Below are 72,089 nucleotides of genomic sequence, written 5' to 3' on the forward strand. Positions count from 1 at the left end.
ATTAATCCTGTTGGGGAATGGTTAGGGGAAAAAGAAACATTGAACTGAATATCCTGGGTCTCTGCAATCTAGTTGCCTTTGAGAGATAGCTAGCTCTATTTCCTCAATTTCCTTTTTTGCTGTTCTGTTGGGGTTAAATACCTGGGAGAATCTAGGGCAGCATTGCCTTTTAAGATAAAAAACAGGATTTACAACTTATCAGTAGTTATGCTTAAGGTGGGGCAAAGCCAGTTAATATTGCCCAGTAATTTTTGATAGTAATTTAAGATATGTAAATTGCTGGTATTTAATTTAACCTTTTGAGGCCATACTAATCAGGTCCCATTTATCTATTTTGCCAATGCTTTTGGTGTTTTGGTCATGAAGTCCTTGCTTACGCCTATGTCCTGAATGGTTTTGCCTAGATTTTCTTCTAGGGTTTTTATGGTGTTAGGTCTTATGTTTAAGTCTTTAATCCCTCTGGAGTTAATTTTAGTATAAGATGTCAGGAAAGGGTCCAGTTTCTGCTTTCTGCACATGGCTAGCCAGTTTTCCCAACACCATTTATTAAATAGGGATTCCTTTCCCCATTGCTTGTTTTTGTCAGGTTTGTCAAAGATCAGATGGTTGTAGATGTGTGGTGTTGCCTCCGAGGCCTCTGTTCTGTTCCATTGGTCTATATCTCTGTTTTGGTACCAGTATCATGCTGTTTTGATTACTGTAGCCTTGTAGTATAGTTTGAAGTCTGGTTGGGTGATGCCTCCTGCTTCTTTTTTTTTGCTTAGAATTGACTTGGCTATGCAGGCTCTCTTTTGTTTCCATAGGAAGTTTAAGGTGGTTTTTTCCAGTTCTGTGAAGAAGGTCATTGGTAGCTTGATGGGGATAGCATTGAATCTGTAAATTACTTTGGGTAGTATGGCCATTTTCACGATATTGATTCTTCCTAACCATGAACATGGAATGTTTCTCCATCTGTTTGTGTCCTCTCTTATTTCTTTGAGCAGTGGCTTGTAGTTCTCCTTGAAGAGGTCCTTTACATCCTTTGTTAGTTGTATTCCTAGGTATTTTATTCTCTTTGTAGCAATTGTGAATGGCAGTTCATTCTTGATGTGGCTCTCTTTAAGTCTGTTATTGGTGTATAGGAATGCTTGTGATTTTTGCACATTGATTTTGTATCCAGAGACTTTGCTGAAGTTGCTTATCAGTTTCAGGTGATTTTGGGCTGAGACGATGGGGTCTTCTAGATATACAATCATGTCTTCTGCAAATAGAGACAATTTGACTTCCTCCTTTCCTATTTGAATACCCTTTATTTATTTTTCTTGCCTTATTGCTCTGGCTAGAACTTCCAATACTATATTGAATAGGAGTGGTGAGAGAGGGCATCCTTGTCTAGTGCCAGATTTCAAAGGAATGCTTCCAGTTTTTGCCCATTCAGTATTCTGAGGAGAGGACATTTGTACTTTTTCAGTTGCTATGATCAAACCTCTTAATTGTATATTTCTCTGGACAGAGGCATACAAACTTAGGAGTACTGGCTCCATTGGGGCTGCCAGTAAAATATCCATAAAATAGATCATCTTGCAATTAGGAAATTCTTTTCTACTGGGAAGGAAGCAAAGCCTGATTTAGATGATAATGACACATGGTAGGACTGTTCAGCATTCCTTGAGGAAGCATTTTCCAACTAAATTGGTGAGCTGGCCTTTTGTTATTGATAGCTGGTATTGTAAATGCAAATTTTTCTCTGTTCTGTTCTGCAAGGGGAATGGTATAAAAGCAGTCTTTTAAGTCAATAACAATTATAGGCCAATCTTGAGGAACCACTGCAGGGGAAGGGAGCACCTGTTGAAGACCCCACAGATTGCAAATTAGCATTAATATGCTGAAAGTTATGCAAAAGTCTCCATTTGCCAGACTTTTTGGAAATGACCAAAATGGGCAAATTCCAAGGGCTATTTGATGGTTCTGTATGACTGATTTTAATTGCTCCTTAACTGATTTATGGGCTCGCTGCAGTTTCTCTCCCTTTTAAGGTCACTGTTCTACCCAAATAGGATTTTTAGAGAGTCACAATGGGGGTGGGAGAGAAATAACAGTGGCCAGTAGCAGAAAGAGGTCTTAAGTTCACATAATTCATCAAATTCTGCCCTCCAGAGGAAGTATTGACTGGTGTCTAAAGTTGTTTTAGCTAGCACTGACTAGTTCCATGGAGTCATACAAAAGTTGTCTGTTATGGCCTCAATTAATCCTTTCATAGATGGGCTAGCAGCTTCATTTTCTCTAATGCTTTTTCTTATCTCTTTATAAGCATATACCTGATTGCCTTGTTCATCTTGCATCACTGGGCAGGCCAAGAGTCTCCTTCTAATGCTGCTTGCCTAAGACAGCGTCCCATAGCTGTAGAGTATCCCTTGTCTTTTTTCCAGTTTATTGGGGGAGGGAGCTCAGGCAAAACCTTCATTTCCTCTTTGGTATTTTTACCTGGTAATTTCTGGGCTGAGGGAGAAGGAGGAGGCGGTAAGGTAGGTGATGGTTCCTCTTCCCTCCCTTCTTAAGCTCTTCTGTGTAGAGTGGGGTTAGAGCAGCCCTAACTAAGGCCCATAATTTTAGAGCTGTTACTGGGAGCCATGGCCCTTGTGCATGATGCTTCTGTTCCCAGAGCTCTATGTCTAGCTAACTTCTGCTGAAACCATGGACTTTTGGAAACAATAGTTTCCGTTAGGTCCCTTAATTAAGCAATAGTTTCCGTTAGGTCCCTTAATTAAGCCTGTGAAATTGAATCTCCACTAGCTTTAAGCAGCTGTTTCAATAATTTTATATACTGTTGCTGTTGTGCTGATAACTGTTGTCCCATGATGAAACCATAGCCTGAACAATTCCCTCGAACTTAGGAATCCTGACTGGGCACCAATGACTTCCAACTGCATAATCCCTTCACCTTTGTTTTCGTGGGTTCTGTTGTGATCCATGATTCATTGCAGCATTCCCCATGCAGGGATACCAACTGCCGAATCTGTTGCAGTGATCCTCACATGGAGGCACCAGCTGCCAAGTCTGCCCAGCAGACTCTGAGTGATGGATTACAGAAGTATGCAAAGATGTTTTGCCTGTGTGAGCATGGCCAAGTCCCCACCCTTTCAGACACCAAGGAGGGAGTCTGGCCATGGAGCCCCCAGAGAGGCTCATACTGATTTTAGAACAGATTTAATGACAAAGGTCTAAAGCAAACACTATTAGTTGGTAATTAACATTGCAGACACCTGGAGTAGAGAGCAGTTCTACACGTGGATGATCAAAAGTTGGTTTCTGGGGAAATAGGTAAACAAGCTATTTAGATAAACTCCTCTACATTCCCTTGTTATCTTCTCTTTGCTCTTAGCTCAAGGTAAGAATATTAGACTGCCTTCAGTCATAAACCTTTCCTGAGGCTTTTGCAAAACCTTCTGGCCTTCCAAGAAGATCTGCATCTTTTCTAAATTTTTTCCCACCATTCTGACTGATCTCTTACATCTGATAAAATATACTTTAAACCAACAAAGATCAAAAAAGACAAAGAAGGGCATTACATAATGGCAAAGTGATCAATGCGACAAGAAGAGCTAATTGTCCTAAATATATATGCACTCAATACAGTAGCACCCAGATTCATAAAACAAGTTCTTAGAGACTTACAAAAAGACTTAGACTCCCGTACAATAATAGTGGTAGATTTTAAGACCTCACTGCAATATTTGACAGATCAATGAGACAGAAAATTAGCAAGGATATTCAAGACTTGAACTCAGCTCTGGACCAAATGGACATAATAGATATCTACAGAACTCTCTATTCCAAATCAACAGAATATACATTCTTCTCAGTGCCACATAGGATGTATTCTAAAATTAACCACACAATTGAAAGTAAAACACTCCTTACCAAATGCAAAAGAATGAAAAAATAACATTCTTTCAATCACAGTGCAATCAAATTAGAACTCAGAATTAAGAAACTCAATCAAAACCACACAACTATATGTAAAGTGAACAGTCTGCTCCTGAATGAGTACTGAGTAAATAACAAAATTAAGGCAGAAATAAAGAAGTTATTTGAAACCAATGAGAACAAAGAAACAACATATCAGAATCTCTGGACACAGCTAAAGCAGTGTTACAACAGGAATTTATAGCAATAAATGCTGAAAGTGGGAACGATCTAAAATTGGTACCCTAGCATCACAATTAAAAGAAGTAGAGAAGCATGGGCAAACAAATTCAAATGCTAGCAGAAGACAAGAAATAACTAAGATCAGAGCAAAACTGAAGGAGATAGAGACACGAAAACCCTTCAAAATACCAGTGAATCCAGGAGCTGGGTTTTCCAAGTTCTTGCCAGGGAAATCAGACAAGAGAAAGAAGGAAAGGGTATTCATATAGGAAGAGAGGAAGCTAAATTGTCTGTTTGCAGACAACATAATTATACATTTAGAAAACCCCATCATCTCAGCCTAAAAACTCCTTAAGCTGATAAGCAACTTCAGCAAAGTCTCAGGATACAAAATCAATGTGCAAAAATCACAAGCATTCCTATACATCAACAATAGTCAAGGAGAGAGCCAAATAATTAGCAAACTCCCATTCACAATTGCTGCACAGATAATAAAATACCTAGAAATATAACTCACAAGGGATGTGAAGGGCCTCTTCAAGGAGAACTGCAAACCACTGCTCAAGGAAATAAAGAAGACACAAACAAATGGAAAAAAATTCCATGCTCATGGATAGGAAGAATCAATACCTTGAAAATGACCATATTTCCCAAAGTAATTCATAGATTCAAATCTATTCCCATTAAGCTACCATTGACTTTCTTCGTAGAATTGGGAAAAAACTACTTTAAATTTCATATGGAACCAAAAAAGAAGACAATCCTACATAAAAAGAACAAAGCTGAAGGCATTAGGCTACCTGACTTCAAACTATACAAGGCTACAGTAACCAAAAGAGCAGGGTACTGGTACCAGAACAGATATATAGACCAATGGAACAGAACAGAGACTTCACGTATAACACCACATATCTACAACCATCTGATCTTCAACAAACCTGGCCAAAACAAGCAATGGGGACAGGATTTCCTATTTAATAAATGGTTCTGGGAAATAAATGACCTTGATGAAACTGGCTAGGCATATGCAGAAAACAGAAACTGGATCCCTTCATTTTATACAAAAATTAACTAAAGATGGATTAAAGACTTAAATGTAAAACCTCAAACCATAAAAACCCTAGAAGGAAACCTAGACAATACCATTCAGGACATAGGCATGGGCAAAGACTTCATGACTAAAACACCAAAAGCAATGACAACAAAAGCCAAAATTGACAATTGGGATGTAATCTAACTAAAGAGCTTCTGCACAGCAAAACTATCACCAGAGTGAACAGGTAACCTACAATATGGGAGAAAAATTTTCCAATCGACACATCTGATAAAGGTCGAATATCGAGAATCTACAAGGACCCTAAACAAATATACAAGAATTACAAAAACAACCCCATCAAAAAGTGGGCAAAAAATATGAGAAGACATTTCTGAGAAGAACACATACATGTGGCTAACAAACATATGAAAGAAAACTCAATATCACTGATTATTGGAGAAACGCAAATCAAAGTCACAATAAGACACCATCTCATGCCAGTTAGAATGATGATTATTAAAAAGACAGGAAACAACAATTGCTGGCAAGGCTGTGGAGAAATAGGAACACTTTTACACTGTTGGTAAGGGTGTAAATTAGTATATCCATTAGTTGAGTCCAACTGGCAGACTCGACTGAGTGACAGATGAAAAATGTACATTGACACAGGCTTTCCAGTCAGCGAGGCCAATGACCTCTGCCAGTGTCAGCAGTGGCCCCCATAAGCCCGTGATGTTCACATTTATTTACTACAGATTAAATGACAAAGGTCTCAGGTAAACACCATCAGAGGGTAATTAACATTGCTGACTGACCCCGCCCCCAGTAGAGAGCAGTCATGTGCCTGCAGATGATCAAAGGTTGTTTTGCAGTGGTGGCGGGAATAGGTAAACAAGCTATTTAGATATACTTCTTTACATTCTCTTGTAAACTGCCCTTTGCTCTAGCCCCAGGATAAGAGGATTAGACTGCCTTCAGCTGTAAACCCCTCTCAATGCTTTTGCAAAACCTTCTGACCTTTCAAGAGGTTTGCATTTATTTACAAGTTTTCTCACCACCCTGACTGATCTCCTACAACTGTTGTGGAAGACAGTGTGGTGATTCCTCAAGGATCTAGAACCAGAAATACCATTTGACCCAGCAATCCCATTACTGGGTATATCCCCAAAGGATTATAATCATTCTACTATAAAGACATATGCACACGTATGTTTATTGCAGCACTATTTACAATAGTAAAGACTTGGAACCAACCCAAATGCCTATCAGTGATAGACTGGATAAAGAAAATGTGGCACATATACACCATGAAATATTATGCAGCTATAAATAAGAGTAAATTCATGTCTTTTACAGGGACATGGAAGAAGCTGGAAGCCATCTGTCTCAGGAAACTAACACGGGAACAGACAACCAAACACCGCATGTTTTCACTAATAAGTGGGAGTTGAAAAATGAGAACACACATACACAGGGAAGGGAACATTACACACCAGGGCCTTTTGGGGGATGGTGGACAAGGGGAGGGAGAGCATTAGGACAATACCTAATGCATGCAGGGCTTAAAACCTAGATGACGGGTCGATATGTGCAGCAAACCACCATGGCACATTATACCTATGAAACAAACCTGGACATTCTGCACTTGTATCCCAGAACTTAAAATAAAAAATAAAAAAAGTTGGGGACTTCAGCAGTACACCGACAACACTAGTTACAGTATTGAGGCAAAACTCTTTGCTTTATTTTCTTTCTCAGTAACACCAGTGAGTTTACATAATCTCACATTTCTTGGAGACTTTGTTCATCTCTTTTAATTCTTTTTCCTTTATATTGTCTTACTGGGTTAATTCAAAAGCCTTGTTGTTGAGCTCTGAAATTCTTTCTTCTACTTGGTCTAGTCTATTTTTAAACCTTTCCACTGCATTTTGTAATTCCCTAAATGTGTCTTTCATTTCCAGAAATTCTACTTATTTTTTCATTAAAATATCTCTTTGGAAATATTTTTATTTGTATTCTAACTTCAAAAAAATTTCTTTATGTTGATTTTTACCTTTCTCTTATATATCCTTGAGTAACTTAATAATCAACTTTTGAATTTTTTATGTGGTATTTCAAAGATTTCTTCTTGGTTTCTATACATTGCTGGAGAGGTAGTGTGATTTCCTGGGGATGATATATAACTGTTTTTTTTCATATTGCCATAAAACCATATTTTTTCTGGTTTCTTCTCATTTGGGTAAACTATTTATAATTATTTTTGAATTTATTTTTGATTTGACTATAGTTTTTCAAATTTCTTTTTTTTCCCTTGAGGATATGATTATAATGTGTATAGTTTATTGTAACCTAATTTGGCTCTGGGTACATTCAGTAGTGAAGACTCTGTATGAGTTTTTTGGTTACAGAGAGTCTTTGTATCATGTTTTTTTCAGTTGCTGGTTGTAGTGGTGATGTGCTTGGTATGTCCACTGTCTCCTATGGGGTCAGAAGTCTCATGAAGCTTATGTTGTTCCCCAGTGGTGTGGACTCACTCATTTATTTATATTCCCCCTCAGTATTTTATTCACTAGGTTGAACAGTTCAGGCTTCAGACCAGTAGGTGTTGTCCATGGGTAAATAAAGCAAGCTAAAGCAGGTTGGTACATACAATACCCAATGGTGGGCAGAAGTCCCAGCTGTAACAAAGGTGGCCAGGGGAGCTCAAAGTACAAAGCTTTGAGATCTTTTCAAGGGGAATGGAGGGTGCCACCTCAGTTCTCCTACCAGGTCAGTAGAAAAGAGATCTTCCTCCCACTTCCACTCCTGACCCAGTGTTTTGGCTACTCAGATCAGACAGGTGTCTCCTTTCATCTGCAGGAATGATGATGTTCCATGAAGAGAGGGATTGTGACTTTACCTTTCATGCAAGCTGAACCTAGAGGGGATTCTTTCTGTGGGGTTTCAGTCACCCTGAAGTGTTCCAGAAAGGCTGTCTACAGGTGCACCCACACTGAACTGTCATGGGAAATATTGCAGTGGTGTCTGCAGTTGTGGGTAAGGAGGAGAAGAAATCCCCTTCTCCAAGACCCTTGATGAGCACCAAAGCTGCTTGTCTGTTGGGGTAGAGTTGTAGACTTTTCCCACTGAGCCCAGCACTGCCCCTGTCTCTTTGGTGAGGGAAACTGCTCACAAGAGAAAAGTTCTGGGATTCAGGGCCTGCATCTGGATTATTTTGTCACATGGGGTGCTCCCCTGGGGTACAATTCCCTTTCCCCTAGGACTAGGAATCCCTGAGGGCCAGATAATTGAATGCTGCTGCTACTCTGGGTCTAGCCATCCAGTGGGGCTGCCACACTCCAGGCTGGTGATGAGGAATGTCTGCGAGGGATTCAGTGATGACCTATTCCCAAGTCTCCTAGTAGCAGGTACCAGCCCCAGCTCTGATGGGGAAACAAGGGAGTTACATAGACTTTGTGAGGTTCCTTGCATATAAATAGCCTTATTGTGTTGGCTTCTTCAAATGCCAGGTCTAGTAGTAGTGAACTGGCCATATAGAAAGACTCAAGACCTCCTGGTTAGCCAGAGTGATGTAGGCAATGGTGATAGCTGAGATCATGCAAACGTTTTGTCATTCCTGGGCACTGTGTTATTCTGCCTGCAGGTGTTGTAATGGACTATGTTGGCCTCTAGCCAGCAGGTTGCACTAGCAAAGGGGCACCATCTCCAGTGGTAGCAGTGGAATTTGTGCTTGTTTTATGTTTCCCCGAGGAGGTACTCCGGTGTCTCAGGCAATGGGAAGGGCCATGGAGCTCCCAAAAGTTTCTGTCTTTTGTGTTAAATTACCAAGGTAGGTGGAGGGGCAAAGCCAGGGAGGGGCTGGGTCAGGTAAGTTAATGCTCTGGCTTCCTTCATGCAGGCACAAGCAGCTGTCTCAATGGGGATCAGAGAGCAGTTCTCTGGCCTCTGGGATAATATTCCGGGGAGGAGTGCAGCTACCTCCACTGTACAGAAGAAAATTTTGGTGTAGTGGGGAGAGGCAGGTGGCAGTATGCCCCATCCAGTTCCCTTGTAGTTAGCAAGGCAGGTCTGAGAGTCATAAGATTCCTCTAGCAGCAGCTAGCTGGATTCTAAGCAGTCTGTGCTCAGAACTCAAAACTGCCCAAAGCAGAAACCATGGCTTTCAGGCCACACCTTTCCCGATCTGCTCATGAAGCAGGGGCATCCACCTGCTGTGCCTATGACTATAGCATACTTCCTTCTTGTCCATTGTATCTGGCCAAGGGGATTCATCTTCACTCAAGATTAGTTTGGGAATCTTATTTAGGATCTTCTCTCAACCTGTGACTGCTGCCTGGGTTATCTGGGTGGCTTCTTCAAGGTTCTCTGTAAGGTAGGATCAAGATGGGCTTCCCTCTTCCACTGGAGTCTGAGAGTACATTCAAAGAACGTGCTGATGCCGCTCTGAAGCAGGATATTTCCCTGATCCCTTCACAAGACTTGTGAAGTGGGTGCCCCCTTTAATCAGCCTGCAGCTCTCAAATCCTCCCAAGAGAGAGGACATGAGTGAATGGGAACTGGAGTACATGAGTGCTGGAGTCAGCTGGCTGCTCTGGCACCAGCAGGGATGAACTCCATTTACTTGGACCTGCTGTGCTCTACCCCTTGTGGAAGGGAGCATGCAGGTGAGTGGGTGTAGGAGCCAGGGCAAGTGCTTTTGGGTGCTGGCCAGAGACAATCCATGCCAGCCCTGTGGAAGTGTCTGGGAGGAGGTGCCCACTGAAGCCACAGAGGGTGTGTATGTTGCTCTTTTAGCTTGGCTGCTTGCAGACAGCTTAAGTGTTAACAGTTCAGTGGACCCTCTACCTTTTCATGTGAGGCAGCTATCTTCCACCAGCAAGGGCAAAAGGTCAGTGTGACAGCCTTTTGCATTCGCACTCATAGTTCCTAAGTTCTTTTCTGGCATCCAGGAGAAATGAAGTTGCATGAACAAATTGAAGGATGGTAAATGTGGGGGACTTTTTTTTTTTTTTCCAATGGAGGTGGCTCTCAGCAGGAAGGGGAGCTTAAAGGGAGAGGTGTTGGAAGATAATCTTCCCCTGAAGTCCAGCCATCTCTGGCTGGATTCCAAAGTTACATCTTCAAGCTTTCTCTCTGAAGTTAAGCCACTTCTTTCTGACTTCCAGCCATAGTCTATGATATCCAGCTGCTTCTCCTGTTTGCTGGCTGATCCTGAGGTTTTTATGGGCACAGGATGGGTATACAGGGCGGGCAGTGGGTCTTTTTGGAGAAGTCAACATTTGAGCGGGAAAACATGGATGTAAGGGCTCACTTTGGGCAGCAGTTTCAGGCTTTTTGGCTTGAGGGTGAGGCCCTTGCCAGGGACCTCTCCTTTTTTTGTCCAGAATTTCCCTGTCTCCTGTCCCTATCAACTGCTTCTCATATACTCCTCACCACTCACTAAATCACCTCCTTTACTGGGTAGGATTAAAACATTCTCCTGAAGGCCTGGATGGTCAGATTTCCCAGTGGCAATGTATATCCCAGAGGCAGTCTCTCCCCATCACACACTCTTGGGACTTACAGTTTTCTGCCTGGCTCACAGTGTAGGCTGCAGCCTGCTGCTACTCTCTAAGAGTCTGTGGTTTCTTCCAGTTTTCCTGTTAAGTTCCTGTATTGCTTCTTAGAAAATAGTTCACATGAGTCTCTATACATTATTTTGTCTTTCCAAGTGGGAGAGGCATGCTAACAATGTCTTCAATCTACCATCTTGAAAAAAATCCTATCATCTAGATTATAGCAGGAGAAAATACCTCTGATTCAGTGTCCAAGATTTTGATAAAGGTGAAATAGCTATCAGTCAAGTAGACACCTTGTAGAAGCTGGTATATGTGTAGCTGAAACTATAAAAAATATGCATTCTATTTTACAAATATTCTACTTTACGGAAGTGAAAAAGCAATGATGTGAAAGTGATAATCCTGAGAAAATAGATGGTTGATTTTTCCATCCTACTGAAGTCTAAATGTTATTTGTGCTGTAGCAAAACGGGCAGCCCAGCTCTAAAGTTAACTGTAAGTGAAATGATGTAATCAAGGGAGAACCATGTGTAAGTCAAAGCAAGAAAATATAGGAGATACCTGTAGAAAAGGTGACAATAGCAAATGTGTTTGTTAATCTGTTGATTTTTTTTTAAAGACAGTATCTTACTCTGTTCCCCAGGCTAGAGTGCAGTGGTGTGATTTCGACTCACTGCAACCTCTGCCTTGTGGGTTCAAGCAATTCTTGTGCCTCAGCCTTCTGAGTAGCTGGGATTATAGGAATGTACCACCACACCTGGCTAATTTTTGTATTTTTAGTAGAGATGGGGTTTTATCATGTTGGTCAGGCTGGACTTGAACTCCTGACCTCAGGTAATATGCCCACCTGGGCCTCCCAAAGTGCTGGTATGAGCCGTACGGCATGAGCCCCATGCCCAGCTCTTAATCAGTTGACACAAATAAAAATGTAGTGCTCTATTCCCATGTATAACATAATAGATGTTATTATATTAAGCCCAGATATAGCCCAAATTATTGGGTTGACATGAGTTTGGTGATATCCAACAGATTCTCTGGGGCCTGAAAAATTGTGAGTCCTAATGGAAAACTGCTAACAAGTTTTATCTCAGGATATAGTAAGTGGATTTCTTAATTTTTTGAATCCAGGATCACTTTCTTATTTGCAAAATTGTAAGTCAGGCTAAATCATTGTACCTCTGGCCAGTCCTTCTTTTGAGAATAACTTAAACAGATTTAGTCTCACCAAAAATAGCTTAAAACTTTGACCATTTTCATTCTATATCTGAGCAGAGAGATGGTGAGAGACAGACAGTTATATCAGGTAGCTTGGAAGGAAGACATTCATAATATTCAGATGGAATCAGCTCCAGTGGTGGGTATCAGTGAACCTGCCAGCCTGCTGAGTCTGAAGTAATTGTTGCTTGCCTAAGGCTTTCCTGGTTCTTTGGGTGATAGATATTGACAGGTAGGAAGAGGCTTGTAAAGGATTTTCTTCCTGATTTATAGAGATCCCACATGGTGCCTGTGTGTTTCTATGTGTGTTTCATGTGGGTGATGTATTTCCACTTTACAGCCTGCTTACTTTGTGTTCACAATTGTGTCACCCTCTCCCTAAAGATCAATGTATCTGAAGCAATGAGAGAGGACTGATGCTTTGCTCTGAGTAGGCTGCTTATAAATGATTGCTTAGAGTCAAAGCAAAACACAAATGAGTGCTTCCAAAAGCCAGTGATGAGCAATGTCTGTGGGCACACAGTTCCTTCAAATCTGCTTTAACTCATGTCAGAGGAGAACTGAACTGAAGACTAACACAGAGTAGTCTTATATGACCAAACATAGTTTTCCCTCTTTAGTTACTGACACAATTTAGGTAAAACCAGCTCCTTTTCTAAATGTTCAGCAGAAAACCCAATTTGTTGTACCTGTGAATAATTTAATGAATCCCAAATAATATCATTTTTTAAAGTGATATACTAATACAATTTAAAAAAATACAACCCAAGCTGTATATGTTTGTATTTTTGATGAGTCAGACAAGTGGAAAGGTATAAGGGGTGGGAGAAAAGGAAAACTTAGTGCATCCAGGGTCTGGTTACTGGAATGAATAGGTTTTAAAAACTCTTAATAATTAATTACAGGATATTGATTAAATAAGGTGATATAAACATTCCATCTCTATACAATGTTAAAATGGAAAATATTCAGTTATTATTTCAATAATGTTATTGCACTTTTTAAAACACTAGGATTACGAAGATTAAAAATGCAGTCTAGATATACAAGGAATTCAGTCTATTTCATATAGACATGTCTAAACAGTTTCATCTGCATCATTTTGAGAAAAACTGATCATATGTTTGTATTTTTTTCCAATTGTGCAAGTCCTTATGTGCTTGTATTCTTTCTGATTTTCCAAGCATCTTGAAGTTTATTTAGGCAAAAGAGGTATGTCTGAATTATGAAATTTGATTTTGTTTTTTGGTTGTGATGTCATCATTAAACACTGTTTCTTTGGAGTTGGATGAATACTTGTCCATACCCTGGTGATGCCTCATTGAAACAGACTTTTGCATAGGCTGCAGCAATGCACCCATCCTTGGAATTCAAGATGAGAGAACTTTGTTCATCTTCAAGCTTAGTCACTATTTTCTCTCTCACTGGGTCAACTTCATGTGCTCATGGAACTGGCCTTCTTCCATGAAATGCTTGACTCTTCTGGAGAAGTAATTGAGTTCTCAGGCACTTCCTTCTCAATAGGCATCTTTGTTCCTTGCAAAAACTTTCTTATCCATTTTCAAATAAACCATGCCAATGTCACAGTGAAGAGCAGCGTTCAATATTTACGGGTGCCTTATATTTGTGCTGAAGTAGAATGGTAATATAATAAAATGTACTTCTAAGTGATTTTTCTGTCTCTACTTGTGTATCTAGAATTATCTGACTTTTAAAAAATTCACTTTTATTTAGCACTGGGTAGCGAGGATAATTTCTCAAGATGCTAATTTTTACTTTGTTCTCATTGCTTTATACTTTTTCACACATCTCAAGATGGTGTCATGGCTCTTTTGTAGACATTCCTCCCTATTGGTTTTGATTTGGCTAATTAGAATGTATTTGAATGTCCTAGACAGAGGAAATGATAGATGTGAGTATTTAATTTTACAGCTAGACCTGAGTAAAAGTGAAATACTTGGAAAATCTCTGATACTAAGAATAAGGATGATGATGACAGAAATTATGGACTTTTTGTTGGAGATCCACTCAGAGCAGACAACTTGGCTTCATTTACATGCAGGTTATTAGATGAAGAATTTCTCCCCATGTTGAGACATGGAATACTAACCATCCTGGAATTTCAAGTGTGGGTCTCAGCTCAACTGGGAAGTCCTGGAGCTAGACTCCCTTTCTGGAGAAATCCAGCTTAGACAATTTGCATGTTGGCAGAGATAAGTATGGTCTAATGACTACAGAACTCTTCCACAAATGATCACTTGCTAAAATGCCAAGACCCTCATTTATTATTATTATTATTATTATTATTATTATTATTATTTTTTAATTGCATTTTAGGTTTTGGGGTACATGTGAAAAACATGCAAGGTTGTTGCTTAGGTGCATACGTGGCAGTGTGATTTGCTGCCTTCCTCCCCTTCACCCATATCTGGCATTTCTCCCCATGCTATCCCTCCCCAATTCCCCACCCCCCCGCTGTCCCCCCCACTCCCCCACAACAGACCCCCATGTATAGTGCTCCCCTCCCTGTGTCCATGTGTTCTCCTTGTTCAACACCCGCCTATGAGTGAGAACATGTGGTGTTTGATTTTGTGTTCTTGTGTCAGTTTGCTGAGAATGATGGTTTCCAGGTTCATCCATGTCCCTACAAAGGACGCGAACTCCTCGTTTTTAATGGCTGCATAATATTCCATGGTGTATATGTGCCACATTTTTCCTGTCCAGTCTATCATCGATGGGCATTTGGGTTGGTTCCAGGTCTTTGCTATTGTAAACTGTGCTGCAATGAACATTCGTGTGCATGTGTCCTTATAGTAGAACGATTTATAATCCTTTGGATATATGCCCAGTAATGGGATTGCTGGGTCAAATGGAATTTCTATTTCTAGGTCCTTGAGGAATCGCCACACTGTTTTCCACAATGGTTGAACTAATTTACACTCCCACCAACAGTGTAAAAGTGTTCCTATTTCTCCACATCCTCTCCAGCATCTGTTGTCTCCAGATTTTTTAATGATTGCCATTCTAACTGGTGTGAGATGGTATCTCAATGTAGTTTTGATTTGCATTTCTCTAATGGCCAGTGATGATGAGCATTTTTTCATATGCTTGTTGGCCTCATGTATGTCTTCTTTTGTAAAGTATCTGTTCATGTCCTTCGCCCACTTTTGAATGGGCTTGTTTGTTTTTTTCTTGTAAATCTTTTTTAGCTCGTTGTAAATTCTGGATATCAGCCCTTTGTCAGATGGGTAGGCTGCAAAAATTTTTTCCCATTCTGTTGGTTGCCGATTCACTCTATTGACTGTTTCTTTTGCTGTGCAGAAGCTGTGGAGTTTTATTAGGTCCCATTTGTCTATTTTGGCTTTTGTTGCCAATGCTTTTGGTGTTTTGGTCATGAAGTCCTTGCCTACACCTATGTCCTGAATGGTTTTGCCTAGGTTTCCTTCTAGTGTTTTTATGGTGTTAGGTCTTATGTTTAAGTCTTTAATCCATCTGGAGTCAATTTTAGTGTAAGGTGTCAGGAAGGGGTCCAGTTTCTGCTTTCTGCATATGGCTAGCCAGTTTTCCCAACACCACTTATTGAACAGGGAATCCTTTCCCCATTGCTTGTTTTTATCAGGTTCGTCAAAGATCAGGTGGTTGTAGATATGTTGTGTTGCCTCCGATGCCTCTGTTCTGTTCCATTGGTCTATATCTCTGTTTTGGTACCAGTACCATGCTGTTTTGATTACTGTAGCCTTGTAGTAGAGTTTGATGTCTGGTAGTGTGATGCCTCCTGCTTTGTTCTTTTTGCTTAGAATTGACTTGGCTATGCGGGCTCTCTTTTGGTTCCATATGAAGTTTAAGGTGGTTTTTTCCAGTTCTGTGAAGAAGGTCATTGGTAGCTTGATGGGGATAGCATTGAATCTGTATATTACTTTGGGCAGTATGGCCATTTTCACGATATTAATTCTTCCTAACCATGAACATGGAATGTTTCTCCATCTGTTTGTGTCCTCTCTTATTTCGTTGAGCAGTGATTTGTAGTTCTCCTTGAAGAGGTCTTTTACATTCCTTGTTAGTTGTATTCCTAGGTATTTTATTCTCTTTGTAGCGATTGTGAATGGCAGTTCGTTCTTGATTTGGCTCTCTTTAAGTCTGTTATTGGTGTATAGGAACGCTTGTGATTTTTGCACATTGATTTTGTATCCTGAGACTTTGCTGAAGTTGCTTATCAGTTTCAGGAGCTTTTGGGCTGAGATGAGGGGGTCTTCTAGATATACAATCATGTCGTCTGCAAATAGAGACAATTTGACTTCCTCCTTTCCTAATTGAATACCCTTTATTTCTTTTTCTTGCCTGATTGCTCTGGCTAGAACTTCCAGTACTATATTGAATAGGAGTGGTGAGAGAGGGCATCCTTGTCTAGTGCCAGATTTCAAAGGGAATGCTTCCAGTTTTTGCCCGTTCAGTATGATATTGGCTGTCGGTTTGTCGTAAATAGCTTTTATTATTTTGAGATACGTTCCATCGATACCTAGTTTATTGAGGGATTTTAGCATAAAGGGCTGTTGAATTTTGTCGAAGGCCTTCTCTGCATCAATTGAGATAATCATGTGGTTTTTGTCTTTGGTTCTGTTTATGTGGTGAATTACATTTATAGACTTGCGTATATTGAACCAGCCTTGCATCCCCGGAATGAATCCTACTTGATCATGGTGGATAAGCTTTTTGATGTGCTGTTGTAATCGGCTTGCCATTATTTTATTGAAGATTTTTGCATCTATGTTCATCATGGATATTGGCCTGTAGTTTTCTTTTCTTGTTGAGTCTCTGCCAGGTTTTGGTATTAGGATGATGTTGGTCTCATAAAATGATTTGGGAAGGATTCCCTCTTTTTGGATTATTTGGAATAGTTTCAGTAGGAATGGTATCAGTTCCTCTTTGTATGTCTGGTAGAATTCGGCTGTGAACCCATCTGGACCTGGGCTTTTTTTGGGTGGTAGGCTCTTAATTGCTGCCTCGACTTCAGACCTTGTTATTGGTCTATTCAGGGTTTCGACTTCTTCCTGGTTTAGGCTTGGCAGGAGGCAGCTGTCCAGGAATTTATCCATTTCCTCCAGGTTTTCTAATTTATGTGCATAGAGTTGTTTGTAATAATCTCTGATGATGGTTTGAATTTCTGTGGAATCTGTGGTGATATCCCCTTTGTCATTTTTTATTGCATCTATTTGATTATTCTCTCTTTTCTTTTTTATTAGTCTGGCTAGTGGTCTGTCTATTTTGTTGATCTTTTCAAAAAACCAGCTCCTGGATTTATTGATTTTTTGAAGGGTTTTTCGTGTCTCTATCTCCTTCAATTCTGCTTTGATCTTAGTTATTTCTTGTCTTCTGCTAGGTTTTGAGTTTTTTTGATCTTGCTCCTCTAGCTCTTTCAATTTTGACGATAGGGTGTCAATTTTAGATCTCTCCTTTCTTCTCATGTGGGCACTTATTGCTATATATTTTCCTCTAGAGACTGCTTTAAATGTGTCCCAGAGATTCTGGTATGTGGTGTCTTCATTCTCGTTGGTTTCGAAGAACGTCTTTATTTCTGCCTTCATTTCATTGTTTATCCAGTCAACATTCAGGAGAAAATTGTTCATTTTCCATGAGGCTGTGCGGTTCTGGGTTGGTTTCTGAATTCTAAGTTCTAACTTGATTGCACTGTGGTCTGAGAGACTGTTTGTTATGGTTTCTGTTCTTTTGCATTTGCTGAGGAGTGATTTACTTCCAATTATGTGGTCAATTTTAGAGTAGGTGTGATGTGGTGCTGAGAAGAATGTATATTCTGTGGATTTGGGGTGGAGAGTTCTGTAAATGTCTATTAGGTTTGCTTGTTCCAGGTCTGAGTTCAAGTCCTGGATATCCTTGTTAATTTTCTGTCTCGTTGATCTGTCTAATATTGACAATGGTGTGTTGAAGTCTCCCACTATTATTGTGTGGGAGTCTAAGTCTCTTTGTAAGTCTTTAAGAACTTGCCTTATGTATCTGGGTGCTCCTGTATTAGGTGCATATATATTTAGGATCGTTAGCTCTTCTTGCTGCATTGATCCTTTTACCATTATGTAATGTCCTTCTTTGTCTCTTTTGATCTTTGTTGCTTTAAAGTCTATTTTATCAGAGATGAGAATTGCAACTCCTGCTTTTTTTTGCTCTCCATTTGCTTGGTAAATCTTCCTCCATCCCTTTATTTTGAGCCTTTGTGTATCCTTGCATGCGAGATGGGTTTCCTGGATACAGCACACTGATGGGTTTTGGCTTTTTATCCAATTTGCCAGTCTGTGTCTTTTGATTGGGGCATTTAGTCCGTTTACATTTAGGGTTAATATTGTTATGTGTGAATTCAATCCTGTCATTTTGGTGCTAGGTGGCTGTTTTGCCCTTTGGTTGATGCAGATTCTTCATTGTGTTGATGCTCTTTACCTTTTCGTGTGTTTTTGGAGTGGCTGGTACTGGTTGTTCTTTTCTATGTGTAGTGCCTCCTTCAGGAGCTCTTGTAGAGCTGGTCTGGTGGTGATGAACTCTCTGAGTTCTTGCTTGTTCACAAAGGATTTTATTTTTCCTTCACTTATGAAGCTTAGTTTGGCTGGATACGAAATTCTGGGTTGAAAGTTCTTTTCCTTAAGGATGTTGAATATCGGCCCCCACTCTCTTCTGGCCTGTAGGGTTTCTGCTGAGAGATCTGCAGTGAGTCTGATGGGCTTCCCTTTGTGGGTAACCCGACCTTTCTCTCTGGCTGCCCTTAGTATTTTCTCCTTCATTTCAACCCTGGTGAATCTGATGATTATGTGTCTTGGGGTTGCTCTTCTAGAGGAGTATCTATGTGGTGTTCTCTGTATTTCCTGGACTTGAATCTCGGCCTGCCTTGTTAGGTTGGGGAAGTTTTCCTGGATAATATCCTGAAGAGTATTTTCCAGCTTGGATGCATTCTCTTCGTCACATTCAGGTACACCTATCAAACGTAGATTAGGTCTTTTCACATAGTCCCATATTTCTTGTTGACTTTGTTCATTCCTTTTTACCCTGTTTTCTCTAATCTTGCCTTCTCGTTTTATTTCATTGAGTTGATCTTCGACCTCTGATATCCTTTCTTCTGCTTGGTCAATTCGGCTGTTGAAACTTGTGCATGCTTCACGAAGTTCTCGTGTTGTGTTTTTCAGCTCCATCAATTCGCTCATATTCCTCTCTAAGTTGTCCATTCTTGTTAGCATTTCGTCAAGTCTTTTTTCAAGGTTCTTAGTTTCTTTGCATTGGGTTAGAACATGTTCTTTTAGCTCACGGAAGTTTCTTATTATCCACTTTCTGAAAGCTGATTCTGTCATTTCATCACACTCATTCTCCGTCCAGTCTTGTTCCCTTGCTGGTGAGGAGTTGTGATCCCTTGTAGGAGGAGAAGTGTTCTGGTTTTGGGTGTTTTCATCCTTTTTGCGCTGGTTTCTTCCCATCTTTGTGGATTTATCCACCTGTTGACTTTGTAGTTGTTGTCTTTCTGATTTTGGTAATTTTAAGTCTGCTGTGGCAGAACTCATAAACCCCCTGCTCTTCCCCCCAGGTGTTCTGTCCCAGGGAGTTACGGTTTTATGATGTTCCCCTGTGCGGTTGCTGTTTTCCCTGCCCACAAGGTGGCAGCCTAGTCACACTCAGGTTGCAGAGGCTTCGCTAAGCTGCTGTGGGCTCCACCCAGCTTCCGTGTGAACTTCTGGGTGTAGTTAGAACTGCTTCCGATATGTTGGCCCGCCCCTGTAGTGACGGAGTCTCTGTAGTGGCGGATTGCCTTGGTAGAGAACAGCAGGGTGCCTATGGAGAACGCCCCTCCTCCACAGAGCTGGACCGTCCCGGTTTCAGTTGTGTTTCAGGTCTTCTTGCTGGGTAAGAGGGGACACCGTCTCATCTGATCTGCCTCCGGAGCCGCTGCGTTGGCTAAAGCCGCGGCTCTGAGATTCGTGGCGCTGGCCTGGCTCCCCGTTTCAGCTCCCCTTGCTGGCTTATAGGGGACTCAGACTCTCTCACTTTATACAGTGAGCCGTTGCCTCAGGGTGCCGGCCCAGCGGCTGCGCCGTTCAAGCCAGCGGCGCCAGCGGCACTGGCGACCCGTGTGGCTTCTCTGCGTGTGAATCTCCTGGTCTGTGGGCAGTAAAAATCAGTCTGGAAATACGGCGTCCACTCACCCTCTGTGCTTTCTCTCGGAGCTGCATTCCCGAGTTCCTCCTAAGCGGCCATCTTGGATCTCCAACCCGCTCTATTATTATTATTATTATTATTATTATTTTGAGGTGGAGTCCTATTCTGTCACGCAGACTAGAGTGCAGTGGCGTGATCTCAGCTCACTGCAACTTCCGCCTCCCAAGTTTAAGCAATTCTCCTGCCTCAGCCTCCTGAGTAGCTGAGATTACAGGTGTGCACTACCACGCCCAGCTAATTTTTGTATTTTTAGTAGAGACGGGGTTTCACTATGTTGGTCAGTCTGGTCTTGAACTCCTGATCTTGTGATCTGCCTGCCTCGGCCTCCCAAAGTGCTGAGATTACAGGTGTGAGCCACCATGTCTGGCTTAAGACCCCCATTTTAATCCTGAGAAAACCTCAACAGTGATTGAGAAGGAATGTGCTACTAGCCTTGTGCTGTGGTTTGAATGGGTCCCTCAATATTCATGTGTTGGAAACTTAATCCCCAATGCAACAGTGTAGGGAGGCAGAACCTTTAAGAAGTGATTGGGCAGAGTCCTTTATGAATAGATTAATGCCATTATTACAGAAGTAGTTTATTGCAAGAGTGGGTTTCTAATAAGAGAAAGAGATTGGCCCTCTCTTACCCTCTCTTGAATGCTCTTTTGTCCTCCCACCTTCTGCCATGGGTTGACGCACCAAGAAAGCCATCATAAGGTGTTAGGACCTTGATATTGGACTTCCCAGCCTGTAGAACTGTGAGAAATTAAGTTTTCTTTTTATAAATTACCCAACCTGTTGTGATCTGTTATAGGAACACAAAACTGTCCAAGACACCTGGCTAAAGGTGGACTTGAAGCCAATGAGTATCATTCAAAGATAATTTATCTTTTTGCACCTATTAAGAGGTACTATGCAACTGAAATCATATTTGTTCATAATTGAAGATAAATTTTTGCCAGGGAACCTTTACAAAGGAATGATAGTTTAAGTAAATCTGGATGGATGAGTAGAATTTCACTAAGTAGAGGAGAGGATATAGGGGTTTCAAGGAAGAGGAATTATTTTAAGGAAAGATGTAGAGACACATCTCAAAGCATCTTAGAAAAGAGCAAGCAATCTAGAGTAAGCCTGCAGGTTGCAAAGTAAGAAGGCTGTGTAAAAATACTAGAAGATGGGTTGAGGTTTCTTGTGAGAGACCTAGAATGTCTTTGTCTAAAGACAATAGGGTTTTTAAGTAGGTGAGTTATAAGCCCTATTCATATATTTATTACTTATTTATTCATTTAAAATTTATTGAGTACTATGTACTTTTCTGGGTGTTTGGCATTTGATAGCAAACAAGAGAAACAAAGCTCCTGCTAACATCCCAAAGAGGGAGGAAGGCTATGAAAACATTATCAAATGGATAATATAATGTAACAGAGTGATAAGTGCTAGAAGCCAAAGTGAAGCGGGGCAAGGCCATGGGGAATTATGAGGAATATTTTATTACAGGGATCCCTAACCCATCCCTGGCCTTAGGAGCCTGATGGCACAGCAGAAAGTGAGTGGTGGGTGAGTGAGCATTACCACCTGAGCTCTGCCTCTTGTCAGATCAGCAGTGGCATTAGATTCTCATAGGAGCATGAACCCTATTATGAACTGCACATGTGAGGGATCTAGGTTGCATGCTCCTTCTGAGAATGTAATTAAAGCCTGATAATCTGAGTGGAACAGTTTCATCCTGAAACCATACCCCCATCCACCATCCCCGGGAAACGTTATCTTCTGCAAAACCAGTTTCTCATGCCAAACGAATTAGGGACTGCTGTTTTATTGCATAGGAGAGCTAAGGGAAGTCTCTCAGGGGAGAAATGAGGGATAGAAATACTTGAGGTAAGAAGAGTTCAGACAGAGGGAGCAGTAAATGCAAAGGTACTAAAGTGGGAGTGTGGTTGGTATTTTCCAGCAATGGCAAGGAATAGGTGGTAGGGGATGATGTCAGAGAGATCCAGGCTTGTAAAACCATTGAAAACATTTTGAATTCTATCTAAATGTACTGGGAAATATTGCAGGGCTTTGAGCAAGGCTGCACCTTTATCAGCTTCATACTTTTAAAGGATAAGCCTGTACATGTATGTTTATTGTGGCACTATTTACAATAGCAAAGACTTGGAACCAACCCAAATGCCCATCAATGATGGACTGGATAAAGAAAATGTGGTACATATACACCATGGAATACTACACCACCATTAAAAAGGATGAGTTCATGTTCTTTACTGGGACATGAATAAAGCAGGAAACCATCATTCTCAGCAAACTGACACAGGAACAGAAAACCAAACACCACATGTTCTCACTCATAAATGGGTGTTGAAAATGAGAACACATGGACACAGGGAGGGGAACATCACACACTGAGCCCTGTCGGGGATGGGGAACTAGGAGAGGGATAGCAGAAGGTGGGGGGATTAGGGAGGGCTAACGTTAGGAGAAATACCTAATGTAGATGATGGGGGGATGGATGCAGCAAACTGCCATAGCACGTGTATGCCTATGTATCAAACCTGCATGTTCTGCACATGTACCCCAGAACTTAAAGTATAACTAAAAAAAAAAAAAGAGCCCATGAATCCATAGTGACACTCAAAATAAAGGTGGAAGTGGAAAAAAAAATAAAGGATAACCCCATCTACTGTGAGGAGAACTGATTGTAGGCTGGGCGAGAGTGGAAGCAAGGAGAGGGATTAGGATGTCATTGTAGTAGTCTGGGCCAAAGAGGAGGTAGCAGTGCAGAACATGGAGTAGAGATAAGGCCTGTAGGCAGGTTTGAAACCAGAAGGTAAGGAACCTTTTCAGTAATGTTGACAAGTACTGTTTATTCTACAATTTGCCATTACTGACAATGGGACCCAGCTGGCCCAAGAGAACAATTAAGTTAAAGTGCTGCTGGTTCTTTACTATCAGAATTTTCACTCATCCTTTATCCCTGTTACTTCAGAAGTCCTACCCAGAGATGTGGTCAGAAGTATACTCAGTGTTCAGTCATAAGCAACGCATTATAACATCTTTTCTCCTAGGTTGCCTCACTGTATAGCAATGTTAACGTAGTAACCCTCTTAAGACATCTTAGAAGTAGATGGGTTAAAAACATAAAAGGGAGAGCAGAATTATAATGGCACTTTTGTAAGATACAGATGAAGTACTTTTAGCTTCAGAAAATAAAATAAGAAAACAATTTTTAAAAGGCCAATATACTGGTAAATCTGTTTACTAAAGCTAAATTTCCAGGTATGTTAGCTAATACAATTAAACTGAATAGATGGAATTATATAGTTCAACTCAAAATAATTTTCATGGAAAATGGCACATTTCTTACTATTCCTGATGATGTTGCCAGTTAGAGATTTAAAAGACAATAGTAGACTTAGCAATTAGGTGTGCAAAAGGTGTCATGTAACACAACGGATAGTGGGTTGAAGAAGAGTGATGAACACAGAGACTGTAGGAGGCTTTTAAAATTCAGACAGACTGGATTGAGAGCTTGGAGGGAAACAGATTTTGAGAAATACGTCCGAGCTTGACTGAAGTGTGGGGTCATAGTCTTTCTGGTCAAGCTGCTGGGTTTGAATCCTGACTTTAACTGTTTCTAGCTGTGGGACTTGTTAAGTTAAGGTTGCCATGCCTCAGTTTCCTCATTAGGGATAAGAGCACTTATAGAATCTTAGATTAAATTAGATTTTTATACATACAGTTCTTAATGCAGAGAGTGACACATAAGTATTTAATATAGTTTACTAATAATATTGAACTGAGTAGAATTTAGAGACTGGATACAAAGTGTAAAGATACAGAAGGAATAAAAAAAAGCCTCCAATGTCTTATTTGGTCCTCTTGGTGGATGTTTCATCACATGGGATTCTATCAGTAACACATCTTAAAAAAAAATTAAAAATGGAGTTTGTTTCAAACGTGTTTATCTTTAGACACAGTACTTGTTACATACATCTAGAGTTCAGCTATTTTTACTGTTGATTGAATTATGGATAAATCACAATATATTTATCAATCAATATGGGTGGATATTTGGGTTATTTCATTATGAAAAATGTTGCTATAAACATTGTTGTACATGTATTTTGGTGCATGTGTGCATTAAGTTTGGTCTAGTATATACCTAGGACTTTTTGTCCAGAGTTCACCATGCAGCTCTTGTAAATATCATCTCACTCGTCTGGTCCTCTGGCTGTGTCTCTTCTTTCACTGTTGAACTTTAAAGTGAGTATTTTTTAGTGGTAAACTGTATACTGGAACCATTAGGGGAAAGCAGATTCTTAAAAATGTAGTCCTTGACTTCTCTTTTTGTGATGCATAAGAACTTAAAAGTGAGGACATTTATGAAGCCAACAAACATATGAAAAAAAGCTCATCATCACTGGTCATTAGAAAAATGCAAATTAAAACCACATTGAGATACTATCTCATGCCAGTTAGAATGGCGATCATTAAAAAATCTGGAGACAACAGATGCTGGAGATGATGTGGAGAAATAGGAATGCTTTTATATTCTTGGTGGGAGTTTAAATTAGTTCAACCATTGTGGAAGACAGTGTGGCACTTCCTCAAGGACCTAGAAATAGAAATTCCATTTGAGCCAGCAATCTCATTACTGTGTATATACCCAAAGGATTATAAATCATTCTATTATAAAGACACATGCACATGTATGTTCATTGTGGCACTGTTCACAATAGCAAAGACCTGGAACCAACCCAAATGCCCATCAGTGATAGACTGGATAAGAAAATGTGGCACATATACACCATGGAATACTATGCAGCCATAAAGAAGGATGAGTTTGTGTTCTTTTCAGGGACATGGATGAAGCTGGAAATCATTCTCGGCAAACTGAGACAAACAGAGAAATCCAAATACCACATATTCTCACTCATAAGTGGGTGTTGAACAACAAGAATACATGGACACAGGGAGGGGAACATCACACACTATGGTCTGTTGGGTGGTAGAGGAGGTAGGGGAGGGATAGTAGGGGGTGGGGATTGGGGAGGGATAAGATTAGGAGAAATACCTAATGTAGATGACAGGGGGATGGATGCAGCAAACCACTATGGTATGTGTATAGCTATGTAAAAATCCTGCACGATCTGCACATGTACCCCAGAACTTAAAGTATAATAAAAAAATAAAGTGAATACAGATAATGCTTCATAGACTATAAAACAATTTTTTTGTATGTGTCTAATGGTCATATGGATATTGCATTTTGTTTTGTATCTGTTAAATTATCTTGCCCATTTTTCTATTGGCTTGTAAATATTTTTTATTTTTAAAATATTTAAAATATAAATATTCAAGATATGAGCATTTTGTCAGTGATAAGTTTAGCAAATAACTTTGACTGTTCTGGTTTGCCTTTTCTCTCTTAAAGATTTCTTTTGATGAACAGAAGTTCTTAATTTTAATGTGACACCTTTTATTAACTCTTTCCATTATTGTTAGTCTTCATCATGTGCTGTTTAACAAATCACAAATCATCCTGTACCACTTGTCCAACCTTTTTTTCCAACTTTTTAGAAAATTCTTTTAGGTATGTCTCTTATAAATAGTATTTGGTTATTGTATATTTCTCTCCCCTCTGCCCAGTTAGTTCTGTAGTTTTTAATGCTGTTTTACAACTATTATTGTGGTTGCTCCAGGAAAAAATACCTCTTTGACTTATTAATGACTATTCTAAATTGTAGTCTTAACCCTTCCTTGAGTGTGTAAAAGTCCTGAAATGCTTTAGCATCATTACCCCTCTATTCAAGTTATGGGCTATAAACATCAAGCATTGAAATTCTCTGTAAATTTTAAAAAACAGAAACCATAATTACTGTTATTTAATTCCATAAATATTATTGGTATTTATTTTATTCCTTTTCTTGTTCTTTATATCCACCTGCAACTCTTTAGTTCAACTGACATTATGTTTCTTCCTGATGAATCGCCTTTAATATTTCACTTTGTGTGGCCTACTGATAATGAATGCTATGAGGGTTTCTTTATCTGAAAATGTCTCTGTTTTAGTTTTCATTTTTGAAAGCTGTTTTTTTTTTTTTTGGTATAGAATTAATATCTATTTCCTTCTAGCAACTTGAAGTTATTTTATTACGTTCTGGCATCCACTGTTTCTGTTGAGAAGCTAGCTGTAAGTCTGATTGACTCGCCTTTGAAGGTAATATATCTTTTCTGTGGCTGCTTTTAAACTTTTTGGTTTTTGCTTTCAGTTACTTTACCACAGTGTGCCTAGGAGTGTTTGTATTTATACTTCTTAGTGAGGATGGCACATCTTGAAATTTATAGATTGAACTCCAATATTTTGTGAATCTAGCCCTATGAATTTGTAGAAATTTTAGCTTTGAGTCAATTAAAAGTTCTACTCAGCTGCTCACATTCTCACTTCCCTCTTCTAAAATGGTCAGGTACCTCCAGGAGAAAAGTAGCACCTAATTAATTTCACTAAATTTCCTTTTTCTTCCATGTCTTTCCCTATAGTTCTTGACTGCCTTGTTATTCTGAAAGGAATAAGAAATATAATCAATATAGTTTATTAAAAATGCAGTATGGTGTTTTAAAATGAATTGTATTTGCTCTTTTAGAAAGGAGAACATAAATAAATCATAAGCTATTTTCCTTTAAACTCAATGCATGATATAAGACATAATATCTTTGTTTCAAATTATAGCTTTAAATGTATGAATAGGTTATAAATGGGAAAAAATTATCCCTGAACACGAATAATTATCTCATTCTGAATTGCTGTCCATATTATTTCTAAGAAAACTTAAGTATATCACAGACCTGCTAGTGAGTCCCAGGACAATCTTTCACTGTAAGTATTTTTCCTAGTAGCTTACAGAAATAATGTCCATTCAGATTTTTAGTTAAATCAAACTTGGTATATTTAAAGAAAGTAATTTAAATAATTACTTTAAAAAATCTTTTGTAAATTGTATTCTTTTTTGAATCTTTGGAAGTCTACTTCTCTTGTGTAGTTTACATTAATTAGCAATGAATAACCTTTGTTTATAATGTTTTGTTTTCAAATGAATAAAGTTTTATTTCTAAATATATCAGCAGAGGACTTCAGTACCTCTCCCTCCAATGAAGTATGGTCGTATAGGCTGTATCTGCTATTTGGTGCTTTTGTTTCTGTATTCACATTTTTGAGAATAATTTCAGTTCCATTGTGCCTTACCAACAAATTAGAATGAAATCATTTGTGGTAAAATAGGAGTCAAATATGATCTCCGGATTAATGATATGTATCCCTGTATTAAATTGGCCTATAACAAATACTGTATCTGGCTGAACTTGACATTGTAAGAAAAGATTCTATTTTTAACATTTATTCCTACTGGAGAGTCACTTCATATAAGTCCACAAAATATTAAGTGCTTAATATTTTCTGAACTTGTTTTTCCTTCAAAGTAAGTAAAACATTTGGCAGGTTTATTGAACTGTTGATGCAGCATGATGCCTCAGGGAAGCAAAAACATTTTCACTAAAATGCTTAAAATAATGACAGTTCATATTCTTAGTCAGGGCTGGGAATGCATATCAGGTGAGAATGATGAAAAATATCCATGAGAATGGTGCAGAATAAAGAACTAAAAAAAGTTAAGATTAGATAACCACAGAAATAAAACATTGATCTTTAACTGTTGACCTTCTGAGTAAAACTACTTTTCCTTGTGTACTTTTTTCTATTTTGCAAGCAAAGGGAACTAAATAATTAAAGTTATATTTGTCATATTTTATACTCAAAATCCTTGTGAAACGTAAGTCTCAAAAAAAAAATGATTTTGGAGTTCGTATGGTTTTTAAGTTAGGTTGCAAAATTCACTTTCATGTATGATATTGTGGTATATTTAGAGAAATAGTATCTGACTCATGAATTACTGTTTCAAAAAATTTGTTTATAAATTAACTGTTTGGAGTTTAGAACTGATTTCAGGTAGAGTTCAGTTTGATGTATCCTGCATGTATATCTTTCGTATTGGGATTTACTAGTTTAAATATCAGCTTTTTTTTTCCCCCTGGAAAATAACCCAGTTAAGGGCACTACTCATGTTCTTGTTCATTCATTAAAGATGCTGTACATAGCATTCAGCTGGTGCTCAATAAATAATAAATTAACTGCAAAATAAATTGTGTTTGTAGGCCAGGCCATAATAATCTATGATAGCACTCTAAACACCACTAGCATTGATCACTTGGTCCAGAACGCACAGGCATTTTCAAAGAGGACAAAGAGAAGTACTGTAGAGAAGCTTTGGCCTACTTTCCTGGGACAGGACTGATATGAAAGGTTCTCTCTAAATATCTGATGCCACTCTGCAATCACCAGCACCTCCTCTAGGTTCCTCCCTGATACCTGGGTAGTATATTTGTATTTACAGTTAAAATTTACCTGACATAGCTTTTTGAGACCTTCAGGTTATGTCAAACAAAGCAACATTGCAAAGCATCAAGTATGCAAATGTTTTCATTTTGGACTTCAAAGTTGTGTACTCTTAACATTTATATGAGAGAATCAACAGCCTAATAAAATTTATTGTCAGTTATGTTTAAAACAAATTATTAATCCACAAATGCAAATATGAGTTCAAGCTGTATAAACAACTTTTGATGACAATATTTAGGCAATAAATTACAGAGTGAGATTTATTTCTTAAAAATGCAAATGAACCCATCTGGAAATTATGATAAAATGCTAGTAATTCAATAGGAGAAAGGAATTTGGAAAGCAGTAACGACTGAGAGTCTTCTAGATGAATAATTGTTGGTACTGGATAAAAAATTAGAAATTCAGCATTTGACTTTGGGAGGTAGGGAAATGGCACCTTTTGGGATGCCTATAACAGTGCAAATATATTAAAGGCCACAGGTACAGATCACCCTCTTATGATTACAGGGGTAGATTTTCAATTTGGGCCACTTGTACTGAGAAAGCTTCAGTCAATGGAAGGGAATGTTGATGAACTAGAAGGAGGTAACAGGAATAATTATGTCTCTAGAAAAACCAACTTTGGAGGAAATGTTCAGAAAATAATACAGTTTAAGTTGTGTAAGTCAGATCAATGAGAAATTATGGTCCTCCTTATTTAAAGATAGTCTATAAACAGTAGCAGCAGTGGCAACAACAACAATAAAAAGTTTGTTTAAATGTCTTTAAGAGTCACATGAAAATAGAATCAGGAATTGCCTAACAGAAATATAACTTGACATCTTTAAGAAATGTAGTAAAGCAGTTTACTGGTAAAGTTGTGCACTTGCCTGGGGCCACTGTAGAATTTTCTCTACTGAAATATATAAGTAAAAGTTGGTTTAGAATAACAATGTGAATCTCTTCTATATAAATGTCTTAATATACTTGTAACTTTTCACTTTATCTTGTGTTAAAGTATCTTGATCATCAGTAATTTGGGCTAGTAATGGATCGATTTAATGGGCTAGTAATGGATCGATTTAATTTTTATACTTTTTCTTGGAATGCCTTTCTCTATAATTAGCTAATCATCCTTTAAATAAGATGGCTTTATTTTAGCAAAAATCATTAAGGAAGGTTGTTATTTACATCATTAATTTCTCTCCAGAACCTCTAATTTTATTACTGGAAGCATAGGTGGGAACTGTAATTAGAAAAAACATCATTCAAATTGTGGTGCCATTTCTTCTCTTTTTAAATGCAGGTATGCTAAAACTGTATTAATAAATACCCTTCCAAACAGAATACTCATAAAACCTGTTCAAGTCATCAAAGTATTAACTAGATTAATCAACCTTAATATTTATACATTTACTATTCATTTTTCTATATAAATTAGATATACAGAATAAACATATTAGTAACATGAATTTTTCTCTGTCTCTACATAGTGTTATTAGAAAGTAAATAAAGTGCTAAAAACTCTTAGAAAATTTCAGTTAATTCACTTCAAAAGGGCAAAGATTCATAAACCATTCTCCCTTATTGTTTATTTGGATTCATATACTTTTGAATGTCCCAGCTAGTCATCATTTCTCTTACTCAAATGAGTGATTAAACGTACTGATGTTTTCCACCTTTCAAAGCCTGACAGCGTTTAAGTAGTGCTTTGTTTTCCCCTATAAGCAGTATGATTATTTTAAGGTATTTCCAAGTTAATAGATCCCTTAATTTTCTCAAGTTTATTGTGAAAAATACATATCAAGGTTAATGTCGCTTCTTACATCTCAGTTTTTTTCTTCTCTCATCCTATGATATAAGAAGTCTTATTGAAGCCTAAAGGATTAATAGATTAGCAAAAGAAAAGGTTGACATTTTACAGTATGTAACGTGATAACTCATAACCGTGATTTAAAAAAGCATTCAGTCGAATTCTATATGTAATGTAGCTCTGTAAGTGCAATTGCTTTTATCATAGTTATGAATTATTTTGTTGCACTCCACAAAGTGACAGCCTTTCTTTGCTAATCTATTAACTCTTTTTGCTGATATAATAATAAGACTTCTTATATCAGGCATCTTAGTTCTTAGACAAGAAAGTCATTTCTTTATAAGAAGAGAGCATAATGGGTTTCTCCACTTGAGTGTTTTGTGAAAAGTCTCCGGTTTGAGTTCTGAAAGTTTTTATTCTATACTTACTATAATTACCAGAAATTATCTATTCAATGTATGTGAAAGGTGCTTATTTTCAAATAGTTGCATATTTTGAAATGAATGAGGCAATACAGTCATAATTAAAATATTAGAAACCTTTAATTTTTAAAATAAATTCGTCTTCTGTTCATTTCAGTTATAGAGGGGAACTCTAACAGAAAAGCAAAATTACTGAAATCGCATTGAAACACACAATGACTTGCTTATAAATATTGAAATGGGATTTAAACATAAAATGACTTGGTTATAAATGTCTTACGGGGATATGACAATTAAAAATCAAACTTAATTTTGGGATTTTATGCCACAACGTCATTTAACAAAGGAGAAGTTACTGGTTTGAAGATCTGAGAGATGATAATTTGAGGCTAGTTAAAACATCTACCCATCAGAAGTGTCAAATGTGTGAACTATATAATGTATTATTAGAACGTGGTTCTGCATGTATGTAAGTAGATTTCAATATCATGGATTAGGTTCTCATATGTCACATTTTACTTGCTATTTTTACAATTATGATGTAAACATCTTGAGAGCAGTGGTCAGATTGGAAAATTTTTTTGTTTTGACCACAGCACACAGTTTTTTGCACATAGGAGTGGAGGAATAACTGATGTATTCACAGACAATAATAATTCTTAATAAAAACCAAGAATGATAAAGCACCTTCTCAAAGTAATGTAAGTTACATAGCACTATTTTGAGAAAATGAAGTGATGAAAAAAGGAAAAAAGAAATAAGAGAAGAGTTAATGAGCTATCTCCTGTCAGGCTCTGTGCTTATAGAAAACACAGTAGCAAAGATCAAAGAATCTGCCATAATCATACCGTTCATCACTGACAGAAATAGAGTGAAAATATGTCCATTTTAGTGATGATTTTTCAAAGTCTTGGAGTGTTTTGGAACTTGATCGGGTGTCTTTTCATACTTGGAACTTAAGTTGGAAAAGATTCTAGAGGAGATTAAAAAAATAGTCTAGCAACCCATCAGGATTTTCCTAGACTCGTTGAAAGATAACGATTTTGAACTTGGATTCACATGCTGTGAATATTGGCATTCATTTCATATGACATTCTTGGTTAGCTTTTTAAAAAAACTGTGTTTCTGGGGATTAGGCTTGGCTGTGTTTACAGAGAGAGGGATAATAGCACATAAAGAATTAAACATAGAATTATAAAACACATTTCTCCAGAGCTCATTTCAATGATATGGATGTGATAAAACCATCTTTCTGGAACCCAGCCTTTTTTTTTTTTTATCATGTACAAGAGACTAACCTGATAGGCCCCATTTTATTACTTTCCAGGGGCAAAATGAAGCAGTAAGAAGTGGCAATTATACAGACCATTTAAGACTAGGATATTTCTGCCACTTATATATATAGGCTTTGTAAGGTCAGTGTTTTTGAGGCTGAATTTGCCACTTTCCCCAAGGGAATACTTATCTTATAAAGTGATTTTTTTTTTTCTGTGAAATACAATTCTGTATTGTTACAGGAAAGCATTTTTACCCTTTTCTCTTTTCAAGGAGTCTTCATTGTTGTACACTTTTAGCTTCTGTTTGCCCAACTTCCCTTGGTATTAGGGAGAGGGAGGTGTGTCTGCATATATAGCTAGCTTGCTCCTCTCTCTTTCTACCCTCTGGCATCTAGCTCCCTTCAGGGAGCACAAGCTTTCATTTGTTCTCGGCCATGTATCAAATGTGGTAGCCATAGCCCTGAACTTTTAAGAGCATTCTACTATTTGCAGGTTTGCTGTGATTAGTTTTGTAAGTATGCCTAATTGGGGGTTATTAGGAAGCCTGTAGTTTCCCTAAGCTTTGTTTACAGAGATCAGGCTGTCAGATATCAAGGCTGGCATTTTTGATGACCTGACTCCTTTGCCTCAGTTATTTCAGGTCTTGGCTGGGAAAGCAGAAGCCTTTTTTATTGGTCCTTTAAAAATCCTCAGTGGTATGAAATTTTTAATCTTTACTAATATAGACTTGAGCTTTAAAGAAGATGTAAAAATTAGCCCAATGTATTAGGGTTATCTAGGAAAACAACCAAAAGGAGGTACACTTGATCTGCCTTCTGCAAGGTGAAGACCCAGGAAGGCTGGTTATATAGTTTGAAGACCTGAGAGTCAGAAAGCCAATGGTGTAGATTCTAATTCAAGTCTGAAGGTCTGAGAACCAGGAGCTCTGAGGGCAGAAAAGGATCACTGTCCATACTCAAGCATTCACGCAGAGAGAGTGAATCTTCCTTTCCTCTACCTTTTTGTTTTGCTCAGGACCTCTATGAATCAGACAATGTTCACACACATTGGTGAGCATCCTTTATTCAGTCTAAATCAGGCAGTACATTTCGCACAGTGTATTAGCATTCTCCAGAGAATCAATAGGAGATACACACACACACACACACACACACACACACACACACACGTATGTATGTATGTATTTATAATAAGAACTTTATGGAGGCTAAAGTCTCACCACCTGCCAACCACAAGTTGGGGGAGCCAGGAAAGCTGGTGGTATAATTCAGTTCAAGTCCAAAGGCCTGAGAACCAGGGGAGCTGATGGTGTAAATCCAAGTCCTAGGGATGGAAAAAATGAGATAAGATATCCTGGCACAAGCAGGCAAAAAGGAAACAAAGGAGTGAATTCCTGCTTTCTCCACCTTTTGTTCTGTTCAGACCCTCAGTGGGTTTGACAGTGTCCACCCACATTAGGGAGGGCAATCTACTGAGTCTGCAGTTTCAAATGCTTATCTCATCCTGAAGCATCTCCATAGACACACCCAGAAACAATGTTTAACCAAATATCTTGGCATCCCATGATCTAGTCAGGTTGACACATAAAGCTATCACACCCATAATTACAAAAAAATTTGCAAACTTAATGAGCTTTAGCTCCTACTAATCACTGTTTACGTAACCAAGTGATCACAACTCTTTTCTTAGATTTCCTTCTTCAGCTACATGCTTCTTTCAGACTTTAGCGTTCTCATTAAAAATTCAGTGCTATTCCATCCTATCATCACCAGCATGCCAGATCTTTTACTTCATGCTTCCTGACTAGAAAAATATTAACTGATCCTAGGAATCCATATTTAACCCAACACTTTACTAAACAGTAAAGTTAGATATGGTATTTATTTTTTCATAGTTCATCTTTATACTTTGATATTTATTAATATTAGTGTTGTATCTTGTGTAGGAAAAAACTGACTTCTGTGCCAGGTTGGCTTGAGTAAGCCCTATAGAGATAGAAAGATTTGACCTTTACTGTTTCTTTCCCATATCTTAGATATGAGTTTCATTTATCTGAAACTCTTCTAATGCCATAGCTCCTTATCTCTGATGTTTGCTGTGGATATACATGTTTTGGTTCATTGATGAACTATTTCAAACTAGTTATTTATTGTATAGAAAGCATAATTTTAGAACTTGGCTTTTATCAAAGACTTCTCAAAAGCCTTGTTCTACTTAACATAAAAAAGTATGTGTACTTTAAAAATTATAACCTACACATCATAGAAATGCCATTCATTGAGTTTTGCTTTTTCTCATTTGATGGATTTTCTCTTCATTTTGTTGATTGTTTCCTTTACTGTGTTAAAGCTTTTTACCTTGATATGATCCCATTTGTCTATTTTTTGCCTTGGTTGCCTGTGCTTTTGGAGTATAACTCAAGAAATCATTGCCCAGACAAATGTTCTAAAGATTTTCCCCAATGTTTTCTTGTTGTAGTTTTGTAGTTTGAAGTCTTAGATTTAAATCTTTAATCCATTTGGATTTGATTTTGTATATGGCAAGAGATACAAATCTAGTTTTTTTCTTCCGAATATGAATATCCAGTTTTCCCAGCACCATTTATTGAAGAAACTGTCTTTTCTCCAGTGAATATTCTTGGCCCGTTTTTCAAAAATGAGTTCACTGTAGGTGTGTGGATTTGCTTCTGAGTTCTCTATTCTGTTCCATTTATCTATGTGTCTGATTTTATGGCAACACCATGCTGTTTTGGTTACAATAGCTCAGTAGTATAATTTGAAGTCAGGTAATGTGATTCCTCCTGTTTTGTTCATTTTGCTTAGGACACTTTGGCTATTCTGGGTCCTTTGTGTTTTCATATTAATTTTAGGAATATTTTTTCTATTTCTGCATATTATCAGTGTTTTGATAGGGGTTTTATTGAAACTATAGATTGCTTTGGGTGGTATGGACATTTTAACAATATTGATCATTCCAACGCTTCCAACCTATGAAGATGGAATACCTTTCCATTTTCTTGTGCACTCTTCAATTCCTTGAATCAATGTTTTATAGTTTTCTTTTTAGAGATCTTTCACTTCTTTGGTTAAAATAATTCCTGTGTATTTTATTTGTAGCTATTGTAAATGGGATTACTTTCATGAGTTTTTCAAAATGTTCACTGTTGACATATAGAAATACTACTGATTTTCTTATGCTGATTTTGTATCCTGAAGATTAACTGAATTTGTTTCTAAGTTCTAAGAGCTTTTTGGTGGCGTCTTCAAGGTTTTCCAAATATATGATCATATCATCTGCAAACAAGGGTAATTTGACTTCTTCCTTTCCAGTTTGGATGCCCTTTATTTCTTTCTCTTGTCTGATTACTCTAGCTAGGACATCCAGTACTATGTTGAATAACAGTGGTGACTGTGGGCATCCTTATCTTGTTCCAGATCTTAGTGAAAAGACTATTTTTCCTTGTTCACTGTGATACTAACTGTGGATCTATCATATATAGTTTTTATTGTTTTGAGGTATTTTCCTCTGTTGCAGTTTTTGAAGGTGTTTTTTTTTTTTGAATCATGAAGGGATGTGAAATTTTAACAAATGCTTTTTTTTTTTTTTAGCATCAACTGAATATTCACATGGTGTTTATCCTTCATTCTGATATGATGTATTATATTGATTGATTTGTGTATGCTGAAACATCCTTGCATCCCAGGGATAAATACGACTTTGTCATAATGAATGATCTTCCTAGTGTATTGTTGAATTTGGCTTACTAGTATTTTGTTGAGGATTATTGCATCATTATTCATCAGAGATAGTTTTCTTTTTCTGATGTGTCTTCATCTGGTTTTGGTATTGGAGTAATACTGGTTTTGCAGAATAAATTTGGAAGTATTCCCCTCTCCTCTATTTTTTGGAATAGTTTGAGTGGTACTGGTATTAATTCTTCTTAAATATTTGGTATAATTCAGCATTGAATCCATCAGGTCCCAGGGTTTTCTTTACTAGGAGACTTAATTAAGGCTTTCGTCTCATTACTTGTCATTGGTTTGTTCAGGTTTCGGATTTCTTCCTGGTTCATTCTTTGTAGGTATCTAGGAATTTGTCTGTTTCTTTTATATTTTCCAATTTATTGACATTTTCCAATTTATGGGCCAATAGTTGCTGCAGTGTCACTAGTAATGTCTTCTGTTTCATTTCTGATTTTATTTATTTGGATCTTTTCTCTTACTTGTAGTCTGGCTAGAGTTGTCAAATTTGCTTAACTTTTCAAAAAAACAAACTTTTTGTTTCATTGATGTATTATTTATTCATTTCAATTTCATTTATTTCTGCTCTGATCTTAATTATTTCTTTTCTTTCAGTTTTGGGTTTGGTCTGCTTTTGCTTTTCTAGTTCTTTAAGGTACATTATTAGATTGCTCATTTGAAATTTTTTACTCCTTTTTGATGTAGACACTTATTGCTATAAACCTTCCTCTCAGTACTGCTTTGACTGTGTCCCATAGATTTTGGTATGTTGTGATTCCATTATCATTTATTTCAAGAAATTTTTCAATTTTCTTTTTGTTTTCTTCATTGACCTACTGGTCATTCAAGAGCATATTGTTTAATTTCCAGGTATTTGTATAGTTTCCAAAATTCATCTCATTACTTTCTATTTTTATTCCATTTTGGTCAGATAAGATGCTTAGTATTGTTTTACTTTTGTAGAATGTTTTAAGACTTTTGAATGTTTGTAACCTAACATACAGTTTATCCTTGAGAATAATATGAGCTGAGGAAAATAATATGTATTCTGCAGCTCTTGGATGAAATGTTCTGTAAATATCTATCAGATTCATTTGGTCTGTAGAGCAGAGTAAGTCTGATGTTTCTTTGTTGATTCTGTCTGGATGGTCTGTCCAATGCTGAAAGTGAGGTGTTGAAGTCTCCAGCTGTTATTGCATTGAGGCCTATCTCTCTCTTTAGCTCTAATAATGTTGTGTTGTATATATGGGTACTCCAGTGTTAGGTAGATGTATATTTAAAATTGTTATATTCTCTTGCTGAATTGACCCCTTTATCATTGTATAGTGATCATCTTTGTCTCTTCTAATAGTTCATGCCTTGAAATCTATTTTGTCTGATATAAGTATAATGGCTCCTTTTTCTTTTTTTGGTTTCCATTGACATGAAATATCTTTTTCCATTTATTTTCAGTCTATGTGTGTCTTTGTAGGTGACATGTGTTTCTTATAGGAAACAGATCAATGGGTCTTGTTTTTTTCATCCATTCATCCAGTCTATGTCTTTTGATTGGAGCATTTAGTCCATTTATAGTTTATAATAATTGTTATTATTGATAAGTAAGGCCTTCTTCCATTTTGTTATTTGGATTTTTTTGTGGTTTCACGGTGTTCTCTGTCTTCTTTATTTCCTTCCTGTCTTTCTCTAGTGCAGGTGATTTTCTCTGATAATATGCTTTAGTTTCTTGCTTCTTATTTTTTGTTTCTCCATTGTATGTCTTTTGGTTCAAGGTTACCTTGAGGCTTGCACATACTATCTTATAACGCATAATTTTAACCTGATACCAACTTAATACTATTTGCATAAACAAACAAACCAGTAAGAAGAAAGCCAATAAATACTCTACACCTTATCTTTGTACTCTACTTTTTAACTTTTTTTGTTTCTACTTATATCTTATAGTATTTTATGTCTTGAAAAGTTGTTGGCGTTTTGCCTGATAGCTACCACAGCTGATAATGTGTTGAGTCTCACCTGAAGTCAGCAAGTCTCAGAGGCTCACCCAAGGCCCTTGATATAGTACCTGGGTAATGCTATTGGTTATTTAGGGTTCAAGGGCTCTTAAGTTAGTAGGTGATGAATGCTGCCAACACTAGGACCTCTCCTTTAAGGTAGCAGGTTGAGTTTTGGCCCTGGGTATGTCTAGAAATGTCATCTGGGCTAGGGCCCCAAATGGTAGCCTTAGAACTCTGACCAGTGCCCTATCCTGTTGTGGCTGAGTTGGCATCCTAGATTCAAGACATATTTCTCCCCTTTCTTCCCTCTCCTCTCCTTAAGCAGATGGAAGCTGTCTCTTTTAGAGCCTCCAGCTATGCAGCCTGTGGTTAATGGAAAGGTGATCCAGCACTCCCTTGGTCACCCCAGCTGTTGTCTCAGTGTCTTGTGTTCCCCTAGTCCAATGTCTCTGGGCTTAGTTCAGCACTAGGACTCACCTAAGAGTTGTAGTTCTTGTGGTCTAGACTACCTTTCAAGTTTACTTGAAGACATAGAGTATTGTAACCCTTGGTGGCAAGGCTCACAGGCACTTGATTTTGGACCACTGAACATGATTCCCCACCAGATAGGGCTTGTTTAAATGCTGAGGTGGGTGAATAGCAGTTGAATTTGGTCTGGTTTTTCTTTTTGTTATAACAGGATAGCACTAAGTTAAATGCCTCATAATTGCTATGTTTTTTCCTCCCCCAGAGCCTCGAGATGCTCTTGGTCCCACACTACAGCTTCTTGAGGGTGGGAGAGGGGTTGGTATCAGTGATTCTGGACTGTTTTTTCCTATTTCTTCAGTGAGTTTTTCAATAATATAAAGTCAAAACTAGGTACTATGAGCACTTACCTGATTTTTGCTTCTTATGAAACAATCAGTGGAGCTTTCTATTCTACTATCTTGTTCTCAAATATGAGGTTTCTCCATTTGGTAGTTTGATTAAATTTCTTTAGGTAGTCCTATTTAGATTAAATCTGCTTGGTGTTCTATAACCTTCTTGTACTTGGATATTTATATCTTTCTCTAGATTTAGAAAGTTCTTTCATTATCTCCTTAAATAATCTCTCTATCCCTATTTCTTTTTCTAACTCCTCTTTAAGGCTAATAAGTCTTAGATGTGTCCTTTTGACTGTATTTTCTAGATTTTATAGGCATGCCTCTATTTTTTTTCTTTTGTATGTATTTTGAAATAAACTGTCTTCAAGCCCATGCATTCTTTCTTCTTCTTTGTCAGTTCCACTGTTGGGAGACTCTGATGCATTCTTTACAATGTCAATTGAGTTTTTCAGCTTCAAAATTTGTGCTTAATTTTTCAAAATTATTCCAGTCTTCTTGTTAAATTTATCTGATAGGATTGTGAATTTCTTCTCAATATTATGTTGAATCTTGTTGAGCTCCCTGAAAACAGCTATTTTGAATTCTCTCTCTGAAAGGTCATGTATCTCTCTCATTGATAACTGGCACTGTATTTTGTTTGTTTTGTGAGGTCATGTTTTCCTGGATAGTCTTAATGCTTGTGGATATTCATCAATGTCTGGGCAATGAGGAATTAGTTGGTTATTGTAGTCTTCACATTCTGGGTTTGTTTGTACCTTTTCTTCTTGGGAAGGCTTTCCAAGTATCCAAAGGGAATTGAGTGTGGTGATTTAAGTCTTTGGTCACTGCAGTCATACATGCATTAGGAGGCACCCCAAACCTAGTAACACTGTGACTTTTGCAGATACATAGGGGTACTACTTTGGTGATCTTGGGTAAGATCCAAGAGATTTCCCTGTGTTACCAGGCAGAGACTCTTATTGTCTTCCCTTACTTTCCCCTATACAAACAGTCTCTGTGCTGAACTAGTTGGAGCTGGGGGAAGGATGACATAAGCTCCCTTGTGTCACCTTGGGATGTCACCCAAGTCTTGTAGCAACCAGGTTGGCTACCATCAATGTTCTCCTAAGGACCAAGGGCTCTTTAGACAGCAGGTGGTGAATCTACCCAGGCTTATATCCTTCCCTTCAGCATGGTGAGCTCCCCTCTGACTGAGGGCAGATCCAGAAACACTGTCCAGGAGTCAAGGCCTGAAGTCAGGAAACTTAGGAACCTTCTTGGTCTTCTATTCTACTGTGGCTGAGCTGGCACTCAAGCCATGAGAAAGTTCTTCTCACTCTTCTCTCTATTTTACTCAAGTAGGAATCTTTCCCTGTGACCACCAATGCCCCAGGCCCATGGCAAGTACTGCCTGGCTACTGCTGATATTTACTCAATGCCCAAGGGTTTTTCAGTCGTTGGTTATGGTAAATGCTGCCATATTTGAGTACCACTGAGGACTCCCTTCAGGGCAGTGGGTTCCGCTTTGGCCCAGGGCAGGTCCAGAAATTCCATCTAGGAGTAAAGGCCTGGAATTGGGTCTCTCAGTGGTCTACCTGATGCTCTACCCCACTATGGATGAGCTGGTATTGAAGCCACAAGACAAAGACCCCTTTAATCTTCCCTCTCTTTTTCTCAAGCAGAAGAAATGTCTCCCAATGGTCACCACAATTAGGAATGTGCTTAATCACATCTGAAGCCAGCATGACATTGAGGCTCACATAAAGCCCATGGCAAGTACTGTGTGTCTATTGTTGAAGTTTATTCAAGGCCCAAGGGTTTTTTAGACAGCAAGTGATGGATCCTGCCAGAACTGGGTTCTTCCTTTCAAGGGAACAGGTTCCCTTCTGTCTCTGTATGTGTTTAGAAATTTTGTCTGGGGATGGAATGGAATGGAATGTGGCCTCAGGACTCTGCCTTTACTGTGGATAAGCTGATATCCAACTTGCAAGATAACTGTTTACTTTCCCTTCTCTGGTCCTCAAGCAGAAGGAAGGAGTCTCTCAAAGCTGCAAGCTGTGCTGCCTGGGGTTAGGGTAGGGGTGATGCAAGCACTCCTTTGGCCACCTCAGCTGGTGTCTCACTAGGTCTCATGCACACCAAGCCCACTGGCTCTGAGCCCAGCACAGCACCAGGACTTCCCCAAGAATTGCAGTCCTTTTGGCCCAGACTTCCTTTCAAGTATGCTTAGAATCTCAGAGCACTTTAGCCTGCAGTGGTCAGGCTAGCCAGAACTCAGTTCTAACCACTGAGATTTATGATTTTCCTCTAGCTAGGGATGGTCTAAATTCTCTCTCTCTGGGCACTGGCTGAATTCTGCCCTTTTGTTTCTTTCTGCTGTGACAGGACACTGAGTTCCAATGCAAAATCCCATGGTCACTGCCTTCTTCCTCCTCTGAGCACACAGATTCTCTCTCTGTGCCACAAGGCTGTTGCCAGGCAATTGGGAAGGGGTTGCGTCACCAACCCAAAAATGTCTTTACTACCCTCTTCAGTGCCTCTTTCCTTGATACAGTGCTAAAACCAGGTACTGTGATCACTCACCTGACTTTTTATTCTTGTGATGGTGCTTTCTTGTATGGACAGTTGTTCAATTTGGTGTTCCTTTGAGGGGGTAATCACTGGAGAATTCTGTTTGACCATCTTTCTTCACCAGAATCATATATTATTAATATTACTAGAAATTTTTCTATGGTCATGCACTTCATAAAGACATTTGAGTCAGTGACAGACTGCACGTACACTGGTGGTCCCATAAGATTATAATGAAGCTGAAAATTTCGTTATTGCCTAGTGATGTCTCAAACATTGTTACATTATGTTGTGTTGTCCTAGTGCAACTCATTCATCCCATTCTTGTGGTTATACTGATGTAAACAAACCTAAGTACTGCTACTCTTTAAAAAATGTAGCAATATAATTATGTGCGGTACATAATACTTGATAATAAATGACTATGTTCCTGGTTTGTATATTTTCCACACTTTATGTTTGTTATTTTACAGCATACTCCTTCTACTTATAAAAAAAAAGTTTACTGTAAAACAGCCTCAGGCAGAGCCTTCAGAAGGTATTCCAGAAGAAGGCATTGTTATCATAGGAAGTGACAGCTTCATGTGTGTCACTGCCTCTGAAGACTTACCACTGGGATAAGATATGGAGTGAAAGAGTGATATTGATGAATCTGGTTCTCTGTAGGCCTGTGCTAATGTGTGAGTTTGTGTCTAGTTTTTAAAAAATGTTTTAAAGGTAAAAATTAAAAAAATAGAAAAAAGCTTGTAGAATAAGAACATAAAGAAAGAAAATCATTTTCTATAGTTGTACAATGTGGTACAAGCTAAGTGTTTTTACAAAAAGTTAAAAAAATGAAAAATTTATAAAGTAAAAAAATTACAGTAAGCTAAGATTAATTTATTATTGAAGAAATGAAAAATATAAATTGTTAAATGTACATTGTTTTTAACATCTACAATAGTACACGTTAATGTCATAGTCCTTCACATACACTCACCACTCACTCACTCAGAGCGACTTCTAGTCCTGCAAGCTCCATTCGTGGTAAGTGCTCTATATAGGTGTACCGTTTTTTACATTTTATCCTGTATTTTTATTGGAACTTTTCTGTTTAGATAAGTTTAGTTATAAAAATACTTGCCTTGTGTTATAATTACCTACCGTATTCAGTATGGTCACACATGTACTGTATAGGTTTGTAGCCTAGTAGCAACAGGCTGTATCATATAGCCTATCTCTAGTAGACTATGCCATCTAGATGTTTGTACTGGTAGATACAGTCCTCTCCCTGCAAGTGGAGTGGTTCCACAGAGAAACTAACTTACTGAAGGTCACCCGACAGAGTAAGGCCTACAGATCTGCCTTCTAATTCAATGCATCATTCCTAGTGAATTGCCTTATATGGCAGAAGAAAGACCACCATGACAGATAGAAAAACTTGTGTTTTAATGATAGCTCTCTGCATGACTTTAGAATGGTCTTTAACATTGCCTTAGTTTAATTGAAAATTGGGAATACAATTAGCAACTTTTCAGAAGAGTTACAGGGATTAAACATGAGTACATAAGCCATTTGGCACATTTTAAATCATCTAACAGACTTTTACTGGCCACCTACTATATGTCAGACATAGTTTTAGGAACTAAGGGCCCACCAATAAAAAATACAGGTGAAATCTCTGTCTACTTGAGCTTATGTTCTCATACACAATTAAAGAGCTATAGCTACTTTTATTGACACCATTATTGCACAGCTTCCGTGAATCTTTTTCTTTCTCCACAATTAGTCATCAAATTCTATCCTTTCTGCTTCCTTCCCTCTGGCCCCTGTGTTTCTGGATCTGCAATATTATAATTTCTTCTGTTTCTCTCTGTTCTTGTTATCACTAATCCCTCACTGTGTGCCAGGGTACTTCATAGACACTGTGTCTGCCTCTGTAAATAGTCCAAAAGTTGGTTTCTAGTGGATTTTTAGCCTCCTTAAGACTTAAGACAAGTACTGTGTCTTCAAGACATCTCATTTTAGCCCAACGTCTTATACATAATACACCCTCAGTAAGCCCTAGTGATAATAAATGAAGACTGTTGTATAGAAAAACTGCTTTTTTTGTAACTCAGTGATAGATGCTGACTCTGTATTATGTTTTAATTATTGTATATTAAGTTCTTTTCAATATGAGTAAGAAACAATTGTTAGTGTTAACTTAGGTTCCTTTTTACATAATGTCCAAATAACTGATTAGCAATTTATTAAAAATAAAAATAAGTATAAATTAAATTTCAAACTACTTTTGTCTTTTGTGGTGAAGTACCTTCTCAAATTTTTCTATGGGTTACATGTGTATAAAAAATTACACAAATAGAAAGAAAAGCCAGTTTTTTATTCACATTTCCTAATAGAGACAGCTTTTTTGTCTCTCCCTGGGGATGCTTGAGAAATTGAAACCTTCTGTTTTAAAAGTTTAAAAACTTCTATGATGAACTTAATTAATGGACAGAGTTCACAAGAGTAAATTTGTAAAAGTGAAAAAAAAGAAAGAAAGAAAGAAAGAAAAAGCCCATGAATGGTTCTAGCACTTAGACAGGTAGGTGGAGAGGCTTTGATTTTCCCTCTGCCCTCCTTACCCGAAGATCGATACTCATTTCTGCTGTGTTTCCTCCATGAGGCACACGGCAGGGTGGACCTGCCTTGCACAGATAGTCACTGAGGGCTGGTTGTCTACCTAGCTTTTTATTTCAGATTTCAGCTTTTCTCTCCACTAGTGAGGTTCCTTTTCTTACATTTTTAAAATCCGTACTTGTTTGCTTATTTAGACAGAGCTTAATTTCAGTCATGCAATGTCACCATAGTCTGAATTGTTATCAGTTGTATCTTATTCAAAAATACCATACAGAATATAGTGTAATACGTTGGAAATAAAATTTTATCGTTCAGTAGCATTAAAAATGTAGGGTGCCATTGAAACAAATAATAGATCTGCTCCTTTTAATTAAACCATACACACTTTTTGTGTAGTAAATGCACCATATAATTACTATAGTTTCATATTCACAAGGCAGAAAATATGTTTAATGTAATAGTTTTTCTTTAGTAAATATTGTATGAGATGATTAAAAGAATTAATTTCGTTGAAGCTTGGGTAGCTCCGTAAGAACTAGCAATACCATTGTAAAACACACTGAAGCAGCAGGAACACAATGTTGATCATTTTTTTTTCCTGTATTAAATCCGTATAGTTAACAATAGTATTGTTGGTAAAATAAATAAACTGAACTGTGATTTGAGATCAAGACTATTGGTTAAACTACCACTACAAAGAAAGGATAATTGCAAAATAGTTTTCTGTTAAAAAAAAAACAACAAAAACTATTTTTATTTTCGTTTTAAAATGGGGTTACATTTAAAAGCAAAATAGCTCTTTTTTGCTTTAAAATGGGGGTACAGTTTCATCATTGTGCTTAAATGATAAGGATAGCACCTCATATTCTTATAGGTTTTTGTTTTATCTGCTCTGGTGTTATTTTAGATGTATAATAAAATCAATTCTTTTCAAATAAATATGATTATGAAAGTTGTCAGACAAGCATAAAACTGCAGTGTGTGAAAGCAGAAAGCACAAAACTAATGTAGTGGAATTCATTGTCTGTTTTCTTACTTCTTGACTGATATTCTTATGAAGGAAATTTTGTTCAAAGAATTTATTATAACTATAGCCAGGAGCACATACACTTAGATCACAGCTGTGTGGTGTGATCTAAGAAATGAATTTGCATTGTAGACTGAAGTTTTTGAAAAGCTTCCCTCCGGTGTGAAGTATCCTTATTCACTTCTTAAAATAGTTGTTTGTGTAACATTGCAGTTTTATAATAAGATGTATTTTTAGAAGAAAAAATAGTTTCAATTAAATTTTACATTTACACTTTTCTGTGCAATTCTACAAAACAAACATATTAGTCTTGATTTGGTATAGGGGCTCAGGGTGTTAGAGAAACACTGTTTTACAGACAAGAGAGCCCCTCCCTACCCTAAATTAGTCCCCTTTGGACCATCAGTGTCTCCTCAAATTTAATTCATCAGTACAATATAAATAGAAAAACAAATGGCCCTTAAAATGTTTGTCATGTTACAGACTAGTAGCATCCATAACTAGTGCCATGTGGCAATTCAATGATTAAAATGATTACAGAACAGGTGGCATTCAGCATTACCAAAGAGACCAGACATCAGTCATTTAAGAAGAGGAGTCAATTAAGCTTGTCTATTAAAACATGAAATTGTCTGTAGTCTTGAGCTCCTTCTAAAGTATAAAGGCCATATATTCTCTCTGAAATGTCCCTTTTATTCTTTTTATTTTATTTTATTTTATTTTGACGGAGTCTCACTCTGTCACTCAGCTGAAGTGCAGTGACAGGATCTTGGCTCACTACAACCTCTGCCTCCTGGGTTCAAGCCATTCTTGTGCCTCAGCCACCTGAGAGTAGCTGGGATTACAGGTGCATACCACCAAGCCTGGCTAATTTTTGTGCTTTTAATAGAGATAGGGTTTTACCATATTGGGCAGGCTGATCTCAAACTCCTGGCCTCAAGTGATCCTCCTGCCTCGCCCTCCCAAATTGCTGGAATTACAGGCATGAGCCGCTGTGCCTGGCCATCAAATGTCCCTTTTATTATATGCACACGAAGTAACAACTAACATCAGTCCAGCCATCAAGCTCTGAAGTCAACACAATGTAGAAAAATAGAGGACAGTGATTAGCCTAAATTTAATCAGAGTTTAACATCCTTTTCTGCAGTTTTCTGAACAGTGAATGATATATGTCACTGAGTTTTCTCATTCAGTGAGATTTCTGACAGTTTCCTGGCTTTTTGAAATAAACTGTACATAATTGTTTTTAATATTTTTTGGAAAGTTTTGGATATATTTATTAGGTACCTTGCCATCATGATGAGGTCTAGCCACTGCCCTTTTTCTGGATATACAGTTCCATCTGCTGCTCGGGAAAAACATTCCACTGTATGTGTCACAACTCAGAATTCACATTCCCAATTCAATCCTAAGTTCCCCTTTGACCTTTTCTTATTTTCCTCTGGCATTTAGCTCATTCAGGCTCAAAACTTTAGGGTCAGTTTTGATTGATTGATTGACTGAAACATTTTCATTGGATAAAATTTCAAAGTTTTACAAAAAGTTTTGTGAAAGAACCACGTATATACTACCTATATACTGGTTACCCAGATTCTTAAGTTGCTTACATTTTTCTTGTTTCTTCATGTCATTCTCTCTTTCTTTTTCTCTTTCTATATATAATTTCTGAAACCCCTGACAGTAAATTGGAGCATGGTGTCCCTTTGCTCAAAAATACTTCACTATGTATTTTCTAAAAACAAGGACATTACTTTACATCATCACAGATAATTATGTTATATATATTTGATATAATTATTTATTTTATAATATAATTATAAAAAACTAATATTGATAAAATACTATATCCATTTTATTTCCTGGTTCGGGATAAAATTTGTGATCAGGTATTGCATTTGGTTTATATCCCTTTTTAGTCTCTAATCTGTTGTCATTCCTAGTGTTTGGAAGGCTATGGAAGAACTACTTGAATGGTCTTCAGAGGAAGCAGTTCCCTTAGGGAAAGGTCATATTTCTGTTAGACCAAGAACAGGAAACAGACTTGGTGGTGCAGTAAAAGTTTCAATTAATTGAAGCATTAAAATAAAATTTTAGGGAGTTTTGCTAATAATTACCTGTGAATTCCGGATGATTCAGTGGAAAGACTTTAGGAATTGGGAAGAAATGGTAGATTGAGAAGGGTATGTGAAGAACAGGGTGAGAGATGAGGTCTGAAGAGGGCAACGTGAGTTTCTTGTGGAGGTTGACACTAAACAGGGAAAAAAGATAATAAGTATGAGTATGATGAGTATTGAGGAGCGGAAGTTGTATCTTGCCAAGAACAGGCAGACTCTAGAACTTCCACAAGGCTCCAGCAAGGAGGTCAACATTGAGACAGACTTACTCCAAGTGCATAATCTCCTTACTGATCTTTCAAGACAGAGGCAGAAATGTTAGATATATGCATCATTTGTCCTAGCAATTTTACTTAGTGATTCAAAAATGAATAAACTTTAGGCCTGATGCTGTGGCTCTTGCCTGTAATCCCAGCACTTTGGGAGGCCAATGAGGGTGGATCACCTGAGGTCAGGAGTTCAAGACCAGCCTGGCCAACATGGTGAAACCCCATCTGTACCAAAAAAAAAAATTAACCAGGCATGGTAGTATATGCCTGTAATCCCAGGTACTCAGGAGGCTGAGGCAGGAGAATTACTTTAACTTGGAAGATGGAGGTTGCAGTGTGCAGAGAGTACACCATTGCACTCCAGGTTGGGCAACAGAGTGAGAGCTGTCTCAAAAAAAAAAAAAAAAAAAGTAAACTTCAAATTTTTTTATTAGAAATGTATTTCTTTATTTGATTCCAAAGAATAATATTTAGAAATCAAGAAGCATTCACATATATCAAATAGATATTTCCTGATAATATGGCTAGGAAGAATCTGTCACCTCAAGAACCAAAACTGATTTCTTTCTTTAAACATATTGGTTGATAAACTTCACTATTCTTTCTGCTTAAATAGAAAAGCCTTTCCTAACTAAGAATGTAAGAGCTACTCTAGGTAAAGAAAAGAATGTAACATATTTCAAAGAAAAAGCTGGTAATATTTTCAGAAAAGGCTTAATATAACTTACTGCAAGGTGTAATAAGTAAAAAGCATATTTAGACTATAGAATTATAATAAGTATTTTCCTTTAACAACAGAGGATTGATTAAAAAAAAATTAAGAGCTAAAATAAGATAAACATTAATCATAGTATATTAAATTTATATGATTAAATATTTTATCTATATTTGGGGGAAATTAATAGTTCTACTTACCTATGCATAACATCTAAGATTATAATATTAGCCAAATAGGCATTATCAGTAGGAAATAAATACCAGAAAACAAGAAAAATTACTTTTATTATATATATATATTTCCTTTGCATTTTTAAACCACATTGATATATTACCTATTCAAAAAAGAAACAAAATTAACTAAAAATTTATTTAGCAATGTATAAACAACTAATCTTGGTTTTCAAAATTATCCAGTACTAAGTATTTATGGGCCTCATTTTAGGTAATTCTTTTTCTTTTTATTGCATTTTAGGTTTTGGGGTACATGTGAAGAACATGCAAGATTGTTGCATAGGTACACACATGGCAGTGTGATTTGCTGCCTTCCTCCCCATCACCTATACCTGGCATTTCTCCCCATGCTATCTCTCCCCAATTCCCCATGCCCCGCTGTCCCTCCCCTTTTCCCCTTGACAGACCCCAGTGTGTGATGCTCCCCTCCCTGCGTCCATGGTTCTTATTGTTCATCACCCACCTATGAGTGAGAACATGTGATATTTGGTCTTCTGTTCTTGTGTCAGTTTGCTGAGAATGATGGTTTCCAGGTTCATCCATGTCCCTACAAAGGACATGAACTCATCGTTTTTTATGGCTGCATAATATTCCATGGTGTATATGTGCCGCATTTTCTCTGTCCAGTCTATCATCGATGGGCATTTGGGTTGGTTCCAGGTCTTTGCTATTGTAAACTGTGCTGCAATGAACATTCGTGTGCATGTGTCCTTATAGTGGAACGATTTATAATCCTTTGGATGTATACCCAGTAATGGGATTGCTGAGTCAAATGGAATTTCCATTTCTAGGTCCTTGAGGAATCGTCACACTGTCTTCCACAATGGTTGAACTAATTGACACTCCCACCAACAGTGTAAAAGTGTTCCAATTTCTCCACATCCTATCCAGCATCTGTTGTCTCCAGATTTTTTAATGATCGCCATTCTAACTGGCATGAGATGGTATCTCAATGTAGTTTTGATTTGCATTTCTCTAATGACCAGTGATGATGAGGCTTTTTTCATATGTTTGTTGGCCTCATATATGTCTTCTTTTGTAAAGTGTCTGTTCATATCCTTCGCCCACTTTTGAATGGGCTTGTTTGTTTTTTTCTTGTAAATCTGTTTTAGTTCTTTGTAGATTTTGGATATCAGCCCTTTGTCAGATGGGTAAACTGCAAAAATTTTTTCCCATTCTGTTGGTTGCCAATTCACTCTAATGATTGTTTCTTTTGCTGTGCAGAAGCTGTGGAGTTTGATTAGGTCCCATTTGTCTGTTTTGGCTTTTGTTGCCAATGCTTTTGGTGTTTTGGTCATGAAGTCCTTGCTTACGCCTATGTCCTGAATGGTTTTGCCTAGATTTTCTTCTAGGGTTTTTATGGTGTTAGGTCTTATGTTTGAGTCTTTAATCCATCTAGAGTTAATTTTAGTGTAAGGTGTCGGGAAGGGGTCCAGTTTCTGGTTTCTGCACATGGCTAGCCAGTTTTCCCAACACCATTTATTAAACAGGGAGTCCTTTCCCCATTGCTTGTTTTTGTCAGGTTTGTCAAAGATCGGATGATTGTAGATGTGTTGTGTTGCCTCCGAGGCCTCTGTTCTATTCCATTGGTCTAACTCTGTAAACATTAGTTGTTATATCTGTATTTATTCCTATTTTATAGGTAATAAAATTGACATTAAGAGAAACAATGTGCTCAAGATCACATAGCTATAAATGAAGAAACAAGGCTCTGAATTTCATTATAGAAGGGATTGTACAGAACTCAGCTAAGCTAGGAGAGAGAGCTGAGTGTCAGGTGTCAGAATACCTGATTAAAACAAGCCAAAAATGAAAGTCAAGCCTTTGATTTCTGTGATGGTATAAGCCAGAGGCTAAACCATGAGGAAGCACAAATTCCCCTTGTTCTATTTCCTCTATGGAATGGTGCTCCTGTTCAGGGTCAAGTGGATTAATGCAGATGTGGGAGTCATGTCACTGTTCAGGGCTCCAGTTTTATGGCAGCTTTTTGAGGGCCAGAGGGATGGTAAAGGGAGAAGGATAGGAGAGGAAAAAAACCTGGGTCCTGAGAGTAGAGAAAAATGTTTCCAATACTTCTGCCCAAGGCCTCAAATAATGAGATTTAGGAATGAAAGCTCTGGGACTAGGAATATAAAAATGCCAAGAGCATGAGTAGCCAGGGAGGCCTGAGTCCTTGACCACACTTTCCTTCAGAGACTATAATGCACGGACTGTGCACCAAGTCTGGTGTAGGGGGAATACACCAGGCACCATGCAGGTAAAGCCTTTGTAATTGCCTATGGTTAGGTCTGAAAATCACACATAGGTTTTTAACCAGGAGTCAGGCTCCTCAGAAACCTCAGATCCTTTTGCACAGAACACAGAACATCCAAATATGATTAGCCAACTTCCCTTGCTGTATTACTACATTGTGCATACTCTTCCATGCATTAAAACAGAGCTGGTCCTTCTACATGTTCTGTGGTCTTTGTTTCCTTTACTTTCCTTAACCTATGACCTATTAAAAGAAATTCTGAACATTAACATTTAAACACTGTTAGGTATCTTTTATTTTTAAAAAACAACAACACAGCAGTCATCTGTCCACTATTTGCTCTGCTAATGTAATTTACTAGCTGACTGATGAAATGAGGTATCAGACTCTTGCTTGTGGCATCAGGGTCCTTAGATCATTTTTTAATGTTCCTGATAGTTTCCAGGTTCACAGGTTGACTAGCAGGGAAATCATAAAGAATAGAGCTCTTGTAGATAAGAATAGTATTTAAATTAAAAGAGAATATGTAGAATCATTTATACATTTTGTTTATAAAAATGTGAACATAGTAAATAATATGATTATTTTTCATAAATATTCCAGGATTTCAGTTCATGATTGATTCATTAAGAATATGAAATCAATGTGTGCAAATCAGTAGCACCACTATACACCAACAACAAACAAGCAGAGGATCAAATCAGACTCAACCCCTTTTTCCACAGCTGTTGAAAAATATAAATACTTAAGATTATACTTAACCAAGGAGGTAAAATATCTCTACAAGAAGAACTACAAGACTCTGCTGAAAGATCAGTGATATGGTTTGGCTGTGTCCCCACCCAAATCTCAAGTTGAATTGTATCTCCCAGAATTCCCACATGTTGTGGGAGGGATCCAGTGGGAGGTAATTGAATCATGGGGGCCGGTCTTTTGCTGCTGCCATGTCAGAAGTGCCTTTCATCTCCTGCCATGATTCTGAAGCCTCCTCAGCCATGTGGAACTGTAAGTTTTAATTAAACCTTTTTTTGTTCCCAGTTTCAGGTATGTCTTTATCAGCTGCATGAAAATGAACTAATATAGTAAATTGGTACCAGTAGAGTAGAGTATTGCTGAAAAGATACCTGAAAGTGTGGAAGTGACTTTGGAACTGGGTAACAGGCAGAGGTTGGAACAGTGTGGAGGGCTCAGAAGAAGATAGGAAAATGTGAGAAAATTTGGAACTTCCTAGATACTTATTGAATGGCTTTGCCCAAAATGCTGATAGTGATATGGGCAATAAAGTCCAGGCTGAGGTGATCTCAGATGGAAGTGAGGAACTTGTTGGAAACTGGAGCAAAGGTGACTCTTGTTATGTATTAGCAAAGAGACTGGCAGCATTTTGCCCCTGCTCTAGAGATTTGTGGAACTTTGAACTTGAGAGAGATGATTTAGGGTATCTGGTGGAAGAAATTTCTAAGCAGAAACACATTCAAGAGGTGACTTGGATGCTGTTAAAGGCATTCAATTTTGTAAAGGAAGCAGTACATAAAAATTTGGAAAATTTGCAGCCTGATTATGTGATATAAAAGAAAAACCCATTTTCTGGGGAGAAATTCAAACCAGGTGTAGAAATTTGCATAAGTAGCAAGGGGCCTAATGTTAATCCCCAAGACCATGGGGAAAATATTTCCAGGGCATGTCAGAGATCTTCATGGCAGCCCCTTCCATCACAAGCCTGGAGGCCCAGGGGAAAAAGTGCTTTTGTGGGTTAGGCCTGGGGTTTCTGTGCTGTGTGCAGTCTAGGGACTTGGTAACCTGTGTCCCAGCTGCTCCAGCTATGGCTGAAAGGGGCCAACAAACACCTTGCACTGTGGCTTCAGAGGGTGGAAGCCCCAAGCCATGGCAGCTTCCACATGGTGTTGAGCCTGCAGGTGCACGGAAGTCAAGAACTGAGGTTTGGAAAGCTCCTGGATGCCCAGGAAAAAGTTTGCTACAGGGGCAGGGCCCTCATGGAGAACCTCTGATAGGGTAATATGGAAGGGAAATGTGGGGTTGGAACTCCCACACAGAGTCCCTGCTGGGCCACTGCCTAGTGGAGCTGTAAGAAGGAGGCCGCCATCCTCCAGACCCCAGAATGCTAGATCCACTGACAGCTTGCCCCACTGAACTTGGAAAAGCCACAGACACTCAATGCCAGCCCATGAAAGCAGCCAGGAGAGAGGCTGTGCCTTGAAAAGCCACAGGGTTGGAGCTGCCCAAGACCATGGGAACTCACCTTTTTCATCAGTGTGACCTGGATATGAGACATGGAGTCAAAGGGGATCATTTTGGAACTTTAAAATTTGACTGCCCTGCTGGATTTTGGACTTGCACGGGGGCCTGTAGCCCTGAAGTTTTGATCATTTTTTTCCCATTTGGAATGGCTGTATTTACCCAATGCCTGTACTCCCGTTGTATCTAAGAAGTAACTAACTTGCTTTTGATTTTGTAGGCTCACAGGCAGAAAAAAATTGCTTTGTTTCAGATGGGAATTTGGGCTTGGACTTTTGGGTGAATGCTGAAATGAGTTATGACTTTTTGGGACTGTTGGGAAGGGATGATTGGTTTTGAAATGTGAGGACGTGAGATTTGGGTGGGGTCAGGGTGGAATGATGTGGTTTGGCTAGTGTCCCCAACCAAATCTCAACTTAAATTGTACCTCCCAGAATTCCCACATGTTGTGGAAGGAATCCAGGGGGAGGTAATGAAATCATGGGAGTCAGCCTTTCCCATGCTGGATCTGATGGGTTTATCAGGGATTTCTACTTTGGCTTCTCCTCATTTTCTCTTGATACCACCGTGTAAGAAGTACTTTTCACCTCCCACCATGATTCTGATGCCTCTCCAGCCATGTGGAACTGTAAGTCTAATTAAACCTCTTTTTATTGTGAGTTTTGGGTATGTCTCCATGAGCAGCATAAAATAAACTAATAAAATCATAGAATACACAAATGAAAACACATCCCATGCTCATGGATGGCTAAAATCAATATTGTGAAAGTGATCATATGGTCCAAAGCAATCTACAGATTCAATGCAATTTCCATCAAAATACCATCATTTTTCTTCACAGAAGAAAAAATCCCAAAATTAATACATAACCAAAAAAGAGCTCACATATCCAAAGCAATACCATGCAAAAAGAACAAATCTGGAGATATTACATTTTGACTTTAAATTATATTACAAGGCTATAGTTACCAAAACGGCAAAGTATTGGTATAAAAATAGGCAAGTAGACCAATGAAACAGAATATAGAACCCAGAAGTAAAACCAAATACTTAAGCCAACTGATCTTTGACAAAGCATACAAAAACATAAATTAGGGAAAGGACACCCTATTTAATAAATAGTGCTGGAAAAACAGGATAGCCACATGTAGAAAAATGAAACTGGATCCTCATCTCTCACTTTATACAAAAACAAACTCAAGATGGAGTAAAGACTTAAGTCTTGAAACCATAAGAATTCTAGAAGACAACATTGGAAAAACTCTTCTAGATATTTGTGCTAGGCAAAGAATTCATGACTATGACCCCAAAAGCAAATGCAACAAGAACAAAGATAAATAGGTGAGACTTAACTAAAAGGCTTCTGCACAGCAAAAGAAATAATCAGCAGAGTAAACCAACAATCCACAGAGTGGGAGAAAATATTCACAAACTATTTATCTAACAAAGGACTAATATCCAGAAGGTACAAGGTACTCAGGTCAGCAAGAAAAAAAATCCCACCAAAAGTGGGTAAAGGACATGGATAGGCAATTCTCAAAGGAAGATATACAAACAGCCAACAAACATGAAAAAAATGCTCAACATCACTAATTATCAGAGAAATGCAAATGAAAACCACAATGAGATGCTACTTTACTCCTGCAAGAATGGCCATAATTAAAAAGTCAAAAAATAATAGATGTTGGTGTGAATGTGGTGAAAAGGGAACACTTTTACACTGCTGGTGGGACTGTAAACTAGTACAACCACCATGAAAAACAGTATGGAGATTCCTTAAAGAACTAAAAGTAGAACTACCATTTGATTCAGCAATCCCACTACTGGGTATCTACCTGAAGGAAAAAAAAAGTCATATGAAAAAGATACATACACACACGTGTTTTTAGCAGCACAATTCACAGTTGTAAACACTTGGAACCAACCTAGGTGCCCATCAACCAACAAGTGGATAAATAAATGTGGTATATATACACATTATATATATGTGGAATACTACTCAGCCATAAAAAGTAATAAAATAACGTCTTTTGCTGCAACTTTGTTAGAGCTAGAAGCCATTATTTTAAGTGAAGTAACTTAGGAATGGAAAACCAAATATTCTCACTTATAAGTGGGAGCTAATCTATGAGAATGCAAAAGCATAATAATGATATAATAGACTTTGGGGACTTGCGGGGAAGGGCCTCACTCTCCAAGGAGGTGGGTGAGGGATAAAAGAGTACATATTGGGTACAGTGTACACTTTTTGGGTGATGGGTGCACCAAAATCGCAGAAATCATCACTAAAGAACTTATCCAGGTAATCAAAAACCACTTGTACCCCAAAAACTATTGAAATAAAAAAAGTATAAATATTGGAAAGAGGGAGATAAAATTACTATTGTTTTGCAGATAATATGATATATATCTATAAAAACCCAAAAGAACCTAAAAGCCGTATAACAAACAATAAGAAAATTCAGAAAGATAAACGGATACACAATTGAAATACAGAAATAAATAGCACTCAAAAATACAAGCAGTAGAAGATGTAACCAAATAGTAGTAATAGAGAACTAATGTACCTAAGAGTACAGCTTTAATACCCAAGAAGCAAGAATTATATACAGTACTTGAGGAAAGCTAGAAGACCATAATTTGTTCTACAAATTTGTTTATACACATGCAAGATGATAAAAATGCAAGCTTATATATTATAGTAGTGTTTGACATAGCAAAATATTGCAAAAAACTGGTCTGACAATAGAGTACTGGTTAAACTGTTGTCTGTACATCCAATAGAATATTAAGCATCTCTTAAGAACAAGGAAAACTTTTATGTGTTGATGTGAAATGTGTTTCAAGAGGTATTGTTAATTAAACACACATGTACAAGGCCGGGCATGGTGGCTCATGCCTGTAATCCCAGCACTTTGGGAGGCCGAGGAGGGTGGATCACGAGATCAAGAAATCGAGACCATCCTGGTCAACATGGTGAAACCCCCGTCTCTATGAAAAATACAAAAAATTAGCTGGACGTGGTGGCGCGTGCCTGTAGTCCCAGCTACTCAGGAGGCTGAGGCAGGAGAATTGCCTGAACCCAGGAGGCCGAGGTTGCGGTGAGCCGAGATCGCGCCATTGCACTCCAGCCTGGGTAACCAGAGCGAAACTCCATCTCAAAAAAAAAAAACCACACATGTACAAAATGTGAAATATTTACAGTCTTCAACCATTTGTCTGAAAAAGGTAGAAAGAGGGAGTATATAAAAATATATACAGGCAGGCACTTGCTAAAATATTTGCGAAAGGATACGACTGTTAAGATTGTTTGCTTCCAGAAAGGAGAAATGAGTGGTTGGAGACAAAGTGGAGAAAGACTGTATACCAAATACTCATTCTGTGTTTTGATTCTTGAATCATATGAGCACATTATCTATTCAAAAATTAAGTACTATTTAAAAAATATTGTTTATGCACTAAATAAAGTCAAATGTTTAAAAAAATGATCTATTACTAGGGTTACTAGACATTCAATGAAATAAGGAACTAAGTCCAAACCAGAAGAATGGTTACCAGTGAATGCTACATCTGTAGTTAACCAAGACATGTTATTTTTGCCTAAACAAATCTGTTAACAGCAGTATATTACTACAGTGTGATTAAACTTACAGAAATGGATAGGTTCATTGAAACTAGAGAGCTGGAGTCACATAAATTCAAGGGCTTATTCTTCAACTCTATTCTTGAAAGTTGGTATAAAGTGCTCTTTCAATGAATTGTTCCCCTGCTTCACCTCATAAAACCAATCTATCCTCAGATTTACATGCTACTATTTGTACCCTGAGGATGGAGCTATTAATATTCTCCCTGCTCAGCTCCTTAACTACTTCAGGGCAAACTCCTGAACAACAGATTTTATTTAGTAATTGGTCCCTTGGGGATATAAATAAAAAGATGATAAACTACAAAACAATCTAAAACTGGATTCTCACATTTTTTTTTTTTCTAAAATATAGGACTTCCTGAGAGATAGAGCCTTGTCAAGTGCTCTCTCTCATATCCTTGTCTCAAAAATCATGACTTCATGATTTTAAGAACGACCCATTTTAGATGGACTCTACAGTGGTTTCTCTTGTGAGGTAGTTAGCTGGTTTAAAATGAAGTCGCCCTCCTCCTTAGCATCCAAAAAACTGCCTTGTATGTTAAATGTAACTTAGAATATGGAATGCTCATTATCAAGAGGAAGCATATAAACAGTAAGTCGCTCATTCTTGATAGCATTTTCTGTTGCTCAGCTAGTTGAATCTGTTCATATTCCTGTTATTTTAGTAGTTTATTTAAAACTTATATTTAAATAATTTCTTCTTCAAAGTATGGTTTCTAAATTAAGATTCACATCTTTCTCTTGTCACATTAATTGATGCACAGACCAATTATATTCAGAATGTCAAAATGTAGCTGACAAATTATTAGCAGTAGGTTTGTATAAATTGTTTTGGCCACTCTTGTTTCTTATCACAAGCAGTTGACTGATCATTAGATATTTTCATTTTGAAGTAAACAATCTCAGATTTCTGACTGCTCTTTTATTCTGAAATAGTACTTGTTTACAGTGGAAGAAATAGTGTTTTTTAAGTTTAAATATAGTGAAAATATAATTTATCCTAGAAAGTTTGATTATCACTGGAAATATTACAAGTATTTGAGAATTAAGCCAGATCCAATATGTTCATATTGATGTTTAAACAGTATATTCTTGCATGAACATATTATATAAGTAATACTAAAAATATGTAAGGGTAAACTTAAAAGTTGGAAAATGATATCTGTATTTTCTTGTATGTTTTCTTTTAGCTTATTCCTTAAGTGCGTATGTTTGTGGAACAAAGATAAACTACTACTTCGAAGTTGTCAGTATGTTCTTACTGTTGCTTATGATGAAGTATGGATTTTCCAAACATGTTGTGTTCTGTACAGTGGAAACTAAAGTTTGGGGTAGGCCCTGTCTTTGCTCTAAAAAAAGCATTTCTGAAATTACTTTTAGTCAGGACTATATAATTCAGCTTTTCCTTAAGGAGGCCTGTCTTTTTCCAGAGACTGGAAGTTTAAGCAAGTTAAATAGTCCAAATGAAAGGCTTGAAACTGTGCTGTTGGTTATTTGCTTAGTCTTACATGTTGGATAAATATATTTTAGCAGAGGATTTGTAGAACTTTTTTCTAAATGTGATTAATAGTGACTGAAAATACTGCTTGCTTTTAGGAAGGGTGTGCTCAAAGCATATTGTAAGCCTGACCAATCAAGGAAGTCAGAACAACCTGTATTCCCCTTACCTTGACAGGATTAGAGACTACCAATAGGAACACAACCAGCTTGGGTATAGAGTTACAACCACTGGACAGTGTCCCTTGAATTGGATGCCTGTTTAACCAACTGAATAGCCAAGAATTTAGAAAGTTTACTGTTGATTCCCTGTCTCATCCTGGCTATACTCTTAGAAAAAGTTAAATATTGTGCCATATTACTTAAGATATGGGACAAGAGAAAAGGAAATGAATCTTGAATTGGAAGAGAATAGGAATTCTAGGGAGGCCCAAGTAGTATGATGGGTCCTAGTGAAAGCGGCTACGTTGTCTGGGGTATATATCTAAGGTTCGTCCTCTGGTGCCAGGAAAATTTAAGACACGGACACATACGAGGAGCTTAGGAGTGGAGGTTTAATAGGCAGAATAAAAGAGAAAGAAAAACAGATCTCTCTATTGAGAGAGGGGATTTCCAAGTGGAAAGACTGGCCGGCGGCAGATGCTTACATGAACATGTTGTTTAAGTAACATTAAAATAGTCTGGCTTAAGGAAGTGGTGTCTGATTTATGCAGGGCTTGCAAACTGGTTCTATCAGGTGTGATGTTTATGTAGCATGTGGAGAAGGCTGGTTGCCCCAACCTAATCTTATGCAAACAAATTCTCCCCTTGGCCTGGGCCATCTTGTCTGGTCCTTAGTATACATGTGGCTGGCAGAGAGGGGAAGATGGAGCCGCCTTCTTGAGCATGTCTAGTCCCTTGTTCCTGCTGGCATTCACCTATACAAGCTCCCAGCTTGCTTGTCTATGTCTGCAGCTCAACTTTACCGGCTACTCTTGGTTAGAAAATGATTTGGGGCTGCTTTTCCTTAAAAATAAAAGCCTAACTGAGGTCTCCCGTACCTCTACTGTCTGCCTAAGTGACTTCCTCTTAACTCCCGTGTATTAGAAGAAAGAAGACAGGACTAAAGAGACTCTTTTCTTAGAAATAAGAGGACCCCTTGGACATGTTTGCAGGCCAAGTTCAGAAGAAAGATGACCTGTGAGATGTTATGTCTGGGATGCCCTGACTAGGTAGGTGCCCAGTGACTTGAGGAGGAAGGGCATCTGACAATTAACCTCAGGTGTTTGTTTTTTGCTTTGTAGCATATTTATGTTATCTAGTCTTTTATACAATTTAATCAGACTCTAGGGCCTATGGTAACTGAGCTTTCAAGAAATGCAAGAAGGAGGCTGTGTTTGCCTCCATGGCTCATTAAATTTGAAGGCAGCTTTAGCCGTACGCACACAAAATGGTTACCAGGTACCAACAAGCTAAGGGCAGAAGCCTAGAGCAAGAGGTAGCAATGGACAATGAAAGTACACTTGGAAGCCTTCCCTGGTGATTTCCAGAATAAGATAAAGGACTGTGGGCAGGAACACAGAATGGGGTGCTGTCTGATTATAACCATAGCTGATTATTAAAGTGAACATAGGAGAGTGTATTGTGTTTAATATTACCTTTACAGACACATATAATTAGTTACGGGTTCTTAATCTGGAATCTCTAGGGACTCTGTGGACAATCTACATTATATTCAATCTTTTGTGTATGCCTATGTTTTCTTGGGGAAAAGATATATAACTTTTATTAGATTCTAAAAATAGTCCATAAGTCAAAAAATACATAAACAATTGATTGTAGCATCTTCATTTTATGTATTTTAGAAAGACTTTTTTCTTTTCAATTTAACATTGTATATTGAGTACATTCTTCAGGTAATAATTATTGTTTGAAGGCATCAGCTTTTATAGCTGCCTTATATCCTAAAATATAGATGTGTTATGGTTTATTTGAGTATTCCAGTGTTATGAACCAACTTGTTTTCTAAATTTTACTAATAAAAATAATGCGCTATGTCAAGCAGAACAAGTCTCCTTACCCCCAATTTTTGGAACCTGTGAAGATGATGTGATATCATTTGCAGGAATTTGTTACATATATCGCACAGCTGACATTAAGATAGGCAGATTATCCAGGTGGGCCTATTCTGATCACATGAGCCCCTTTAGGAGTAGAGAGATTACTTGGGCTGGTGGCAGAAGAGAAAATTATGGGCAGAGATTAAAAGCCCATGAAGGTTTCTATGCACTCTTGCAAGCTTCAAAGATGGACAGCGCCTCTAGAAGTTGCCCGTTTCTGGGGGGAGCTGGCAAGGTAAAGGGACTGTAGCTCTCTATCCACAAGGAACTGCATTTTACCAGCAACATGACTGAGTTTGAAACTGAATTTGTCCCCCACGCTTCCAGAAAAGAATGCAGCCTTGAGAACACCTTGATTTCAACCTTGGGCAGAGAATTCAGGCACGTCATGCCAGGACTCTGACCTACAGAACTGTGAACTATTAAACAGGTGTTACAAAGCTGCTATATTTGTGGTATTTTGTTATGCAGCAAAAATATGGTAAAAGATCTACTGTAAATAGCTTGGCATACAATCGTGCCTGAATGTATAATTTACTTAGTGGATTAAAATGCAAATACTAGTTCTCAGCACATAAATATGTAAATAAATGCTATCCAGTTATTTTCCCCAAAATATCTGACAATAAAAACCTTCTATCGGTGTATTAAGAGGACAATATTAGCCTTTCCAATATTAAGTAATAGTACTTAAGTAAAGCTTTGTTAATTTTGGTAAACAAAATACCGTGTTTTGTTATATCAATTTGCCTATCTTTTATTATTGAAACTAAGAATATATTTTGCAGGTTTGTTGCATAGGTATACACATGCCATGGTGGTTTGCTGCATCCATCACCCTGTCATCTACATTAGGTGTTTCTCTTAATGCTATCCGTCCCCTAACCCCCACTCCCTGCTTTCCCTCCCCTAGCCCCCTAACCCTCGACAAGCCCTGGTATGTGATGTTCCCCCTCCTGTGTCCATGTGTTCTCATTGTTCAACACCCACTTATGAGTGAGAACATGTGGTATCTGGTTTTCTATTCTTGTGTCAGTTTACTGAGAATGATGGTTTCCAGCTTCATCCATGTCCCTGCAAAGGACATGAACTCATCCTTTTTTTATGGCTGCTTAGTATTCCATGGTGTATATATGCCACATTTTCTTTGTTCAGTCTATCATTGATGGGCATTCGGGTTGGTTCCAAGTCTTTGCTATTGTAAACAGTGCCACAGTGAACATGAGTGTGCATGTGTCTTTATAATAGAATGATTTATAATACTTTGGGTATATACCCAGTAATGGGATTGCCGGGTCAAATGATATTTCTAGTTCTAGATCCTTGAGGAATCACCAAACTGTCTTCCACAGTGGTTGAACTAATTTACACTCCCACCAACCATGTAAAAGCGTTCCAATTTCTCCACATCCTCTCCAGCATCTGTTGTCTCCTGATTTTTCAATGAGCACCATTCTTACTGGCATGAGATGTTATCTCAATGTAGTTTTGATTTGCATTTCTCTAATGACCAGTGATGATGAGGCTTTTTTCATATGTTTGTTGGCTGCATAAATGTCCTCTTTTGAAAAGATTCTGTTCATATCCTTTGCCCACTTTTTGATGGGGTCTTTTTTTGTTGTTGTAAATTTAAGTTCTTTGTAGGTTCTGGATATTAGCCCTTTGTCAGATGGGTAGATTGCAAAAATTTTTTCCCATTCTGTTGGTTGCCAGCTCACTCTAATGATTGCTTCTTTTGCTGTAAAGAAGCTCTTAACTTTAATTAGATCCCATTTGTCTATTTTGGCTTTTGTTGCCATTGCTTTTGGTGTTTTAGTTATGAAGTCCTTGCCCATGCCTATGTCCTGAATGGTATTGCATAGGTTTTCTTCTAGAGTTTTTATGGTGTTAGGTTTTATGTTTAAATTTTTAATCCATTTGGAGTTAATTTTTGTATAAGGTTAAGGAAGGGATCCAGTTTCAGCTTTCTGCATATGGCTAGCCAGTATTTCCAACACCATTTATTAAATAGGAAATCTTTTCCCCATTGCTTGTTTTTGACAGGATTGTAAAAGTTCAGATGGTTGTAGATGTGTGGTGTTACTTCTGAGTCCTCTGCTCTGTTCCATTGGTTGATATCTGTTTTGGTACCAGTACCACACTATTTTGGTACCAGTACCACACTGTTTTGGCTACCATATCCTTGTAGTATACTTTGAAGTCAGGTAGCGTGATGCCTCTAGCTTTTTGTTTTTTGCTTAGGATTGTCTTGGCTATGTGGGCTTTTTTTTTTTTGGTTTCATAAGAAGTTTAATGATTTTGGTTCATGACTGAGTACTACTCTAACACAACCTAAATCATTATTTTTGGAGAATTCAAAATCAATGTAGATTTTTATTCCAACCCCCTAGCCTCTTGTTTCTCAATCTTCTCTGCCTCAGCAATCCTGTCATCAGCCACTCACCTTCATGCCATGTTCTAGACCTTGTCATTAAAAATAACTACATCCCCTCTAAAATCTCATTGTGAAGCATTCCATTCTTCTGACCACCCTGTTCTGTCTTTCCAGTTCCTTCTTTCTCCTAGCCCAAATCTAACTCTGACCAAGTAAATGCAAAATTCACTGATCTTATAACTTTGACACATGTTTCTCTTTCCTATTATTTATCATAAATTCCATAATTTAACACTACAGTTATTTCCTTGATTACATTCCCACTTCCCTTGTTTCACACTCTTTTCTTGACTAAAACACAACCTCGGTTAAAAACAAATTTTCTCCTATGCCATGCATACATTCTTGTAACTGAACATGGCTGAAAAACAAAACTAATACAGATACATGCTGATTGTTCCATCTTAGAGTCATGATCAGTATAATGATCATGGTCTGGCACTCATATTTCCTAAGTCAATTAATCTTCCACTCTTCAAGATAATGTGTTACTTTCTACTCTTTCATAGACTTCTAAAATCATTCTACCATCTCTCGGCTGATGAGTATGTTCATGTTTTATCATGAACAAACTAGAGAAACTTAAAAGATAACTTTTACCCCTTCTCCACATTTACCCATCTATGCCCACAGACTCTTCCTTCCCTCTTGTTACTGCAAATGAACTCTTCGTATATCTCTAAGGTAGCTCTTCAAGTGCACGTGAGATCCCATCCCCTCAAGTCTACTCAAGAACATGCTCTAGCAATTTGTCTTTTCCCTCTTGCAACTGTACTCTTTTCAATTCAACGTTTCTCATCACTCTGCAAGTGTTCTTTTGTTTCCCTGTGTACAGTGGTAACATCAACAAATGAAAACATAAATCTCCTTTGGATTTCTTCTCTTTCCCCTGTTTTCTTCTTTCCTTTAAAATGCCAAATCCTTGAAAGAGTTTCCTAGCATCCTCTTTACTAATTTCTTCTCTAGCATTGTTTCTTCAATCATTCTAATCAAGATTTTCTCTCACATTGTATTAGGACAAGGACAATATTTTTTTCATTTTCATAGTGTATTTTTATATCTAGGATGTCAATGATTGTCTCACTTTTAATCATCTTTTCATATTTTTTTAACATCAGTCTTGATTTCCTCCAAATGAAATTTAGAATCACCTTGTTGAATTTCAAATACATTTTGAACTGAAGATTATTAATTCTATGAATTAATTTAGAAAATATTGACCAAAATAATCTGCATATGTAGGATCATGACATGCTATCTCATTTAAGAATCGATAAGTCCCACACAATTTTTAAAGATTATTTGTGGGTATTTTATAGTTTATATTGATATGTTGACTGGAATAGTTTTTCCACAATATTTTGTACTTTGTTATGATTATGAAGGGAAATTATTAATACCTCATTTGCATCATATATACAGGAGTGCCTTATTAATGCTAAACTATTTTTTCACTTAATTTCTTTGGGATTTCCATATATATATAATTAATCTTACAAATACATGTTTCATGTAAATAATAAAAAGTGTATTCTTTTTGAGATCTATACATTTTATTTCTTCTTCCTGTTGTACTGAACTGTCAAGGGATTTCAGAGCCATTTAAAATATAATAGAAGCAAGTTTCTAATGTTAATGAGAATGTTTCTATTTTATTACTGAGTATAATGTTAGTTTTGGTTTAAAGTAGACAGTTCTTATTTATGTTATTAAAGCTTTCTTCTTAAATCCTATGTAGTGGGATAAGTAGAAGTACTGCTCGGGATATTAGGTTTATTCTAATGACATCTCTGCTTCTCATCTCTCTCCTTTTTTTCTTTCTGTGACAAATACTGAAAATACTACTGCTTTAAGTGGGTGCAGTGGCTCATGCCTATAATCCCAGCACTTTGGGAGGCTAATGCAGAAGGATGGCTTGAGGCCAGAAGTTCCTGACCAGCCTGAACAACATAGTAAGACCCTGTCTCTACAAAAACAATTTAAAAATTAGCTGGATATGGTGGCAAACATCTGTAGTCCCAGTTACTCAGGAGGCTGAAGTAGGAGAATCACATGAGCTCAGGAGGTCAAAGGCTTCAGTGAGCCATGATCACACCACTCTGCTCCGCACAGTAGAGTAAGTAAGACTGTCTAAAACAAAATGCTTTTACTTTAGAGTTTTTGAAACTTTTTTTTTTTTTTTTAACATAAAAATATCTGGTTAACAAAAAAGAGCCCAAATAGCCAAGGCAATCCTAAGCAAAAAGAACAAAGCCAGAAACATCGTGTTACTTGACTTCCAACTATACTACAGGGCTACAGAAACCAAAATAGCACAATACTGGTGAAAAACCAGACTTATAAACCAAGGGAACACAATATAGAACCCAGAAATAAGACCACGTACCTACAGCTATCTGATCTGACAAACCCTGACAAAAAAAAAAAAAAAGCAGTAAGGAAAGGATCCCCTATTCAATAAATGGTGCTGATATAACTAGCTAGCTGTTTGCAGAAAATTAAAACTGGACCCCTTCCTTACACCATATACAAAAATTGACTCAAGATGGACAATATGGTTTGGATTTGTATTCCCACCCAAATCTCATTTTGAATTGGAAGAGGGGCCTGGTGAGAGGTGGTTAGATCATGGGGTCAGATTTCCCTCTTGCTGTTCTCATGGTAGTAAGTAAGTACTCATGAGATCTGATGATTTAAAAGTGTATGACATTCCCCACTCTGCTCTCCCTCACCTCTGTCATGGTAAGACATGCTTGTTTGCCCCTCACCTTCCACCATGATTGTAAGATTCCTGAGACCTCCCAGTCATGCTTCCTGTTAAGCCTGCAAAACTGTGAGTCAATAAAATCTCTTTTCTTTATAAATTTCTAAGTCTCAAGGTAGTTGTTTATAGCAGTGTAAGAACAAACTAATAAAGAAAATTGGTCCTGAGAATGGGGTGCTGCTATAAAGATACCTGAAAATGTGGAAGTGACTTTGGAACTGAGTTATGGCAGAGGTTGGAACATTTTGAAAGGCTCAGAAAAAGAGAGGAAGATGCAGGAAAGTTTGGACCTTCCTAGAGACTTGTTGAATGGTTTTGACAAAAATGTTCAAAATGATTTGGAAGTGAAGTAGAAGTTAAGGTGGTCTCAGGTGGAAATGAGAAACTTACTAGGAACTGGAGTGAAGGTCACTTGTGTTATGCTATAGCAAAGAGACTGGTGGCATTTGCTAAAGCATAGCATAAGTCACCTTTACTCCAGTTCCCACCAGATTTCTGATAGCCCTAGAGATCTGTGGAACTTTGAACTTGAGAGAGATTGTTTAAGGTATCTTGCAGAAGAAATTTCTAAGCAACAAATTTCTCAAGATTTGATCTGGATGTTTGTAAAAGTTTACACTCAATTTCATGAAGCAAGAGATGATCTGAAATTGGAACTTGTATTTAAAAGGGAAGCAGAGCATAAACGTTAGGAGAATTCGCAGCCTGACCATGAGGTAGAAAAGAAAACCCATATCCTGAGGAGAAAGTCAAGCCAGTTGCTGAAATTTGCATAAGTAAAGAGGAGCCAAATATTAATAGCAAAGATAGTAAGGAAAAGAATCTCCAGGACATTTGTTTTGTAAAATTCTGTGGGTTAGACAAATGAAGTGTCATGTATCCACGATTATAGAGCGTAGGGAATAGATTTAAGCGTAGGGAATAGCGTTAAGTTTTAAGGGGCCCTAGAATTTTTCGAATGGTAAATGTGCGTTGGCTTAAACTTAAAGTCACAAGCTACATTAACCTCTAACAAAAGAGCCCTTTGAATGAGTTTGCTAGCAGGCATTGACTTCTCTCTAACTAAAGTCCAAGATGACACCATCTTCCACTATAAGGCTGTTTTGTCTACAATGAAAATCTGTTGTTTAGTGCAGCTACCCTCATCAGTTATCTTAACTAGATCTTCTAGATAAGTTGCTGCAAGTTTTACACCAATATTTGCTGTTTTATCTTGCTCTTTAATGGAGATGGCTTCTTTCCTTAAACGTGGTGAACCAACCTCTGCTACTTTCGAACTTTCCTTCTGCAGCCCCTTCACCTCTCTCGGCCTTCATAGAATCAGAGTTAGGGCTTGTGCTACATTAGGCTTTGGCTTAAGGGAATTTTATGGTTGGTTTGATCTTTTATCCAGACCACTCAAACTTTCTCCATGTCAACAACAAGGCTATGTCATTTTTTTTTCATCATGTATGCGTTCACTGCAATAATATTTTTAATTCTCTTAAACTTTTCCTTTGCATTTACAACCTGACTAACTCTGGCACAAGAGGCCTAGCTTTCAGCCTATCTCAGCTTTCAACACATCTTCTTCACTAAGCCTAATCGTTTCTAGCTTTGGTTTAAAGTGAGAGATGTGAGACTCTTCTTTCACTTGAACAGTGAGAGGTCATTTTCAGTTCTTAATTGGTCTAATTTCAGTATTGATATGTCTCAGCAAATAGGGAGACTAGGGAAAGGATGAGATATGGGGGATTGATGAAGCAGTTGGAACACATACAACATTTATCAGTTGAATTTGGCTATATGATAATAGGTGCATTTCTTGATGCCCAAAGCCAATCACAACAGTGACATTTTAAAACACTGATCACAGATCACAATAATAGATATAATAATAATGAGACCGGACATGGTAGCTCACGCCTGTAATTCCAGCACTTTGGGAGGCTGTGGTGGGTGGATCACCTGAGGTCAGGAGTTTGAAACCAGCCTGACCAATAAGGTGAAACTACGTCTCTACTAAAAATACAAAAATTAGTCAGGTGTAATAGTGTGCACCTGTAGTCCCAGCTTTTTGGGAGGTTGAGGCAGAAGAATTGCTTGAACCCAGGAGGTGGAAGCTGCAGTGAGCTAAGATTGTGCCACTGCACTCCAGCATGGATGACAGAGCGAGACTGTCTCAAAATAATAATAATGAAAGAGTCCAAAATATTGTGAGAATTCTCAAAATGTGACACAGAGACATGAAGTGAGAAGATGCTTTTGGTAAAATTGTGCCCATAGACTTATTCAATGAAGGACTGCCACAAACCTTTAATTTGTAAAGAATGCAATATCTTCAAAGAGCAATAAAGTGAAGTACAATAAGATAAGGTTGGCCTTTATATGACTTCTGAAAAAGACAAAACTCTAAAGATAATACATAATTGTTTGCTCAGGAATTCGGTGATGAAATGAGGATATTTCAGAGCAGTGAAACTATTATGTAAGCCATATTAATGGTGAATATGTGACACTTCATTTGTTTAATCCACAGAATTTTATAAAACAAATAAAGTTTAATGTATGAAATTTAAAAAATTATCTAGGATAATGTGGAGCTCAGAATGGAATGCACATTTGTCAAAAGAATCTAACTATATTACAAATATATAAAGTAAACACCAAAGAGGATGTGTGAACAAAGTGTTGACATAAGAAATGAGTGCAGTCTGTAAGGATAAAGGCAAAGGTATTGTATATAGGCACATTCCCCAGTTGACAAAATTGCTTCCCATGGAGGTGTGGGATAACAATTCAGAAACCACTGTAAATACTTATTTTCTGGAATTCAACAATTAGGTCACTGGTAGATAGTGGGAGCCATGTTTCTCACTGTTGGAATGGAGGATTATAGACAAGCAAGGAGAAGAGGCTAGAGTGATCTATGTGGTAAGAGATTAGAGTTAGAGACATCAGTAAGATGTCATGTTTATTTTTATATAGCTACAAATGGTCACATATGAAAATATTTGCAGCTACGTATATATACATGGGTTGATATGCACACATAAATTTCTCACAGCTGAGGTCAAAGAAGCAATTATATCCCAGTAGCAATTAGCACACTCATAACCCAGATTTTGGTTTCTAATACCATTCTTCAGCAAAAGGGATCAGGGCTCTTTAGAACAATGGCTGATTCTAGGACTGGCACAGGAAGTAAACAAGATACGTGCAGATCATCCTGTACTTCTCAAAAGTAGGGAGAACTAAAACAAAAAAATAGGCAATGATGTGGGTATGTCAAAGTGAAATTGAAGCCAAATAATAGAGCTTCCAATGCCCAAACACAAATAATTCTGAACAATAAAACAAATATCACTGTATTATAGCCCACAGTATAAAATTTGCACAAATCTATAGTGATATAAATAAATAATTGTATAAATAAATGAATTGTGAGAACAAACACATAGCCTATGCAGAATTCCAAATATGCATACAGCTACTCTGCTCTCAGCAGATTGAGCATAACTTTCTATTCTTTAAGGACAGGCTGTGCATAGTGACTTTGTTCCAAAGAATATAGTATGGGAAAATGAAAAAGTAACTTGATTGTGGAGGCATCTAACAAACACTACCTCAGCCAGGTGATGAAAATTAAAATTCATACCATATTGGTAGTTTGTATCCTTGATATGATGTGGTAAGAATGGCACTTAATCTTTGAGATGTTCCTTCCAAAAATCTAAAACCCTAGTCTAACAAAAATTAAGAGAAAGACCCAATTAATGGATATTCTATAAAATACCTTACCAGCACTCCTTAAAACTGTCAAAGTCTTCAAAAACAGAAAGTCTGAGAAACTGTCACAGCTAAGATGTGCCTAAAGAAGTATGATGACTAAACGTGATGTGCTGTGTTAGATGAAATCCTGGAAGAGAAAAAGGACATTCATTAAAAAAAAAAAAAACTCAGTAAAGTACTGATTTCAATTAATAATAATGTATCAATATTGATTCATTAATTGTGATACATGGAGCATGCTAATATAAGGTATTAATAATGGAGAGACCTGGGTTTTGGGTATAAGGGAACTCTCTGTACTATCTTTGTAATTTTCATGTAAAACTAAATGTATTCTTAAAAAATATGTTAAAGATAATCATGTTCTTAAGGGTGACTGTTAAATGACACTCTTATTTCCCATGAATGATATGAAAAATGCAAAACAAAAGTATGGCAGGTGAAGGCTGTATTATGATTTTAATTTCCAATAACAGCTATTTTCAGGGATATAAATTAATGTGAGAAGATAGAGGTCCTGCCTTTAGAAACCCAGGAAGAGCTGATTTTCTCACCTAGCTCTAGTTTATAGCTTGAGGCACTGCTAGTGAGAGTCTGATGCTAATTGGATTTCTTTCTTTTGAGGGCAGGGGTAGCAATGACAGGGATCCTGGCAATTTCAACTGGACATATCAGATTTTTCCTTAGAATGAAGGAATATTTCACCTTGTCACTATATTATGCATAATCAAGTATTTCTTTAGGTTAAAGTAGGTTCCCTTTGAATTTTTAAAAAATAAACACCTCTCTTCCATTTGTTCTTTTTTTCTTCCTTCAACTCCTACTTCTCTGAAGCTGTTTCCTGGCTCTGTACCTAAGTCTTTCACTGAAAATCATGCCTGTCTCTTTTGTCTATATTTTGAGATATGCTTTCTATTTAATCTTCTAGTCAATCTCTTTCCTAACATGTTCTGCTTCCTTTGGAAGAATCTAGGTCTTTTCCCAAGACTCCTCACCCAGTCTCCTGAAAGTTGCTTAGCAGACTAATGAACAAACTCTCATGCTGTTGTCTCCTGCAGAGATCACGGAAAAGCCTGGACATTCAGATGTGTCCTCAGCTCAGCAAACCTACCTCAGTAGCTGCTCTTATACTCAAAGAAGCTGGATAAGAAAGCAAGAAGGCAAAAGGATTAGAGGAGAATTTTTTCACATTTACCCACAGGAGTAAGAGTTAGATAAATTTCATAAGTCCAAAACTAGACACCCGAGAATGTCAGAACATAAGATTCTGTTGTATATAACATGAGTATGTTTTAAGTATTTTAAAGTGATACAGATATAAGCAAAACTGGAATGGAAAAATAAGATACCATGAAAAACTACCAGGCATGTTTTAAAACCAAATAATGCTTTTACAAATGAAAAGAATAATTATTTAAATGAAATCTTAATGAATGTTTTCAACAAGCAGTGCTAGAACAACTGGATAATTGTCTTGAAAAAACTCCATCACAGAAAAACTTAATTTGAGGCTTACAGGTCCAAATGTAGATGCCAACACAAGAAAATTTATAGAAGAAAATGTTGAACAGTATTTTCTCAGTCTTCTAGGGAAAAATTCTTTAGATTTAAAAATGACCAACTATAAAATAAGTAGTAAATGGGATTTAATCAAAATTAAGAAACTTTGGGAATTAAAAGTTATCTTTAATGTATTTCAAATGGACAGACTTAGATAAAATATTTGCAATACACACATATGAGGAAAAACTTGCATTCAAAATGGATAGACAATGCTCACAGATGATTAATGAAAGACAAATGAGTCAATTTAAAATGGGCAAAATATGTGAACACTTTACAAATGTGTACACACATCCCCTTCACCTGCCTTCCCCCTCACCACCCACCTTATCAGTAAGTACAAGATAAGGTGCTCAAAATCAATCAACAATCATAAGAGAATTGCAAATAAAATTGCTATGGTCTGAATGTGTCCTTCAAAATTCATATGTTAAAACTTAATGACCAATGTGATAATATTATAAAGGTGAGATCTTTAGGAGATAATTGAGTCATGAGGGTAGAGCCTTCGTGAATGGGATTAGCGACCATATAAAAGAAGTCGGATAGCATGCCCTAGCTACTTCCTCCCTCCCTTTTCTTATCATATGAGGACACAGCATTTGTTCCTTTCAGAGGACACAGCAACAAGGCACCATGTTGCAGGAGTAAGACTTCACCAGACACTGAATCTTCCAGGGCCTTGATCGTAGACTTCTCTGCTTCCATAACTGTGAGAAATAAATTCCTGTTCTTCGTAGGTTATCCAGTCTCAGGTATTTGGTTATAGCAGGACAAATGAACTAAGACGAAAACCATAAAGGAATATGACTATATTCTCTACAATCATTAAAATGACTGACAACACCAGTGTTAGAGAGCATATGTGGCAACTGAGAGAGCCATACACTGTTGGTAGGAATATAAAATTTTAAAGCATTTTGAAGAACAGTTTGGCAACAAAACAGTAAAAGCAAGTATATACTAACAATTCTACTTCTAGATATTTATGTAAAAGTAATGAAAGCATGTGATCTCAAAAGAAACATACAAAACTGTTAATAATAGTTCTATTGACAATAGCCAAAACCTATTCGAAATGTAAATGTCCATCAAAGCAATGGATTCAAAATTTGGATATACTCATACATACTACTCAGCTAGGAAAAAAATGTGTAAATAAATGCCAAAAGTCACAGTAGATACAAATGAACTAAACTTGCTACGTATATACAAATATTTTCATGTTGGATGAAAAATTCTCCAGTGTTACATTGCTTATAACTATGTAACTCATTGGGATTAGGTTTAGCTGTCAGTAACAATAGCAACAACAAAAAAATAGTAAATAATAGAAGACTATTTTCTCATCATACACGAGTTCAGCAATGATATGTCCAGTCAGTCCAGGAAAGGATATTCACTTTGCCAAACAAAATAATCTTTGCGAATATTATATATATATATATATGTATGTATATGCATTACTGTGTTTTGTCTATATTAAGATATAGTTATAAACTATATGCATACATAAGCTGTGTATGTGTATGTATGTATATATATACACACACACACACACACATATGCGTTATGAGCTATATGTGAATATCTGTATGGCAACAACATGGAAACCTTGTTTTGAATAATAAT

Source organism: Aotus nancymaae, unplaced genomic scaffold (genome assembly GCF_030222135.1).
Source record: "Aotus nancymaae isolate 86718 unplaced genomic scaffold, 86718_ANA_hifiasm-v0.15.2.pri h1tg000040l, whole genome shotgun sequence".
NCBI classification, from domain to species: Eukaryota; Metazoa; Chordata; class Mammalia; order Primates; family Aotidae; genus Aotus; species Aotus nancymaae.